The sequence below is a fragment of the Caenorhabditis remanei genome, chromosome III, assembly GCF_010183535.1.
Source record: "Caenorhabditis remanei strain PX506 chromosome III, whole genome shotgun sequence".
In the NCBI taxonomy this organism is placed as follows: domain Eukaryota; kingdom Metazoa; phylum Nematoda; class Chromadorea; order Rhabditida; family Rhabditidae; genus Caenorhabditis; species Caenorhabditis remanei.
In genome coordinates this window covers 15,184,533-15,249,271 of record NC_071330.1, presented here as the reverse complement: position 1 = coordinate 15,249,271, position 64,739 = coordinate 15,184,533, and the positions used below count along the sequence as shown (strand labels likewise).

At 36.3% G+C, this 64,739-nt stretch overlaps 5 protein-coding genes across 5 annotated transcripts; 3 read left to right on the top strand and 2 right to left on the bottom strand.

The window, feature by feature from the left end:
* Positions 1–16,459: 16,459 nt before the first annotated feature.
* On the top strand, positions 16,460–17,190 carry GCK72_011484 (uncharacterized protein; the record flags this gene model as incomplete). Its single annotated transcript, XM_053728485.1, has 3 exons — positions 16,460–16,518; positions 16,955–17,027; positions 17,080–17,190. 3 exons carry the CDS (start codon positions 16,460–16,462, stop codon positions 17,188–17,190), a joined length of 243 nt encoding a protein of 80 aa, XP_053588062.1.
* A 2,656-nt stretch (positions 17,191–19,846) lies between these two features.
* GCK72_011483 (uncharacterized protein) lies at positions 19,847–20,646 on the top strand (the record flags this gene model as incomplete). Its single annotated transcript, XM_053728484.1, has 2 exons — positions 19,847–19,880; positions 20,207–20,646. 2 exons carry the CDS (start codon positions 19,847–19,849, stop codon positions 20,644–20,646), a joined length of 474 nt encoding a protein of 157 aa, XP_053588061.1.
* Positions 20,647–40,744: 20,098 nt separating this feature from the next.
* On the bottom strand, positions 40,745–41,281 carry GCK72_011482 (uncharacterized protein; the record flags this gene model as incomplete). The annotated part of the gene is made up of 2 exons (XM_053728483.1): positions 40,745–41,113; positions 41,156–41,281. The coding sequence occupies 2 exons, from the start codon at positions 41,279–41,281 to the stop codon at positions 40,745–40,747; spliced, it is 495 nt and encodes a 164-aa protein (XP_053588060.1).
* A 752-nt stretch (positions 41,282–42,033) lies between these two features.
* Positions 42,034–42,387, bottom strand: GCK72_011481 (uncharacterized protein; the record flags this gene model as incomplete). Its single annotated transcript, XM_053728482.1, has 1 exon — positions 42,034–42,387. The coding sequence occupies one exon, from the start codon at positions 42,385–42,387 to the stop codon at positions 42,034–42,036; it is 354 nt and encodes a 117-aa protein (XP_053588059.1).
* A 5,006-nt stretch (positions 42,388–47,393) lies between these two features.
* GCK72_011480 (uncharacterized protein) lies at positions 47,394–47,930 on the top strand (the record flags this gene model as incomplete). Its single annotated transcript, XM_053728481.1, has 3 exons — positions 47,394–47,499; positions 47,548–47,698; positions 47,753–47,930. 3 exons carry the CDS (start codon positions 47,394–47,396, stop codon positions 47,928–47,930), a joined length of 435 nt encoding a protein of 144 aa, XP_053588058.1.
* Between the last annotated feature and the right edge of the window lie 16,809 nt (positions 47,931–64,739).

Below are 64,739 nucleotides of genomic sequence, written 5' to 3'. Positions count from 1 at the left end.
CACTCTTATGAGTTAACGGTTAGTTTAGAAACCCTTGACAAGTCATTGAAAAACTGAAAGCTTCCAGGATTCCACTCCGGGAAAAAAGATCTCCTCCGGCAACTGAAACATTTGAATGAAATCTACAATAAGGAGAGGAAACGCGTAAGAAATTACTATATTCCAACTAATTTAAATAAATATTGTTTTCAGCACCATTCTCGAAAAACCCGTGAAGATCTTCTTCGAAAGCGTCGACCAAAACGGAGAAACCGAACATGGTATGTTTTTTCTTTTTTCGAAAAATTCCGATTTTTGGGGTAAAACACTCAAAAACAACGAATTTATAGGTTATTTGCCACGTAGAATCCGAAAAAAACAAGCAAAAAAAGATTCAAAAAGTTTAGACCACCATGGGGATCGAACCCCCGATCTTTTGAACGATAGTGAATTCTACCTTAACCACTCGGCCAGAATAAATTTTTTTCGAAAAATCGCGATTTTTGGGTGAAAAAACTCAAAAAATCCAGATTTATAGGTTATTCGACATGGAGAATCCAAAAAGAACAAGCAAAAAAAGATTCAAAAAGTTTAGACCACCAGGGGGATCGAACCCCCGACCTTTTGAACGATAGGGAATTCTACCGTAATCACTCGGCCAGAACCAAAATTTTTTGATAAATTCCGATTTTTGGGTGAAAAAACTCAAAAAATCCAGATTTATAGGTTATTCGACATGTAGAATATAAAAAGGACAAGCAAAAAGAGATTCGAAAACTTTTAAATTCCGATGTTCGGGTTAAAAAGACTCAAAAACGACCAAAATTCCTATACTATTAAAATCGAATATGAAAAGAAGTCGTGGCCTAGAATCCGACAATTCGGCCATCAACTGAGGGGGGGGGGGAGTTTTGAGTAAAAAAAAACTTTTTTATGGTTACTGTAGTTAACTTAAGCCGTTGAGGAAAAAACTCTCTTCACTGTAAAATAACCCGTAAATTTTCCAAATTTCAGGATTGCTACCTGGACAAAACTGCCATCATGCTTATGATCCTAAAATTCAAAATGGATTGGAACCCAACCTGGCACATGAGCAAACGAAATCGAGACAAGATAATTGTAAGTTTTTTGTAACCAATCTGAAATTCTGTTTTTTTTTCACTCTTTATTTTCCAGAATCTGGGCAGAAGCTCATCTTCGAGCCACACAATTATGCTTTTCGGACATGCAATGGAAGAAAATATAATTATTATGTATTTTTATTACTTTTTACATTATTTTATCACTTATATATAAATTTTATTTTATATATCTACTGTTGTTAAAGCACATTTTCGAAAAAAAATGCAATTTTTGGGATAAAAATACTCAAAAACAATGAATTTCTAGGTTATTCGACATGCAGAATCCGATAAAAACAAGAAAAAAGAGTTTCGAAAAGTTTTGACCACTGTGGGGATCGAACCCCCGACCTTTTGAAGGATAGGGAATTCTACCTTAACCACTCGGCCAAAATCAAAATTTTTTGAAATATTGCGATTTTGGGGTAAAAATACTCGAAAACAGCAGATTTTTAGGTTATTTGACACGTAGAATCCAGAACAAACAGTCAAAAAAATATTTTACAAGTTTTGACCACCATGGGGATTGAACCCCCGACCTGTTGAACGGTAGGCACCAGAGTTGCGCGGAATTCCGACTTCCGACTTCCGTTTTGAAAATTTTACTTCCGACTTCCGGATTTGGAGTTTCACATCCGGCTTCCGTCATTTCATAAGAGTGGAGATTAGGAAAAGTAAATTTCTCAGAAGTACAAGAAAAAATGGTCTAAAAGGACAGAAAATAGGCTTTTCTTCAGCCAAAAACTAGTTTCACACTGGTTTTTGTGAATTTCATGATATTTTCTTTTGGAGTTTTTAAATCTTTACGAAGAAATCTACTTCGGACTTCCGGCCATTTTTTCACTTCCGACTTCCGACTTCCCACTTCCGTTTTCAAAATTTTACTTCCGACTTCCGACTTCCGACTTCCGGATTTGGAATTTTACTTCCGACTTCCGTTTTTGAAAAAATCACTTCCGCGCAACTTTGGTAGGCACCTTCACCTTACCCCTTTTTTTTCGCAATAACCGCGTGCCAGGTTTGCAACCAGACTCCGCCTATTTTTGTGCCTAGGGGGATGGTGCCCGCTGTTTTCTCCCTCTAATCTTGTGGAGCATACTGACAATAATAATAATAATGGTCGTGGTTATGGCAGATGTAAACATGTGGGGGAGGGGGAACATTTGAATATATGTAGAGAGAGTGAAAACACGAGACACAGAGAAAAAAAGAAAGAAATAGAGACCATGAGATTGTTGGAGACGCAGAGAAACCATCCACTCTCCCAACAAGCTCTTCTTCCTTTCCCTTCATTCCCCACTCTGATGATCTACTGTATGAACGTCGACAACTTATTATATTAATCTGATTTTATTTGAATTCTAATACTCTATTATTTATCGATTTTTCATTATTTATGGACTCCTAAAAGGTAAGAGCACCTCTAATTGTCTGAAAACACGATTTTTGAGCAAATTTCAAATTTTTAGAGTTGAAATCACTGTAACCAATAGAAAAACCCGCTCAAAACCTGTCAAAAATGAATTTTCTGGTGGTCTTACTGTTTTTCAAGCGCCGCAGGTGCCCCAGACTCATGACTAGGCTCAAAATGATCGTAAAATCTGATGTTTTCACTGTTTCTGATGTGAAAAATGCTGAAAAATATGATTTTTAGCGTCTAAACTTCTCAAAAACCCAAAAAAAAACACTTTCTTAGTAGGACAATCCATACTTGTCAACCGGGCCGAAACGGGCCGGCTCGTAACTCGCGTCAAAATGGATATTATGAGCTGAAAAATATACCAAAATGTAGATCTCGACGAGTTCTATGCCCGTGACCTACTACGGGCCGGAGGTCTATTCGTTAATATGCCGCGGGCCGGGCTAGAATGGCTTTTTTGGCCATTTTCGCGTTTTTTGGCACTTTTTCCCGGCCTGCGGCACATTAACGAATTGCCATCCGGCCCGTAGTAGGTTACGGGCATAGAACTCGTCGAGAACTACATTTTGGTATATTTTTCAGCTCATAATATTCATTTTGACGCGAGTTACAAGCCGGCCCGTGTCGTCCCGTTTCGGCCCGTTGACAAGTATGGGACAATCAGCATTACCATCAGAGTTGAGCGGAATTCCGCCTTCCGCCTTCCGCCTTCCGCTTTCCGCCTTCCGCTTTCCGCTTTCCGCCAAAAAATATTTTATTCCGCCTTCCGCTTTCCGCTTTCCGCCATAAATTTTCCTATTTCCGCTTTCCGCCTTCCGCTGTTTAAAGATTTTTTCCTCAGCTTGAAAAATTTGATCACCTATTCCAATTTACTGATATTTTTGAGGTTTTTTGCAGCAAAGCTACCAGTATCTACCGAAAAAACAAAATTTAACACAAATTTAACCATTTTAGGGTTTTTTACTACAAAATAAGACCAAAATCGTATTTTTGAAAGCGACATTGTATTCCGCCTTCCGCCTTTTGACATTTTTTTCCATTCCGCTTTCCGCCTTCCGCCAAAAAAAATTTTTCGCTTCCGCCTTCCGCTCTCCGCTTTCCGCCGATATTTTTTCAATTCCGCCTTCCGCTTTCCGCCTTCCGCCTTCCGCCATTTCAGAAACCGCATTCCGCTCAACTCTGATCGGCATACCCTCAAACAAAATCTCCAAATTTCATAGAAAATTGAGCAGTAACGGTCTCATTTTAATTTCCTGAAGAAAATTCTGACCGACATTTCTATTTTACAGGCTCGAAAAAGAGGGATTGGACGCAGATTGATTCACCAGAAGCGGAACACGAAATGGAGCACATCGATATCATATCGCGAACCACCTCTGGCACCATTACTCGACTTCTTGCCATCTGTTCACTGACTGCTGCTGAATGCCTTTGCTTCACCACTCATTCAACACCAAAGCATTTCTTGCGTTGCAAAACTTGGTTTTTGTCAATGGCAAATACATTCCACCTGAGAAAAATGAATGGGATGTTCGATGTTTGATATCAACAACATCTTCAAACTATTGGTGCGGAAATCCTTTGGAAACTCAACAGACGACAAAGTGCAACCTACTGTTTTCCTATTCTAGACGATATTTCGATAAGAGTTAAACGTTGTGAAAACTCTACCTCGGTTCATTATGTATTATTTTTACTCTTTACATTCTATCACTTTCCATATATAAATGTTCTTTTATACGTATATATACTGTTGTTTAAACAAATTTTCGAAAAATTGCAATTTTTTGGGTAAAAATACTCGAAAATAGCAGATTTTTAGGTTATTTGCCACGTAGAATCCGAAAAAAACAAGCAAAAAAAGATTCAAAAAGTTTTGACCACTGAGGGGATCGAACCCCCGACCTTTTGAACAATAGGGAATTCTACCTTCACCACTCGGTCAAAACTCGAAAGTTTTCGAAAAATCGCGATTTTGGGGTAAAAATACTTAAAAACAACGAATTTTTAGGTTATTTGACATGTAAACCCGATAAAAACAAGCAGAAAAAGATTCAAAAAGTTTTGACCACCACGGGGATCGAACCCCCGACCTGTTGAGCGATAGGGAATTCTACCATAACCACTCGGCCGGAATCAAAAGTTTTCGAAAAATTGCGATTTTGGGGTAAAAGTACTCAAAAATGACACAAATTACTACACTGATCAAAGAAAAGAAGTCGTGGCCTAGAATCCGACAATTCGGCCATCATGGCACTAAAATGTCATCATTTGACACAACTGAGGGGGGAAATTTTCAATTTAAAACATTTTTTAACGGTTACTGTAGTTAACTTGAGCCTTGGGAATCCGTAAACTTCTACATTTTTAGTTTTGACCACTGTGGGGATCGAACCCCCGACCTTTTGAACGATAGGGAATTCTACCTTAACCACTTGGCCAGAATAAAATTTTTTCGAAAAATTGCGATTTTGGGGTTAAAATACTCAAAAACAACGAATTTTTAGGTTACTCGACACGTAGAATCCAGAACAAACAAGCAAAAAAAATTCAAAAAGTTTTACCACCACGGGGATCGAACCCCCGTCCTTTTGAGCGATAGGGAATTCTACCTTAACCACTCGGCCAGAATCAAATTTTCGAAAATAGCGATTTCTAGGGTAAAAATACTCAAAAACAACGAATTTTTAGGTTACTCGACATGCAGAACCCGCAAAAAGCGAGCAAAAAAAATATTCAAAAGTTTTGACCACCACGGGGATCGAACCCCCGACTTTTTGATCAATAGGCAATTCTACCTTAACCACTCGGCCAGAATCGAAAACTTTCGAAAAATTACGATTTCTAGGGTAAAAATACTCAAAAACAACGAATTTATAGGTTATCTGACACGTAGAAACCGAAAAAACAAGCAAAAAAGATTCAAAAAGTTTTGACCACTGTGGGAATCGAACCCCCGACTTATTGAACCGTACCTTTGGAAAAAGAGCCCCCAATCTTTAAGTGTTTTACGGGAACGTTTTTGTATGATTGCAATTGTTTATTTCCGGGAATGAAAAGACTTGGGCCCCCGCCTACCTCAAAGAGAAAAATATGTCCTTCATCCTGGTTGTTTACACTCTCCCTCGGAGAAATAGAACAGGCGGAAAAGGACAAAAAGAGACTGACATGTGACAGACCCCTAAAACGTCTCGTATTACACTCCCCAACATTTAAACAAATGACCTTTCTCTAAAGTAAGTGATCATAGATAAACAATTGTAATCATAACGGTGGCGGCCGATGGTGAAATAGAGAACAGGAGAGAAAGAGGGAGAACGCAGAAGTGGGCGGTGCCTATTGGCACTATATATACCCTTCCCGGTCCCCCAAATATCACAGTTTGTCCAGATGTGCTAACGGAATGTGCGTCTTGTCTTCTATTTTTATAAAATTCTAATTTGCTATCACTGGTGTCAGCTGGAAGAGTTTTGAGGTAAGGATTACTGTAGATATGAATCATAGCAGAGGGATACTGTAGATTACTGTAGAATCGGGTTACTGTAGAGACTCCGAGTTACCGTAGCGAAAGTGTTTAGTTGATTTTTGAGGAATTTTGAAGTTTTTAGAGTTGAAATCATTGTTTTGATCAAAACAACCAGAATTTTCATAGTTTTCCGTCTCAAAATCTGTCAAAATTGAGTTTTTTTGAAGTCTTACTGTTTTTGAAGCGCCGTAGGTGCCCCAGACTCATAACTAGGCTCAAAATGATCGTGGAGAGCTCATTTTAATACCATTTGAACAGTAAGATGTGAGAAACCTTGAAAATAAGTTCATTTTTCTGTTACTGAATTGAAAAACGCTGAGAAACACGAGTTTTGGCTCTTAAATACCTCAAAAACCACCAAAAAACCCAAAAGAACACCTGTGCGGATATTGTAGACTTTTGGGTTACTGTAGGAATGATAGTGTTCTAAATCTATTGAAATACGCTATTGACAAAGAACCGTAGGAACAGATTACTGTAGAATCGGGTTACGGTACCAACTCCTTACTGTAGATCTGAGTTACAGTAGCGAATGGATCCTGCAGTATCAAACTAATGTATCGGAGGGTTACTGTATTCACGGAGAACTACTGTAGAAATTGGTTACTGTAGATATGGAGTATTGTAGCGAGATAAGCTTTTTTGATATATTGCGATACAAATTGAAAAACTTGTCCGGGAATAGCCTAGAATTATGAACATTTGTGTTTTAGGCTGGATTTTAGGCTCCGCCTCCAGAAAAAGTTGTAAAACATAATTTTTCAGCGAAAATATGGATTCCCCACTCTTATTAACACTGCGTTCTCTCTGCAAGAAGGAAGAACGTAGATCCAAACGGAATCCCGGAAACGGAGAAGCAGAAACTGGAAAAAAAGGAAAGAGAGAAGAAGGGTTTTGTATATGCTTAAAGTGTGGAATTCTCTGAAGGTTGAAAATGAACAATTTTTCCGCGAGCTGAAGGGTGCTCAAATGAGGAAAGAAAAATTGGAAGCGGATCGCAGATTTCTGGAGGCAAATATTATTCAACTCAGAATTAGAGAACGGGCCGTGAAATGAGTGCGAGACTGTAACAAGCGGTTAACGGTGAGTTGAATTCATGACGTTTTTCAGTAGTTTATCTTGAAATCATTTCAGAAGCAAACCAAATCACTCATCAAGTCATCTTCCACCACCGGACGCTCTTCTTTATCCAATGGGATCCACGACAAGATGCGTCTGTAAGCCAGGTTGTCCAGCCCGAGCTTTTTTGATGCTCAACAAATTCAAATAGCTGTCATGCCCCGTGAGTCACTATAGATCACTCCTTACGTAACCTTTCTCTAGAACATTCCATGTATTGACGTAGCTCCTGTAAAGGTGAAGGTAGAATTCCCTATCGTTCAAAGGGTCAAGGGTTCGATTCCCGAGGTGGTCAAAACTTTTTGAATCTTTTTTGCTTGTTTTTTTTTGGGTTCTACATGTCAAATAACCTAGAAATTCGTTGTTTTTGAGTATTTTTACCCTAGAAATCGTAATTTTCGAACATTTTCTATTCTGGCCAAGTGGTGAAGGTAGAACTCTCTATCGTTCAACAGGTCGGGGGTTCAATCCCCACAGTGGTCAAAACTTTTTGAATCTTTTTTTGCTTATTTTTTTCGGGTTCTACATGTCAAATAACCTAGAAATTCGTTGTTTTTGAGTATTTTCACCCTAGAAATCGTAATTTTTCGAAAACTTTCGATTCTGGCCGAGTGGTGAAGGTAGAATTCCCTATCGCTCAAAAGGTCGGGGGTTCGATCCCCACGGTGGTCAAAACTTTTTGAATCTTTTTTTGCTTGTTTTTTTTTCGAATTCTACATGTAAACCTCTAAATCTAGAGTCCTAAAATTATGAAAATATTTTCAAATAATTTTTCAGCGAAACTGTCTTCGGGTTCTTCCTCATCGAAGTCAACATCAGGATCCGAGTCGGATAAAGATTTATGTTGTAACGATATGTATTTACTTTTCTGTACTGTGGTCTCAGCTTCTGTCAAAACACTGCATGACATTTTTGCTTTTGCATTTTCAGTTTTTCCCAGGCACAACTGTTTTATTTTGCTTATTTTTTACCGATACTTCTCAAAATTGTATATTTTTTAAATTTTGAGTGTAAAAATCGATAAAAATATATTTTAAAAAGTGGCTACTACAGTAATCCAAAAGATTATTGGAAACAGGTCAAGTTAAGTCTGTATGATTAGGATTTATTGTCGCAACAAAAAAGTTCCGACATTTTTTCCTCATCGGTGTTTGCGGACTTAAGCCAAAATTTGATAATTTTGGCTTAAGTCCGCAAACACCGATGAGGAAAAAATGTCGCAACTTTTTTATTTCGATAATAAACGCATTGATTATTTTCGGAATTTCGAAATGTTTCGAAAATCTAAATCTTCATTCATTTTCCACATTTTAATTGGTTTTTTGCTTGAAATGTGCACAATTTTTTAAATTATTTTGGACAAATAGATAAATAGAAGCTCTTCAGGCGCATAGAGTAGGTGAAATTTCAAAATGCCGCATACCTAGTCATGATTATACTCAATTTGACCGTATCGACGCGCTGATTACGAATATTACCTTAACCACTCGGCCAGAATAGAAAATGTTCGAAAAATTTCGATTTCTAGGGTAAAAATATTCAAAAAATACGAATTTCTAGGTTATTTGACATGTAGAATCTGATAAAAACAAGCAAAAAAAGATTCAAAAAGTTTTGACCACTGTGGGAATCGAACCCCCGACCTGTTGTGCAATAGGGAATTCTACCTTAACCACTCGGCCAGAACAGAAAATGTTCGAAAAATTTCGATTTCTAGGGTAAAAATATTCAAAAAATACGAATTTCTAGGTTATTTGACATGTAGAATCTGATAAAAACAAGCAAAAAAAGATTCAAAAAGTTTTGACCACCACGGGGAGTCGAACCCCCGACCTGTTGAACGATTGGGAATTCTACCTTCAACACTCGGCCAGAATAGAAAATTTTCGAAAAATTACGATTTTTGGGTAAAAATATTCGAAAAATACGAATTTCTAGAATATTTGACATGAAAAACCCCAAAAAAACAAGCAAAAAAAGATTCAAAAAAAATTTGACCAAATAATATTTGAATTGTTTTTTATTTTCAGCTTTTGCAACGGAAGTCAGTGGAAATAGTTATGCGTGCATTTTCGAAGGTCTTACTGAAAGTCTATGTAGTGTTTCTTCTAAAATTTTGGTATATGCTGCAATATTATTTATTAGAATAATAAGTGACAATTTTTAATTCAATTTTTTCCCGGTTTGTAGTTCCCGTAGTATTGGTGCGGAAGCTCTTTATCATATTCCTCTATGGCAACTACATCGACAGGTTGTGGGGGGTGACGATGCAGTGCACAAGGAGCCCGATCAAAAGTGCATGTGATAGAAAACCTGAAATGAAAAAATTATATTTTTTCAATGGTTCGGTGCAAATATTTTGATTTTTGTTGAAATTTTTCTCTAAAAATGGAATGTCGTATCCAAAAAACGCACTCAAGATGCTATACAGTGTGTAGAATTACCGTTTTAGTTTCTGCGGTGGAAATTTTTGAAAATTCGCAATTTCCACAGTCAAAAACCGTCTGAAATCGGTCAAATGAGTCATACAAAAACGCGCTCAAAGGTGCGCCAGACTCTTTGAAAGGACCGTTTTTGGGTCAAAAATATGCCTGAGGCTCGAATTTTTGAAAACTCGCATTTTCTAATTAAAAAACTAGTCAAAAATCGGCCAGATCTTTCATTTTCCAAAAAACGCGCCACAGGCACGCCAGGCAGACTCGAATTACTGTTTATACGAGGAAATATTTAGGTAAAACGAGTCAAAAGTATTAAATGAATTTTTTCCTCAAAAATCATCCAGAAATCAGAAAAAATCGAGTTTTTAAGAGATCATAACGCCTGAAAACTGGAAAAGTTATTACTGCGTCGCAAGGGTCTCGTAGCGAAAAACTTTGTACTGTAGTTATTTTTATAGGGTGTTCCGTACGGAAAAAAAAATACTAAGGAAAAGTCAGGTATTATTTTGAATCAGAGTTGCGCGGAAGTGATTTTTTCAAAAAGGGAAGTCGGAAGTCGGAAGTCGGAAGTAAATTTTCTAATCCGGAAGTCGGAAGTCGAAAGTCGGAAGTAAAATTTTGAAAACGGAAGTCGGAAGTCGGAAGTCGGAAGTAAAATTTTGAAAACGGAAGTCGGAAGTCGGAAGTGAAAAAATGCCCGGAAGTCGGAAGTCGGAAGTCGGAAGTCGGAATTCCGCGCAACTCTGTTTTGAATATAAGAAAACCCCAATAACAATAACTACAGGCGGAAAAAAAAACTTGAAATAAAATGTATACTCACCTAATTTTCAGCTTCCTCTTTTCAATTTTTCTCTTATAAAGTTGGCATTGTAGCAACCATAAGCCATTTCTAAGCAAAATTCTCCGTTCGATTGAATTTCCCGTAGTATCGATTGTGGTAGCTCTTTCTTACATTCTTCGGTTCCGTTGCCAGCTGTGGGTTCTGCGTTCTGAAATAAAAAAGGGATCAGTTTTTCAATGGTTAGGTACAAATGTTTGGATTTTTAGTGAAATTTTTCTAGGACTACCATTTTTCAGTGGAAATCTTTAGGTCAAGTGAGATATTAATGTTTCTGAGGTGGAAATTTTCGAAAATTCGCAATTTCCATAGTCAAAACCGGTCCGAAATCGGTCTGATGCACTATTTCGGAAGAAACACGCCCCAGGCGCCCCAGAATATCAGAAAATGTAGTTTTCGGTTAAAAATCAAATGTGTGTAAGACTAAATTAATAAAATTCATCATTTCCAAATAGAAAACTAGTCAAAACCCTTCTGAAATCGGTCTGAATGCACCGTTTTCCTAAAAACGCGTCCAACGCGCGCCAGACGCTTTGAAATCACCGTTTTTCAAAGTAAATCTTTTGGTAAAATGATCCAAAAATGTTTGTGGACTTAAAAAATCAGAAATTTTCAAATTTTCATTCAAAAAACCGGTCTGAAATCGGTCAGACGCCTCATTTTTCAGACAACCTAGAATTACCGTTGTTAGGAGGAAATCTTTAGGTAAAATAAGTCAAAAACACATCGGTTTTCTGTTTTTTGAAACTTACATCTGCCACTGATGTTCTTTCAAATTTGATTGACATGGTATCCACATCGATCGACTGAAAAATAAAAATTGAATAAAAATTCGTTCTTAAAATGCCGACTAACTCAATTAATTTCATCTTCTTGCCTAAAAAAATCGGGTTACTGTAGGTTTTTTTTTAGAAAAATTGACAAAAATTGATCAAATCGCTTCTTGTTAATCTAATTATGATTCTGGCGGCTAAAATTATTATTAAACGTCAAAAAATATGTAGCTGCGCCCACTTATGAGATATTTCCCATTAAAGTTGGAAAAATTAATCATTTTTATCGCCAAAATGTGATTTTTACATCAAAAACCCCAAAATTTCCATTTCTGACCTATTTTAGTGATTTTATACTACTAATGCTATTCAAAAATTGAATTTCCCGCCAATTTTTCAAAAGAATTTCCACAAAGACTCACCACACAAACTCCAACCATCCACTCATGTTCTTCCGTGTGAATGTAACCTGAAAACAGAACTTATTTATTTGAAAAAAACCGCCACAATTATTAGTTCTTTCTCGTCACTCCCTGGGATATCATTATATTCCCTCAAAACATTATTTCAGTATGTTTAACTTTTATCTAGGGAAGACCCTCTGCTCGGTCTGGAGATATGTGTCGTGACCTATATCATTGGAAAGCTAAGAAAACGCTGATTCCAAATATATATTCAGTTGTTGCCCTCGAGGCCTAGTATTTGAGAAAAATAAGGTCAAAGTTTGCCTTTCTGACCTTTCTGACCTGGTTTTTCTCGAATACCAGAACTCGAGGACAAAAACTGAATATATATTTGGAATCAGCGTTTTCTCAGCTTTCTGATGGTATATGTCACGTCCCATAACTCCAGAACGAGTCGAGGGCCTTCCCTAGTAAGCTATAAACTACAGGGCGTAACTCATAGTCAAGTATAACGCCACCCTTGAAACTGAGTTTATTGACTCAGCGGACCTTTTCTGGTTAAAATTGATAACGGAATCGGATTACTCATCCAAAAACACCCATAGGGTAAGATTTTTGTCACATGACCCTCAAAACTAGGATAGTGACGTGGCAAAATGTGAAAAAAGCGCACTACCGCTCAAAAGTATATTAAGTTTTGCTTTTTTCAGTTGAAAAGGTCCAGAGTGTGTCATGGTTATACTGATTGTCCCATCAAGTAGATTTTTAATGGATCATATAGATCAAAAGTAGAGCTCCATTTTTGTAGTTGACAACTTTTTTGTACGGACACTATAGTCATTTTAAGACGATTTGCACTATTTTGCACTGAAAAAAGTCGATTTGAGGGAGAAAGTACTGTAACTCTCTAGGGAGTGCCCGTACAAAAAAGTTGTCAACTACAAAAATGGAGCTCTACTTTTGATCTATATGATCCATTAAAAATATACTTGATGGGACAATAAGTATTACCATGACACACTCTGGACCTTTTCAACTGGAAAAAACCAAAAGCTAATATACTTTTGAGTGGTACTGTAAGTTTTGTATGGATTTCAAATTAGTACTAGTACTAACACAAGTCTTCAGATAAAAAGAAACTAACCTGCTCTTTTTTTGGCCCAAACGGTTTTCCAAACTTTTTTTGGAGTCATGTTTTTTGAGGACTAAAAATTCCATAGGGAGAGTTGGATGACTGAATGAACTCGGTCTGATTGAGATCCCCCGAGCGCCTGGAATAATAATAATAATAATAATGATTGAGCATTTTTAGTGATTTTTTCAATTCTAGTGGCGTAACTTTCTTTTTGAAATCTGCGTGGAATTACAGATTATTTAAAAATCGGTCAGATGCATCATTTTTCTAAAAGCGCGCGCTTTAGGTGCGCCAGACGCCTAAAATTACCGTTTTTAAAAGGAAATCTTTATGTAAAACGGGTCAAAAAGGTGTCAAAAACTGAAAATGTTCAAAATTCAAAATTTTTATATTGAAAACTAATCAAACCCCGTCTAGATTCGGTCAGATGCTCTATTTTCCAAAAAACGCGTCCAACGCGCGCCATACCCTTTGAAATCACCGTTATTGAGCAGAAATCATTGGGTGAAACGGGTTAAAAATGTGTTCCCACTTGAAAAATTAAATGATTTTTATTTTCATTCAAAAAAACAAGTCAAACCCCGTCTAAAATCGGTCAGATGCTCTATTTTTCAAAAAAACGCGTCTAAGGTGCACCAGACAGTCTGAAATAACAGTTTTTTTTGGGCTTCAGAAACAGTAAGACAGAAAATTCAATTTTATTGTTTTTTAAAAATAAAAACTACAAAAATTCTGGTTTTTCTATCTATATCATGAAAAAAATCTTCAAAAAACCGACCAAAATTTAGTTGCAGTGAGGGAAGTGGGGGAATGTCAAATTTTAATATAAAACAGACCGTTTTCTGACCCAATACCACCAAAAAAGGCTTCAAAATTCCTCTATAATAAAATTCCATTATAATAAAACACTGAGTTACAGCGGGAAATGTCAAACTTTGTGTGGTGTCTAATACCTCCAAAAAACACATTTTCTACTCTAAAATTCAAATTTTCCGCGAAAAATTACCCCAAAAACTAAAAAGTATGATAATTTGATAATTTCGGGTATTCTTACCATTCAGGAGTCTATGAATATTGAAAAATAGATAAATATAGTATTAGAATTCAAATAAAATCATTAATACAATAAGTTGTCGACGTTCATCCAGTAGAACATCTTAGAGTAACGGGGGAATAGAAATGAAGGGAAGGTCCGTCTTCACCCTGAGGCTGAGGGGGGCGGGGCGGAAAGGCACTTATTCTCTGCGTCTCCACTCTGTTCCCCCGCAAAAATTCGTGTTCATAGCAGCTGACTAAGACAACTAAAAGTGTATAGCTCCCTCTGGTCGAGTGGACCCACTGCTATACATCCGTCCCTTTTCTTCCCGATTACATTATCTATTGGCGCGGAGGAGAACATCTGGCGGACGAGAATGCGGGATATAAAAAATAATGTATTCGGGAAGAAAAGGGATGGAAGTATAGCAGTGAGGGGGACCGACCAGAGGGAGCTATACACTTTTAGTAGTCACAGCTAGCTGCTAGGAACACGAATTTTTGCGGCAGGGGAACAGAGATAGAGGAGACGCAGAGACCCCTCGCCCTGGGAAAACGGACCTTTTCATCATTTCTATTCCCCCGTTACTCTAAGATGTTCTACTGGATGAACGTCGACAACTTATTCACAGGGGTGCGAAGCGTAAGGTCCGCAACGAAAAGTTTTGAAATTACCGGCCGAGTCGCGATGCGTGTGCGTCGCGTTTTTCATCAAAATATACAACAAACACACGCTAAACTTGAACTTGGCACTCAGCCAAGTCAGTTTTTGGCACCGTGCCAACCGCTGAGCGACGGAGCGCGTTTAAGCGACCTTGCGTTTTGCACCCCTGTGCTTATTGTATTTCTGATTTTATTTGAATTCTAATACTATATTTATCTGTTTCTCAACATTTATGGACTCCTGAAAGGTAAGAATTCCCTAAATTGTCCTTTTCTAAAGTTTTTTAACGCAATTTATTATTATTATTATTATTATTTATTTACGCATGCTCGATACGTGAAAGTTAATCAATTAAAAAATAGAGTACAATAAATAAATACAATAAAAAGAGAAAGGGAGGTCGAGTTAAGAAATGTCAGAATCAGTGTTCTTTCTAGAGCTTTGGTTTACTACTTTATTCAGCACTCTGTTTGTAAAAAATAGTCTGCCTATTTTAGTTTTTGATGTTTTCCATCGGTAGGAGTGGCCACGCCGGGTTTTCGTGGGAGAGTAGCTGAAGTAATTGTAGTGGTCGATTGCAATTTTACCTAGTAGTAGTTTATGGAAGAACTTTACGTCAAAATGTTCTCTCCGATCTTTAAGAGTTTGTAGGTTGCAGTCTATAAGGCGGTCCGAAGCACTCCTGTATTCCGGGTCTGTGTTTAGAATCCGTCTACCAGCCACTCTAAACATTACTCTTCTTGTGAAAGTATTTTGCACCGCCTCTATGGATTTCACTGTTTTCATATCAGTTGGGTTGGAAACAACCGTCCCGTATTCTAAGAATGGTCTAGCAAAAGTTTTATAAAGCAGTAAGAGTAATCTGACGTTGGAGCTACAGAATGATTTAAATATAGAATAAATCGCGAAATTCGCTTTTTTGATTGCAGTGCGCCAGTGAAGTTTAAAGTCAAGTTTTTCGTTGAGTATGAATCCGAGATCTCTAACTGTTAATTCCCGTTTTATTGGCTCGTTTTGAAGCCGATATTCTACTTTGGTCGGGTTTTTCCCCAGGCTCAGCACATACGTTTTAGATTTATTCAATTCTAACTTGGCGTTCTCGGACCATTCGGTGATGGAGTCGATCGCTTTTTGGAGATCTTTAGTTTTATCGGTTTGGGATTTACTAAATGAAGTGAAAATTTTTAGGTCATCGGCGAACTGCATCGCCCTTACTGTTTTGGGGAGAGTGGTGGCAATTAAGAATAATTTAGAATAAGAATTCCCATTCATTCGGTAAGAATTCCCTAAATTGTCCTTTTCTAAAGTTTTTTAACGCAATTTTAGGCGGAAAATTTGAATTTTAGAGTAGAATTTAAGTTTTTTGATAGTATTTGGTCAGAAAACGCGGTATGTTTAATATTAGAATTTGACATTCCCCCATTCCCCCACTGTAACTAATTTTTGGTCGGTTTTTGAAGTTTTCACTTGGTTTTTGAGGAATTTTCAAGTATTAGGAGTTGCAATCCCTGTAAGCGATTAGAAAACTCGAATGTTCATCATTTTTTGTCTCAAAATCTGTCAAAAATGAGTTTTTTGGTGGTCTTACTGTTTTTGGCGCGCCGCAGGTGCCCCAGACTCATAACTATGCTCAAAATGATCGTAAAAATCTCATTTTACTATCATTTCAACCGCATTTTCCTTGAAATGTAAGAATTGAGTTATTTTTACTGCTTCTGATATGAAAAATGCTGAAAAACACAGTTTTTTAGGCTCAAAATGATCGTAAAAGCTTATTTTACTACCATTTATTTTCGCTGTTTCTGATGTGAAAAATTCTGAAAAATATGATTTTTAGCGTCTTAACTTCTCAAAAATTCAAAATTGTCTAAAAATGATAACCTTGCATGATTTTTGAGGAATTTTGAAGTTTCTACAGTTGAAATCACTGTAATTGATGAAAATACCAGAATTTTTGTCGTTTTTCGTCTCAATATCTGTCAAAATTGAGATTTTTCGGTGGTCTTAATGTTTCTGGCATTTTTTTCTGGTTTATCTATTGTTCAATATTTATGGACTCGTGAAAGGTAAGAATTCCCTAAATTTGCATTTATTAAGAGTTTTTGGGGTAAATTTAGACGGGATATTCGAATTTTTGAGTAGAATTTGTGTTTTTTGGTGGTGTTTGGTCAGAAAACGGCCTCTTCGACTCATTTTTCACCGATGTTACCCAACAATTTCCTTCTCTAAAACAGCAATTTCAAAGAATCTGGCGCGCGTTGGACGCGTTTTTAGGTAAACGGTGCATCTGGCCGATTTCAGACCGGTTTTGACAAGTTTTTAATATGAAAACTTTTCAAAAAACTCATTTTGACCCGTTTTATACAATGATTTTAGCCGAAAGTCACATTTTCTGATATGCTGTGGCGCCTGAGGCGTGTGTTTAGAAATATGATGTGAATCTGATCAATTTCAGACGACTTTTGAGCAATTTTTTGAATGAAAATTGGAAAACTTTTTCAGCCAATGCTCAACCACAAATATTGTTCGTCATTCTGCTCAAGTCGTGTTCTCAGGAAACGATGGACCATTTGACGTGAGTGGAGATTAGTGAAACTTATGTCATTCTAACCTCTTTTTCCTTATAGACTACAAGTATTGGCTCGATTTGTTTGAGATGGGGAAACAAAGAGAGAAAATGCTGTACTATCACGCTGGCGATTATCAACCAGTTGTCAGGAAATGGATTACGTGTCTAAGGTATCACGTTTTTTAGTTTTTTTGAATGAAAACTAAAAAGTTGTTAATTTTTCAAGCCTAGACACACTTTTGACCAGTTTTACCCAATGATTTTCAAAAAAAGAGAAAAAAATATTTTTTTAAGTTTTGAAATCTTAAGAATTATAGGTTATTTGGCATTTAGAATTCGAAAAACACAAGCAAAAAAAGATTCAAAAGTTTTGACCACCACGGGGATTGAACCCCCGACCTTTTGAACGATATTGAATTCTACCTTAACCACTCGGCCAAAATCAATAATTTTCGAAAAATTACGATTTTTAGGGTGAAAATACTTGAAAATGGCAGATTTCAAGATTGTTTGAGACGTAGACCCCAAATAAAAACAAGCAAAAAAAGTTGAAGTTTTGAGCACTGTGGGGATCGAACCCCTCGGCTAGAATTTCCTAATATCTCGAAAAATTGCGTTTTTTGGGTGAAAAAACCCGAAAACTCCAGATTTATGGGTTATTTAGCCAGTTGAATCCGAAAAAAACAAGCAAAAAAAGATTCAAAAGTTTTGACCACAACGGGGATCGAACCCCCGACCCTTTGAGTCATACCTTAACCACTCGGCCAGAACCAAAAATGTTCGAAAAATTGTGATTTTTGTGTGAAAAAGCTTCAAAATTATGAATTAAAAAAAAAAATTAAAAATTAAAATTATGAAGTTATCTAGTGCGTAGGAGTTAAAAAAAAACCGACTTTCGAGCCTTAATCACACGACAAACTCAGGAAATGCTCAAATATAGACATTTATAGGTGATTAAGAGTAATTTTAATTTAAAAATATGAAAATCTGAACAAAAATGAGTCAAAATTCTTTAAAAAACAAAGTTTGGATCATAAAAAAGGTTTTGATTAAATTTTTTTTAATTGGGATTTTATTCATTTTCAGACGACATTCTTTTGTAAAAACGAATCCATCTACAGATACACAATGGAACACGTCATCGAGATTCTTCTGATTTTCTCATTTTGGTAGGTTTTCAAAGAAATAATTCAAATTGTCAGAATAAACTATAATTTTCAGTGCCCAATTCCCAAACCTGGTACCTGCAAGAGAAATTTGTTCTTAAACGACAACGTGATGCTTCCATGTCTTAAGTAATTTTTGGCTCTATTTAAGTTTGTTAAGCTGATTTCACAATCAAATGAAATTTTTGAATGAATTTTTTTATTTTCTTAATGCTCTAAACTGTTCCAAGTGGGTGCCCTTATATTACAGGTTTTACTCTATTTTTTTTTCTTTCCCATAGTAATTTGGTCATTGTAGTAAGATGGTCAGTGTAGTTTGTCACTGTAATCGGCTGGTCAGGACGGATCCCAGGGTTTAACACCTTCTCTAATCCCCTCACACATCATTTTCTTATCCACCCAATTCATTCTAATCCGACCACAAAAAATGTCACTACAATTATACATACATTCAAATCCTAACGGCCAGTTGACCTTGAATGACGTTGTAATTCTTCTGAATAGAATAAATAACGACGGGCGGTCCACTCGACCCGAAACTACGCAATTAAACAGCTGATGGCAGATGGTATCTAGACGAGAGACCATGAGAACGGCGGAGACGCAGAGAATAAGTGCTCCCTCCCTTGGCCTCAGGGCGAAAACGGACCTTCCCTTCATTTCTACTCTCCCGTTACTCTAAGATGTTCTACTGGATGAACGTCGACAACTTATTATATTTCTGATTTTATTTGAATTCTAATACTATATTTATCTTTATTTTAATATTTATGCACTCCTGAAAGGTAAGAATTCCCTGAAATTGTTTTTTTTCAATATTTTGAAGTAAATTTTTAAAGTTTTTACTCAATTTTTAAGAAGTTTTGAAGTTTTAGAGTTGAAATCCCTGTAATTGATAGGAAAACCAGAATGCTCATCATTTTTTGCCTTAAAATCTGTCAAATTTGAGTTTTTTTGGTGATCTTACCGTTTCTAAAGCGCTGCAGGTGCCCCAGCCTCATAACCTGGCTCAAAACTATCTTAAAAAGCTCATTTTACCACCATTTTATCCGTATTTTCCTTGAGATGTAAGAATTGAGTTATTTTTACTGCTTTTGATGTGAAAAATGCTGAAAACTCCAGCTTTTAGCCTCTAAAACCTTCGAAAACTCTAAAAACCCACCAACTAGGGTGTCGAATCCCGCCGAAACTGTGGATTTTTAGTTTTTAACGCAATTTTAGGCGGGAAACTTGACGTTTGGAATCGAATATGTGTTTTTGGTGTTATTTGGTCAGAAAATACCCTGTTTTATTTTAAAATTCGAAGTTGTTACATTATTTTTGAGAAATTATGATGTTTTTAGAGTTGAAATCACTGATAGAAAAAACTCGAATTTTTGTAGCTATTTGTCTCGAAATCTGCCAGAATTCAGTTTTTTTAGTGTTTAGTCAGGTTACTGTCTCTGAAGTGTACATAATGAGTCATAACTTAGCTCAAAATGACCCCAACACCAAAAAACTCAATTTTGATAGATTTAAAGACGCAAAAATAAGAGAAAAAACAAATTATATTATATTAATAAAACAGACCATAAGAAACCCAAGTTTCTTCACATCTCAGAAAATTGACGATTCAAATGGAAATAAAATGAGCTCTTTACAATCATTTTGAGCTTAGTTATGAGTCTGAGGCACCCGCGGCGCGCCAAAAACAGTAAGACCACAAAAAACTCAATTTTGAAAAATGTAGGCGAAAAACTACGAAAACTCTAGTTTTTCTACTGATTACTGTGATTTCGACTCTAAAATACATTAAAAATTTCTCAAAAATCATGTAAAAACTTCTAAAAATGACGAAACAGCGGGAAATATAAAATTTTGGTATGAAACACACCGTTTTCTGACCTTATATCACCATTTTGAGGGGTATAGAGCCCAAAAATTGGGTTTTTGACCAAGGTTTAGAAAATTATGACCATTACTGTAGGCGTTCCGGGCACTCCAAAAGTAAGATGGTAAACTAAACTAGTTCATTTTCAGATGCCGTTCTGGAAGCACCTCCACCCAAAATAGGAGACTTTCAACACTCCATCATTCCGTTCGGTAACATCGTCATGACTAAAGAACAAAAGGAATGGACAATGCAGCTGGAACATGCAGGAGAGGTCATGAGCCTCGAAGTCCAAGCCGGACTGGATGGTTTCAGAATGATCGGAGAAATACGGATAAACCGGGGAATCAGAGACCCGGTCCGAAAGGCTCTGTGGATGCCGGAGGGGATCGTCGGGGATGGAAACATCAAAACGTTTGAGGACGCCGAGATCGATCAACTCTTGATGTCGGACAAGCCGTACATCCACCGCAAGGAGAGAACAATCCAAATGATTCGTCAAGACAACGAAGAAACGGCTGAGGAGGATGAAATCGACTCGATAACCGACGAGTTCGAACTCCTCGAAATCGAAGACCTCGACGAGTGAACTCAGTCCACCAAAAACAAAAACTGGATCGAATTGGGATAATTTCTGAAGAAATTCTTATTTTTTCTGCAGAAAATTCGACCGTGCGCGAGTGACCTTCCGGAAGAAGACTGGGAATCGGCCGATTCGACAACGGAGTCCGATTCGCCGAAGAAGCCCGATTCGAAATGGAGGACAAATGAGACGTGGGATGAATGGATGGCGTGAAAACAAGAATCAACAAGGGAAGAGAAACAATCGTGGAAATGGAAAACGACAAGGATTCGGAAGAGGAAGACAGCAGGGAAACTGGAGAGCTGAAAACGAAGGACAGATGCATCCGCAGCAGAGGCAGCAGAGGTACCCAGTAATGGTTATGAATCCCATCCACTTTCCTGGCCCGAACCCATCGTTTATTGCCCCTCCCCATCCAATCCAATATATTTCTCATCCACCTATGCCTCATTATTTCCCACACCCCACCCCACCGCAGCAGCAATATCATTACTAAATTACATTTAATCATGAATTGTATGCTATGTTTAAACTTACCCCCCAAAGCCCATACCCTTTTTCTGTTGTACTTCAGATACATTCCCCAAACAACTAACTTTTAGACCTTATTACTCGCTTATATTATTCTTTTATATAATCTCTCTATATATAAACCCATATATACATACACATATAATCAACACTACTCCACTTTATATATGCCCGAGGGATCAGGTGAAGGTTGAGCATTCAGAAGGTGTTCTGGAGCGATCCCCATTCCCAGTATTCTAAAATCCGAATCTTCTTTCATTTTCCACTTTTTCCTTGAGTGTTAGCTTAAAATGTGCACAATCGTTTAGCTATCTTGGTAAAATAGTTAAATGGAAGCTTTGTAACTTTAAAGGCGCATAGGGTAGGTGAAATTTCTATACTCATTCGAACCGTCTCGTTGCGCTGATTTCAAATTTTACATTGATTTTTGTCAGAAAACGCTTGAAAACTTTATTTTTTCCTATCCCTCCTGAACCAAAAGGAGACACCAGTAAACAAGATAGCGGTGGTGTGTCTGCCACACCGAGATAGCCCGTGGAAAGTGGAGAGGGAAAAGAAAGAGAGATTCATTCTGAATGCAAATTTCTCCCTTCCAATTCTACTCACAATTCCCCGATGTGTTCCCGGTTATACGCGTCCCCTTCTGTATATATTGATTATTTTTGAATTCTAGTTGTTTTTATTTATTTTTGTTGATGAAGGTAAGGATTGAGTAGTTCTGACAAAAAATGTCCAACTTTAGCGGTGAAATTGGATAGGGAATCCTATTTTTGTGTTAATATCATTTAAAATCATAAAAAATAACCTGATTTTTGATTTTCTGTGGTGTAAATTAGCACAATTAACTAAAATAATATTTTCCAGGAAATTTTGTCTAATTTGACTACTTTTCCTAGAAAACCAATGAAACAATGATTTTCGCTCAAAAACGTCCATTTTAAAGAAGCTGGCGCACCTGGGGCGCGTTTTTTGGAAAATGGTGCAATTTGTTAAGTCTCTTTTAAGTGATTCTCGGGCCAAAATCTTCAACAAATTGAACAATTTTTGGCGTGAAAATCAAATTAGACTAAATTTTGTTTTTTTATCAAAAAAGTCCAGTTTTTTGAAATCTGAACCTAAAAACCATGATTTCTTGAGATTTTAGGGGGCTTTTGATGGAAAATTTGTGCTATACAAATTTTACAAACAGTTTCAAATATTTCAAACCATATTTTTCAGATATCCTAACGGAATGGATGTCGATCAACGATAATTATTGATTTTTTTTTGAGTTATAATGGATTTGGAAAGGATTCTGTATTTTCTGAGGAGGTGAGTGCCAGTTTTTTGGTATTTTGGGGTCAAAAAATGAAAATCTGCTATTTTTCGAGTCACAAACGTGTTACCCATCGTTTTCTACTCAAAAACGGTGATTTCAAAGAGTCTGGCGCGCCTGGGGCGCGTTTTTAGGAAGATGGTGAATTTGAAACTCGTTTTTTGAATAAAAATGAAAAAAATTTTGATTTTTCCGGCTCAGAGACATTTTTGAACCATGTTAACCTATGATTTCTGGCCAAAAACGACCATTTTCACAAGTCTTGCGCGCGTTGGACGCGTTTTAAGGAAAATGAATAGTTTGACCGGTTTTGACTCGTTTTCTAGATGGTAATTGTGAAATGTTCAAAATTTCAGACTCAAACACATTTTTGACCTGGTTTACCCAATGATTTTCAGCCAAAACTACATTTTCTAATAAATTTGTAAAATAGCGCATCTGTTAAATTTTAGACGGGTTTTAACAAGTTTTTTTGAATGGAAATTTTCAAATTTTTTAATTTTTAAGCTTTTAACTTCTGTTATCTAAAGATTTCATCTTAAAAACGACATTTCTAAGCTGTCTGGCGTGCGTTGGACGCGTTTTTCATGAAAATGACTGTTTTTGAGTAGTTTTGTATATGGAAATTGAAAATTTTGATTCATTCTACCTTAAAATTTACTCCATTTTCGCCATTTCAAAAAGTCTAACTTTAGAAGTTGTTCATAATGAGATTATTTGGGGTTTATTAGAGATTGCTCAAATTCATTTCCTTTTTTTTTCAGAAATCTCTCGCCAAAATACCGAAACGTGTTCACGACAAGAGGTGCAAGATTTCACTATTTCTGCAAGACAGTCAATGCAATATTTGATGCACTTAAAATTAACGAAAACACTCGAATATATTCTCTCCTAAAACATCCAGAAGGTCAGTTGAGTGAAACACACTTTTAATAGAAATTTTTACATTTTCAGATACGGTGATTCTATTCATAGTTGGCGGATAGTGGAACTCAAACAATTGAAGCAAAAATAAAAAAGTTAATGTGTCTCATAGCGTGGAATTCTCTCAGAGTACTTCAAATTGTGAACACCATTTACCAGACTTTGATGTGAGACAACTCAATGAGGACTCTGCAATAAAGGATATCGACCTCACAACTACAGATTTCAAGACTGAGGAAATAATTCCTTAACAACATTGCGATATGGTAATTGAGTAAATAATTTGAAGAATGAACAACTTAATTTTTCAGAATGAACATTTTTGTTCATCAGTGGTGCTTTGATCGTGTCGAATTGGTTGTCTGTCTGGTTTCCATGAGTTCTCGCATCGAAGAACTAATCAAGGATTTGTGGTTTTCGGAAATCTTTTCTTTCTCGCCACTGACGTTTTCATATATGTAATACTTGCTATAGAGTTGTTTGAACAGTAATTAATAAATAATTGAAATCGCATTCAAGTGTGGATTTTCAGATTGACAATAGCTGCTATATTGAGCATCGGTGGTACTCAATAAATGACTGGAATCACATTCATGAGAGAAAAAACTAATTATATTATATTAATAAAACCATAAAAACCCAAATTCCACTCAAAAATTCAAAATTCCCCCCTAAATTTACCCCAAAAACTTAAAATTCAACGTTTCGAAGTTACTAAGGCGGTACGGTGGCGGTTGAGCACCCTCTTAGGTGGGTTTCTAAGGTTTTTGAGGTTTTTGAGGGGTTCAGAGTCAAAAAATTGTGTTTTTTAGCGTTTTTCACATCAGAAATAGTGAAAATAACTTAATTTTCAAAGTTTCTTACATTTCAAGGAAAATACGATTCAAATGGTAGTGAAATGAGCTCTTTACGATCATTTTGAGCCTACTTATGAGTCTGGGGCACCTGCGGCGCTTTTGAAACGGTAAAACCGCTATAAAAAATTCAATTTCGACAGATTTTGAACATAAAAACTACAAAACGGTATTTGTGGTCTAAAAACTTTTCGAATAATAACCACTCAACCAAAGAAATAAAACACATAATTTCGGCATTTCAAAATTCTGTAATTTTCTTCATATTTGACATTTTCTTATTGTTTTAGGTTCAAAATGTGCATGATTATTTAATAAAGTTCCAAATCTAATTTTCCGACAGAAACGGCAACTTTAAAGGCGCATAGAGTAGGTGAAATTTAAAAAAAAAATCAAAATGCCGCATGCCTAGTCATGATTACACTCATTCGACGCGTCTTGACACGCTGATTACGAATATTATATTGGATTCTGTCTGAAATTTAATCAGAAGCTTAAACACCCCATTTTCTTATCACCAAAAGGCAGGTGGTACACAAGTGTTCGTTGACTGTACCCACAGAGATAGCGCATGAGAAGTGGAGATTGAAAAGAAATAGAGAAAATAGAAAGTGACCTCAAATATGTCGATTTTCCTCCAATTCTACTGACAATCCGTCGATGTGTTCCCGGTTATACGCGTCCCTCTCTGTATTTATTGATTATTTTTGAATTCTAGTTGCTTTTATTTCTTTTTTATTGCTAATCATAAGGTAAGTACAAAAGGTAAAGTATAATACTTTTAAAAGAGTAAAATTCAATTTTTTGACTGACTTTCGGACCAAAATCATTGAAAACTAGAACTAAATTTTTTGCCAACTTCAAAAATAAAAAAGAGTGGGATTTCTGATGGAAAAATTGTTCCAAAAAAGATTTTACAAATAGTTTTCAATATTTCAAACTATATTTTTCAGACGTCCTAATGGAATGGATGTCAATCAACGATATTTTTTGATTTTTTGGAATTATTATGGATTTGGAGAAGAGTTTTGGATTTTTCGATTGAAAATGTAAGTTTCGAGAAAGATTCTAGATAAACTTGCTTAATCTTGTAAAAATAATGTTCGCGTTAAAAAACCGGTCAAAAACAACGCTTTTTGAGCATTTTCCCTAATACTGGCGCACCTTTGACGCGTTTTTTGGAAATTTGTTCATTTCGACCATTTTTGGTGCATATTCGTTTAGAAATACGATTTTGACCAATTTTGACAGAAAAATATGAGGTTTTTACAGGTTTTCTGAAGGAATTGTTGTAAAACATGCAATTTTTCAGCTCCATTTCTAATTATTAATATTTTCAGAGGGATAAATCTCTATTATATATGCGGACATTTTGACCAAAGCAAAATCAAAACTCTATGGGATGTCACTGTCGGGAGGATTTTTGAGGAGAGAAACTGCTACAAGCTCCCAAATTTCTTGATAATGGAACATGGTATGCAGCTCTACTACTTTTTGGTAAGTGTAGCATCCCTTGGGGGTTTACTGCCGAAATACAACCCGAAATAAGCATACTTGTCAACCGGGCCGAAACGGGCCGACACGGGACGGCTCGTAACTCGCGTCAAAATGAATATTATCAGCTGAAAAATATACCAAAATGTAGATCTCGACGAGTTTTATGTCCGTGACCTACTACGGGCCGGATGGCTATTCGTTAATATGCCGCGAGCCGGGCTAGAATGGCTTTTTTGGCCATTTTTCGCGTTTTTTGGCACTTTTTCCCGGGCCGCGGCACATTAACGATTAGTGATCCGGCCCGTAGTAGGTCACGGTCATAGAACTCGTCGAGATCTACATTTTGGTATATTTTTGAGCTCATAATATTCATTTTGACGCGGGTTACGAGCCGGCCCGTGTCGGCCCGTTGACAAATATGGAAATACCAGTCGGTTTACGTCGCCTAACGGCGACTAAACCTCCTTCCCTACACCACCCTTCTCAGTTTCACAGCGCCTGCGGCGCTTCTTAGCTGAGCAGTTCCGACAAAGCACAATTGTAAAATCTCTCCTTTTCAGACTCAAACTCTGCAAACTTTTTCAATGACTTTTTCTATCCTGATCATACTTGCAACGGGCCTGGCCCGGGTCACAGTACAAAAATTTGAAATTTTGAATTTTTTTGAAATTTTTTTGATTTTTTCGCAAAAAAGTCGAATTTTCGACTATGTTTTTACATATCGATAAAACTCAAGTGTACATAGGATTTTTGACTATTTTTGATGAAAATTTCAAAAAATTTCGAAAAATTTTGTGAAAAAATTGTGCTCATTTTTTGACTCCGGGCCGACCGGGCCGGGCCGGCAACTTTCTCTACCGGCCCGAGCCGGGCCGGGTCGATATTTTGCAAGTATGATTCTGATAGAATATGGAATTTAGAATGATCTGTTTTCGAATTTACGAATTTGAACTTTCTTCCTATGGTTTTCTTATTTTGAAACAATATTACAGAAGAACGTGAACTTGATAACTCTTCTTTCTTCCCTCCCCAAAAGGCGAGTGATCATAAATACCGATATGAGTTTTTTTTTGATCGGCGGCGATGCCGCCTCCCTCCTCGGGATATGGCAGACTAAGACCATATGTTTTTACTGAAGTTCAAGAACTTGAAGACTTTTCTATTCACATCTTCAAAAAATGGATTCGAAGTATTCTACCTAAAGTTTTTGACTGATCGGCGGCGATGCCGCCTCCCTCCTCGGAATAGGGCAGACTGAGACGGTGTTTGAACAAACCCTCATCCTAGAATTCATTTTTAGGTAGCCGAGCAACGACAAATTTGCTTATTCACAAACCACCATCACTACTTGAGTAGTATTCTTCCATTTATTCCCTTTTTTGTAGACTTAGGATTATGGTATTCTTTTGGGCTATTGCCAACAGGAATTTCGCGACCTCTTGACCAAATTTACATACGATTTTCTCACAAATCGGGTGCACAGGTACCGGTCTGCGGGTGTCATCACTGTCAATTTGACAACATCTCCGACGATAACAGAACTATTGAGAAATTTTTCTTCAAAATCACTGCTATTCCCTCCATTTAAATCAAATAGCTCCTCAATAAATTGCTTTCCCATATCAAAAAGCAGAAAAAACTTTTCTGATAGGGAGAGAACGAACTCAGCACCCCATGAGTTAGAACCATCTGCGTAGACCGCTACACCAAATACGCGCGACCGGCGCGCTGTCGAGAATGCAGGAAAGAAACACCGAGTCAGTAGTATCGGATAGATATTTTGAACTTTCTACCACCCTGTCGGGACACCTTTCTCAACGCTTTTACTGTTGAAATCGGTATCGTCTCCAGATGACGTCAAATTTGATATTTTCGAAAAAAGAAAAGTTCGGGCATCGTCTAAGCGCAATTTCCTATCTATCTATCCAGGTTTCATAAAAATCGGTCCACTACGGACGGAGTTATGATCGGCGACAAATAAACGGACACACGGATCTGTTAAATATTATTAGTAAAGATAACTGAAAATAAAGCAATTTTAGAGAATGAAGATCCGTAACTTGCTCAATCTTCACAACCATCAAATGTACTTATTCGTGTGTTTTAGTTTGAATGATTTTTTGTTACTCATTGTCAGATTTCAGAAATTTTGTATCAACTTGCTATCGCAACTCACATTCATTCAACATAATATTTTTTACAGCCAAGAACGCGCCAACGCTTTGGACGGATGGTTCCCAAAGAACAAACAACTACAATCTGTTTTCCACACACCAAAAAGGAACCCTCCTCTACCTGCTGGTCAACATTCCTGAAGATCTACAAGCCGAACGTGTTCTATGGAACGGCCCACTCAAAAACCACAGGAACGCGATCGTCACCAATCAGATTGACGAGGCTTCGCAATTTCCAATGCACCAATTGATCGGATCACTGTGCCCGAATGCCCGAGACATTCGGCAGTTGGCTCCGTATGCGCACAACGATTTGTCGAGTGAACTCCAGAAGATTGCAGTAGGAGCTTTGTTGGAAAAGGCGCCACCTTGTCGATTCCCGTCTATCATGACGATCAGACGATGCCCGCAAAGCTCAAAGTTCCAAGTCGTCCGTACACACTAAATGGGGAGGAACTCTATTTTTTGATATAAAATGCTCCCTCGTTATTACTGTTCTCATTGAAGTACCCAATAAATCTTCTCTTCAAATTTTATCTTCTCTTTAATATTCTGGAAAGTATATTTAAATCCCGTCAAAAACAGTGGTTTTAAGCCTTTTCCATACTACTGGCGCACCTTTGACGCGTTTTTGAATTGTTCAATTTCGACCAATTTGAACGATTTTTTGACAGAAAATAATATTGATTTTTACATAGTTTTAAGCTGGATCTTTTAAAAAACAAGTTTTTACTGAAGTTTTTTTTTCAAAATTATTAACAAGTTCTAACCAAACAATTATGTGTAATAAAAATTCAAAAATGTGATACATTTTATTATTTACAAAAAAAAATCCGGTTTGATCAAATGGTCGATGCACCAATGGTTCGTTCGGCTCCCCTGAAATAAGTCCTTGATAATTTTATAAAATTTTCAGATAAAAACTTACAGATTGGTCTTCTAAATAGTTTTTTGAATGCCGGATTTTTGATTCCGTTCCTTTTTTTTATTCTTCATCGCCACCACCAAAGTCTGAAATCAATTTTTTTTTTCAAAATTTAAAAAAAACTGAAAATCTCACCGATCAAGTAATCACTGAGATCTTCGATGGATTGGATCGTTTTTCTTCATCATCGTCCAAATACATCATTCTTTCCTGTAAATTACAGTATTATCATTTTTTTTTTCAAAAAACTGAAAATTCATACCTTTCCAAGTTTGGAAGATGACACCATCTTCAATTCAATTCCTTAATTACAATTTAATTAATATTTCGAAAATAATACAAAACTACAATTACCGTCTCTTTTATCTCTCCTTCACACCTGGCTCTTGAATTGTGCACTGACCACTGTCTTGACGGGAAGCTATATGTAACTTTTCTGAAAAAACTTCTTTTTTTTGGTGAATCATAAGTATTGACCAGAGTTGTCCGGATTCTGGAATCCGGATTCCGAAATTCCGGATTTCGAAAATTTGATTCCGATTCCGTGTTCCAGAAAATGTAAAATCTCATTCCGGTTCCGGATTCCAGATTCCGGAAATCGAAAAATGTCATTCCGTACAACTCTGGTATTGACCATGATTCTAACACCTTCGGCCATTTTCCAGTCGAAAATGACCAAAAAGAGTAATTACTCCCTCAAATCGTCCTATTTTAGTGCAAAACAGAGCGATTTTTGAGCTACCGTTTTAAAATGACTATAACTCTCCAGGGAGTGTCCGTACAAAAAAGTTGTCAACTACAAAAATGAAGCTCTACTTTTGATCTATATGATCCATTAAATATTTTACATGCTGGGACAATCAGTCATACCGTAACACACTCTCAAAGTTGGACGGTTTCAACTGAAAACAACCAAGTTGTTAGAATTTTCGATAACTTAGACACGTAAAGACTGGCGTGACTTTGACGCGCTCAAATTTTATTTAAAGGGTTTTTTCTGGAACTATTTGCAATGAAAATAATTAAAAATTGGGTGAAATACAATATATATACGTTATAATCTTGGTTCCAGAGATATAATGCCTGAAAGTATTGACAATTTTCAAAAATAGTTCTTTTGTTTTTTGGAAAAAAGTTTGAGATGCCGTCACTATGTCAGATTTAGTCCTAAAAGTAAATTTTTTTTAATATCATACAGATCAAAAGTAGAGCTCCATTTTTGAAGTTGACCACTTTTTTGTACGGACACTCCCTAGAGAGTTATGGTCATTTTAAGGGAACAGCTCAAATTGGTCGGTTTTAGGGAAAAATTACTTTGTCGCTATGTAACTTGCTAGGGAGTGTCCGTACAAAAAAGTTATCAACTACAAAAATGAAACACTTTCTTTGATCTGTAAGATTCATCAAAAATTTTGATTTGTAGGACAATCAGTGATAAGCTTACCTCTCGAAATCCAGAACCCTTTTCAAATCTCATAATTCCAAGAAAACGTTCAAATTCGGCAATTCTTCAAAAACGCGTCAAAAGTGCGCCAGAAATATGGAAAATGCTAAAAAAGCGCAGTTTTTGACGGGATTTTTTTAACGAAAAAAGTGACTTTTGCGTATTTCCGACCAAAAAAGCACCAAAAATGGTCAAAATGAGCAAATTTCCAAAAAACGCGTCCAAGGTGCGCCAGTAATATGGAAAATGTTCAAAAAGCGCTGTTTTTGACGGGATTTTTTACGAAAAACATTATTTTTTTTAAAGCTTTTTGAGAAACTTACATTTTCAACCAAAAAATCCAAAATCCTTCTCCAAATCCAATTATAATTCCAAAAAAATCAGTAGCAATCGTTTTGACATCTATTCCGTTAAGACGTCTGAAAATTTCCAATTACAGAAATAAAATTCGATTTTCATTAATTTTTCTTTTTGTTTTATTGGTTTTGACACTTTAAACTACAAAACGACACTATGTTCAACATTTTTTCAGCATTTTTCGACGTATTTATGTTGAAAAAAACAATATTTATAAAATAACGTTGTAAAAGTCGCTAAATTTGACTAATTTTGACAGAATTCAAAAACGCGTCAAAAGTGCGCCAGATAAGGTAAAATATGTATTAAAATACATTTTTGCATGGCCTCAATAATCCGATTAGCAACCAGTACTAATAACAATTGGCAATTTTCGTCCACAGGATTATCCCTTGTTGGAATAGCCTACAGTACTAATCACCCATTTCAATTTTTCACCAGAAGGATTATGTCCTGATTGGAATACACTCTCCCTCGTCTATTCCCCCTCCTTTTCCTAATCCCCGATGTCTTAAGACGCCCGAATTTAATATAAAACGGGGAAGAAGGAGTTGCTATGGTAACAAATCCCCAGAGAGCTTCACGCTGGTCTTCGCAGAAGTGGAAATTGAGAATATTTAATAAAAATAAGTAGAAAAATATAAACATTCCTATGATAATATTTCAAAATCCCTTTAAAAGCGAATTTTCAGCCCGAAAATCATCTAAAACAGAGCTGGACGACCTTTTTCGTGTTTCTAGGCCACGGAAAGTTGTTGAATTTCATCTTATTTTTAGTGTTGCCAGATAAAACCTAAAAATAACGATAAAAGGAAGTAGTTGTAGAAAAATTATGAAAAAAACGTTATGGGGAAGAAATTTCCGTGGCCTAGAAACCCAAAAACAAAAAATTGATAAATAGTCGGAAAACAACTTTTTTATTGGAAAAACTCAGCATTTTTTAGTTCTATCACTTTTCAATTACTTTTAATCCAAAATCATTTCAAAAACTGAATTTGTTCTCTATAATATCCCCAAACTAATCAAAAATACCAACTTCGGCTACAAATTTTTGACTAAAAACGTATCTAAATAACTCAAATCCAATTAAAATCCTCACCTCAGCAATAAAAAATAAAAAAATAAAAAATATATAATAGTAACTAGAATTCAAATATAATCATGGGGAAGAAAGGGGGTGACACGTATTTCCGGGAACGCGTCTTGAGGGAATAATGATGGAAAGGGATTATGCATATTGAAGGTGTGCACCACTTCTTTCTCTTTTTCTTTTCCCTCTCCACTGTCTCGACGGGGGGCTCTACGAGCGACACACCTCCGCTGCTTTGAATACACCTGCCGCCCAATTTGGTTTATAAGGAAAAATAAAGTTTTTGAGCGTTTTGAGACAAAAAATCAATATAATATTTGAAATCAGCGCGCCGAGACGGTCAAATTGAGTATAATCATGACTAGAAATTTCACCTACCAGAGCTTCCATTTATCTATTTTTGAAAGCTAGTTAAAATGATTGTGCACATTTCAAGCTAAAAACCAATCCAAACAGTGGAAAATGAGGTTCTGAAATAAAGCAAAAAGTGAGTTATCACAATCCGTTCTAAGTTTAAATCTTCTGGGTTACTGTAGTTGTCGCGTCGAGACTCAACCAGCCATTTTTTAATAATATATTTTTATTGGTTTTTACACTGAAAATGAATAAAAAAGACTAATTTTTGATAATTAAAAATACAAAATTATATTGATATACCATTTCATCTGCCATTCCGGTCGTCTACAGGTATCTCAATCGGACCCTCGTTTGCTATGACCTATTCTGCATTTTGATTGATCTGAAAAATATTTTTGAAAAATGATAATATTTGAGGTGCAGAATAACAAATGATATGTATAAATGATACCTCATTTCTTTGAATGTTTCTTGTGGTTGAGAAGAAACCAAACTAATTGCTCATTCTTGGGTGCACTTTGAATCTGAAAAGCAAGTTTTTACAGTGGACCTTATTTTCATTCTAACAAATTCAAAATGTTCAAAATTTATAGCTTAAAACTTATTTTCAGCTTAACATCTCGAAAAAGTCAAATTTTGAGTTTAAAACCTCAATTTTATACATTTCTTGTCACAAAAATCGCAAAATTTCGACAAATATTTTCGAAAAATCCGATATTTTTGGCCCTTTTTTTAGTTTATACCTCTGGTAATTTTCAACTGAAAACGAACAAAGTTGTTAGAATAATGTACATTTCTGTATCTAGTAAAAACTACAAAATTTTAAACTATATTGACTTACTAGTGTTGCTGGAACTGCCATGGTGAACTGGAATCTTGTTGTAAGTAGAATCTGCAAAAATCTCTATGTCACATTTTTTCGTTTGAATAATAGATTTTTATTAATTTTTTGTGTATAAAATTCTTGTTGGTGAGAAAATCTGTATTCTTAACGATGCCCACAGTAGTCTCCCTCATCTTACTAATTTACTGTACAGCTCAAAAGTACTGTCGAAAAAATAAAGTTTCGACAAGGATTTTCAAAAAAAAATCGCGCGCTGAAACGCGCAAGCGCATAAAGTTCTGGGCGGAGCTTAAACTGCAAGCTTAAATAAGCGGCGCGGTTCTAATTCCAGTTGTTTTTTTCAAATGAAGAATCGCACCGCTTGCAGTTTAAGCTCCGCCCAGAACTTTATGCGCTTGCGCGTTTCAGCGCGCGATTTTTTTTTGAAAATCCTTGTCGAAACTTTATTTTTTGACAGTATATCAACTTTTGGTTTTTCAGTTGAGAAGGTCCGACTTTGAGAGTGTGTCATGGTTATACTTATTGTCCCACCAAGTAGATTTATTATGGATCATATAGATCAAGAGTAGAGCTCCATTTTTGTAGTTGACAACTTTTTTGTACGGACACTCCCTAGAGAGTTATGGTCATTTTAAGACAAATCTTACTATTTTGCCCTGAAAAGAGTCGATTTGAGAGAGAACTTACTTCGACGATGTATAACTTGCTAGGGAGTGTCCGTACAAAAAGTTGTCAACTACAAAAATGAAGCTCTACCTTTGTTCTGTATGATACATTAAAACTCTACTTGATGGTGCAATAAGTATAACCATGACACAATCTCAAAGTTTGGCGTTTTCAACTGAAAAAAAAGACAAAACTTAAAATACTTTTGAGCGGTACTGTATGTCGTCACGTTTTTATATATATTTTATACTATCTATGCCCCTTTTTTCATCTATCCCCTTTTTCCTAATCCCCTATGTATTTTGACGCCCGAATTCGCGAAAAAGGAGTTACTATGGCAACAAATCCCCCAAGGAGCTTTTCGCCGGCCTCGTAAACATGAAAGAAAAACAAAAATACCTTTGACTACTAAATATGTATCTAAATAACTCAAATCCCATGAAAATCCTCACCTCAACAATTAAAAAATAAGTATAATAAATAATAGCAATTAGAATTCAAATATAATCATGAAAAAGGGGGTGACACGTATTTCCGGGAACGCGTCTTGAGGGAATTCTGAATAAAATTGGAGGGGAATTAGACATATTGAAGGTGTGCACCAATTTTCTTATTTCTCTCTTTCTTTTCCCTCTCCACTATCTCGGTGGGGGCTCTACGAACGACACCCCACCATTATTTTGTTTAATGGTCAAATCACACCTGCTGCTCCTTATAAGAGGTAAAAATTTAGTTTTCAAGCGTTTTGAGACAAAAATCAATGTGATAATCGTAATCAGCGCGTCGAGACGGTTCGAATGAGTATAATAATGACTTTTTATGCAGCATTTTGAAATTTCAACGACCCTATTCGCCTTTAAAGCTAGTTAAAATGATTGTGCACATTTTAAGCTAAAAACCAATGAAAAATGTGGAAAATGAAGGAAAATTCAGATTTTCGAACCATTTCGAAATACCGAAAATATTGTAGTATATGGATTTATATCGATTATATAAGAGAACAATATAAATGAGTAATATATAAAACTATAATATACAGAGCATACAATACATGAATTAATGAGTCACTCCTATTACTGACTCAGTTGTTGGATGTATTGCGGCGGGTAATTATACAATTGTCTGCCATATCGCTGTTCATAAATTTCACCGTTATCATCACTATTTCGCCGACGTTCTTGCGAAAGTGGAGATTGTATTTTTTGATAATTCGAGTTTCAGAAATTCTAGCTGCCCATTTTCTGAAAAATATTGAGTCGGTATTTGAAAGCACATGTCTTCTGCTTTTTCCATTTTTTTTAACTATCTTCATGTTCAAATTTCAAAACTATTTCTTGAGCTGTATCGACAAAGTGATGTCACTTTGCTCAAGTGTTTTTTGGAACTGTAAAATTAATATCGAAATCAATCCAAATGTTTCATACAACTCACCACCACATCGCCCATTCTTCTCTCCAATCCACTCGGAATCATTATATGTTCCATTTTCAATATTTTTGAAGTTATTTCGGCCGCCGCTGTTTCCATACTGTTTCCACATTGTTTCCACTGAAAATTATAGTACTACAATTGAAAAACTATAATTATATGTCTTTCAATTTTTGTACTTACTTTATGATCAGCAATAAAAATAAATAAAATAATAACTAGAATTCAAATATAATCAAGAGAAAAGGGCGACGCGTACACAAACGCATCTTGATATTATTTGTGAATAGAATTGAAAGGGGGAATATGGATGTTGAAGGTGTTTACGCCTTCTCTCTCACTCTTTTCCCTCTCCACTATCTCGGGGACTCAACGCCGCTATATCTCCGTTTGGATTATAAGAGATAAGGAAAATAACGGTTTTCGGGTTTTAAGGCAAAAACTAATGGAATATTCGTAATCAGCGCGCCTAGACGCGTCGAATGAGTATAATGATGACTTGGTAGGCGGCAATTTTACTCCTAGCTTGGGTTACGGTAGTTTTCGTGGTGAGACCCAATTTTTCCAAACCTAGCCATGATTATACTCATTTGAAAGGTTTTGAAACGCTGATTTAGAAACTGAAAACAATTTTGAATTTGGAACAAAACTGACTGAGTTACAGTTAATTGAATGTTTCGAGATTTTCGAAATGTTTCAAAAATCTGTAACTTTTTTCGTTTTTGACATTTTCCTTTAATTTTTTGTTCATATTAACCGAAATAAGTTGAACTTGTTAGGAAAAATGAATCTACAGTATTATGGAAATCTACAGTAACCCGAGACGGCTTGAATGAGTATAATCATGATTAGGTACGCGGCATTTTGAAATTTCACCTACCCTATGCGCATTTAATCAAAAAGTGAGTTATCACAATCCGCTCTGAGTTTAAATCTTCTGGAAAATTAATTTTTTCACTCCCCCGATTCTTTTCTATATGTCACAGGGGGCGGAGCCTAAAAAGCGGTACGGTTTTTTCATAAGATCATCATATGGACCCATAATATCAAAAAACCAAATGGGCTAATCGCGTTTGACCGATGTGTTCTAATGGCAGTTCGAGAACAGTTTTTTACAAAACAAATTTTATTAAGAGTAAAATAATAATCAAATATAATTCACAACAATGGAAAGAATGGAGAATGATAACAAAATCAACATACATACTTGGAAAAAAATAATTCAAGAAAAAACTATTGGATCTATAACACTCTTGTGGATTTTTCCGGAAGTCTGATATAAGAAGCATTTTCTGAAAAACACCAATATTTCCAAACAGCTTTTTATCATACTTGCAAACCGGGCCGACACGGACCGGCTCGTAACTCGCTTCAAACTTAATATCCTGAGCTCAAAATTATACCAAATGTAGATTTCGACGAGTTCTATGTCCGTGACCTACTACGTGCCGGATGGCTATTCGTTATTGTGCCGCGGGCCGGGCTAGAATGTCTTTTTTAGCCATTTTCACGTTTTTTGGCACTTTTTCCCGGCCCGCGGCACAATAACGAATGCCATCCGGCATGTATATTATCAGTGACATAGAACTCGTCGAAATCTACATTTTGGTATATTTTAGAGCTCATAATATTGAGTTTGAAGAGAGTTACGCGCCGGTTTGTAAGAATGCTTTTTATGATTACCTTATCCCCCGACTTCTTCCATCCTCGATAATTTCGACAGGATCGTTTGAAGAACCTTCGCCGACTCCAGTGGCCATGCAACTAACCAAGAGGAAAATCCTCAGACTTATTCCTCCCAAGTCCTCTTTGGAGACGCAGCAGCGACACGGCTTTCGAACACATTCCCTCGATAATCAGGAGAACGTTTGGGTCTACTGTCTGGAAAGAAAAGACGTTCACATATAAATTATTTTGTCTCACCATTTTATCGAGCGAACGGTTCGATAAAATTACTTCTGCTCGTTCTATGATTTCTGTGAAATTCCAAGGCTGGGGTCGATGTCCGCACCGAAATCTTCCGTCGTGTCTTCGAATTGGTTTATTTCACCATTCATTTCCATATTATTGTCGGCATCATCAAGATTCCTTCCGTCTTCTGCATCATATTCTGGCGATGCTTGTGGAGCAGACATAGAGTTGTTTCTGTAAAAAAATAATGAGAAAGTTTCAGAAAATATCTCATGAATGCCTATATTTAAAAATTGATAATGCATAGAAAAGCCAGGTTTCTATTAAAACCTTTTTGAGTCAAAGGTGCGCCAGTAATATTGAAAATGCTCAAAAAACGTTTTTTGACGAAATTTTTCCCGAAAAACATTATTTTTACTAGATAGAACAAGTTTATTTACAGGAAATCCTATATTTTCAGTAAAAAAACTGGCAAAATCCATTAAAACTCGACAAGTTTGGGCAATTTCCAAAAAACGCGTCAAAGGTGCCCCAGTATAAAAATCATGTTTTTAATGCTCAAAATATGCCGTTTTCGACAAAACTTTTCGAAAAAAACGCATTTTTCACGAGATGCAGCTTGAAAACATGTAAAATGTGTATTTACTACAGGAAAAACACCAAAAATAGTCGAAATGAGCTGTTGAGTAGATAGTTTAAATATTTTCGAAAAAGAAAACAAAAAAAAACTCACACCACAACGTTTATTGTTTCCAACTTGAATAATGCGTTTCGATACTTTCTTTTACTTCCTTTCTGGCAGTTCATGAACATAGTTTGTCCTTCTCCAAATCCATTCATAATTCCAAAAAAATCAATAATAATTGTTGGTCGACATCCATTGCGGTAGGATATCTGAAAATTAATAGTTTGAAATATTTGAAACTGTTTCCAAAATCATTTTTGAACAATTTTCCCAACGAAACCCCATAAAAATGACAAAACTCACTTCGAAATAGAACAACTGAACGTTTTCCAATTTCTCATCAAGAAAGTTACAGAATTTAGTTTTTCTGATAATTTTAATCCAAAAAGCATGCAAAATACATGTAACAAAATGCGAAAACGCGCCCAGCCACGCCAGACTATTCGAAATCGCTGTTTTTTGTATCCGTGTTTAAAAAAAACTTAAAATTTTCATATTATATTCAAAAAACGAGTCAAAAATCGTCTGGAAACGCGGCCAAGGTGCGCCAGACTCTTTGAAATTACCGTTTTTGACCAAAAATCATTGGATAACACGGGTCAAAAGTGTCTCTCGGTTTGAAAAATCTAATTTTCCTAATTTTTAGTCAAAAAACTTGGCAAAAATTGGTCAGGCTCGTCTGAAATCGACCAGATGCAGCGTTGTCCAAATAAGCGCTTCAGGCGCGAAGTTTTTAAAATTTAGCAATATCCATGTAAAAAATAGTCAAAAATCTTCGTAAATTATCCATTTTTCATGGGTTTTTAAGAAAAAAAAACTGATGAACCGTTGTTTTCTACTCGAAAAGATTCCCAAGTCTAAGTATATTCTCACCTCATGAATAAATAAATAAAAAATAGCAACTAGAATTCCAAAATAATCAATATATACAGAGGGGTGACGCGTACACAAACATGTCTTGAGGTTAGTTGTGAGTAGAATTGTATGGAGGAATAGACATTCATCACTTCACTCTCTTTCTTTTCCCTCTACACTATCTCGGTGGGACAACAGACAATACACCACCTCATATCTTGTGCACTGGCCACCTGTCTTTCCGGGGTAAAAAAAAGGGTTTATAGGCTTTTGATTGAATTTCAGACAAAAATCAATGTAATATTCGGAATCAGCGCGTTTAGGCGGTCAATTTGAGTATAATCATGACTAGATATGCAAAATTTTGAAATTTCACCTTCTCTATGCGCCTTTAAAGTTTCAAAAGTTCTATTAATCTATTTTTCAAGCTAGTTAAAATGATTGTGCACATTTTAAGCTAAAAATCATTATTTATTTATTGAATGTTTATTCATTCATTCAAAAATGATCATATAGATTTAAAAACTATAAAATTTTGGATTCATTGTCCACGAAGTGTACGAAATCAGCATTCCACCAATGATGAGAAGAATTCCAATCCCCATCATAACACCTCGCGCTATTTTTACTTGTAGTTCGGTGTATTCGGAGGTAGTGGTCTGAAAACAAAATTAAGTTAGAATGCATTCACCGAATTTCTAGTAAATAAGTATTCGGGGATGTAGACATCCGAATTTCTGCTATGGATTATGGATATGAAGCTTATAGCTCCAGATTCTGAATCATTTACATAAAAAATGTGAAATTTTCAAATTTCTGACCGAAAAAGCACCAAGTATGGTCGAAATGAACAAATTCCCAAAAAACGCGTCAAAGGTGCACCAGTAATTTGTAAATTGTTTAAAAAGCGCTGTTTTTAACAGGACTTTTTGCAAAAAAGATTGTTTTTACAAGGTTAAGCAAGTTTATCTGAAGAAAATCCCATATTTCCAATCGAAATAATGGCGAAATCGATAAAACTCGACAAGTTTGGACAATTCTGCTGGAAAACATGTAAAAGTTTGTATTTACGACTGGAAAAGCACCAAAAATGGTCGAAATAAGCAAATTTCCTACCTCATGTTCTCTCAAAGACGACGGATGATTGTAAGTTTCTTGACATTTGACGTTACTCAAATGATATTTGAAATCTGAAAACAAAGTTTTTTTAAAACTAAATTTCTCCATTTTTAGATCCCAAAATACCAAAAAACTGGTGCTTACCTCATGAAATCCAAAACTCTTCTTCAAATCTATTCATAATTCCAGAAAAATCAAAAACTATTGTTGTTCGACATCCATTCAGGTAGAATATCTGAAAAATATGGTTTGAAATATTTGGAACTGTTTAAAAAGTCATTTTTGAACAATTTTTCACTTTTCTAGGTCAAAATTCTTCGATTTTTAATGATTTTCGGACCACAATCATCAAAAAATTGAACTCAAAATAAACAAACCGAAGTACTTCGTTTTTTTGTACTTACCTAATGAAAACTCAAGAATAAATAAATAGAAACTAGAATTTAAAAATAATCAATATATACAGGGGGACACGTATAACCGGGAACGTGTCATGAGGTGAGTTGTGAGTAGAATTGTATGGAGGAATAGACATTCATCACTTCACTCTCTTTCTTTTCCCTCTCCACTATCTCGATGGGACAACAGACAACGAACAACACACCACCTCATATCTTGTGCACTGGTCACCTGTCTTTAGGGGAAAGGTTTTTTATGCTTCCGATTAATTTTCAGACAAAAATCAATGTAATATTCAAAATCAGCGCGTCGAGACGGTTCGAATGAGTATACTCATGACTAGGTATGCGGCATTTTGAAATTTCACCCTACCCTATGCGCCTTTAAATTTTGTTAAGCTAGTTGAAATTATTGTGCACTTTTTAAGCTAAAAACCGAAAAAAAAGGGTTTTTTGACTGCCGATACTCAAAATTGCAGATATTTTGAAAAAATCTGGAAAATTCCTGAATAGAACATCAATGTGATTCGAATCATCTTTATTGAGTAACTAAATATAAATTTAAACAAATAAATACAATTACATACTTCGTCTTTTATCATTTCTGTCTGGTTATAGAAAATAAATTAATTAAATTTTTTGGGTTCCTCCTCGCCTTCGACTTCCGCCTCGTCGTCTCCGTGGATTCTGTCGAGCCCTGTTTGTTCCATGTATTGGATATCCCTTCTGTTCAGAATCCGTCCCTGTTCTTGCTGGGCCTTGACGACAGGGTTCCGCGTTCCTTGTTTCCGTCGAGTGCCACTTGCACCTCAATGGCTAGCATCCCTCCGGCATCTTTCTCCTGAAGTAGCCATTTTCTCTGACGCCGGTCCATTGAGATTACTTCAAATGGAATAATCTCGTTATTGAACTCCCCGATTCGTCCCGTTATTTGCCACGGATTCGAATATAGAATTCGGAGTACCGCTTCTCCATATCCTGCATTGACGCTGCTCGGGAGGTACTTTGCCTCGATCCGTGACGTCTTCGGGGCGCTCTCTATGTTCCAGCCGGTGCAGTTGGAGTTATTGAGGTGGAACTTGGCCGGATTATAGTCTTCCTCAAAGATTATAATGTGGAGCACGAATTACAGCAGCGCTACCGGCCCACTATGCGTCTGTCGTGACGGATTCTTTGGTGATAGCTGCCAATTCATCCTCGAGAAGACCTCCACCGTCGTCGCTGATGCCACGGACTCAACTGATCTCTGTAAGTTGGCATATTCCATTTCACCTCTCATTCCCGTTGTTTTTAGGGGTCATTCTGCTCGTCTCGGCTCTCATCTTCTTGTCCCTTCTCGCCTGTGTCGGGGCCATTTGTTACTACTTCCGTTCGCAGAATGGACACGTCGTTGGGTCGCTGGATGAGATGGCCGATGAAGCGAGAACTGCTCCGAAGAAAATCAAGCAATACTTGGCGCGTCTGGTTTAAGTGATCGATTGTTTTTCCCTGGGTTTTGTTTAGATTTTCTCCCGAAAAATCTTGTGTTTTCCCCCGTTTTATCTGTTCTTGTTGTCATTTTGTTATACGGGTCTCTGTCGTGTAAAAGATCTCATTGAATAAATCCGTCTACGTTTCTGTATTGATTTATCGTTAGCGTTATAACGGGGAATTCATCCCGTAATTATTTCAATAACTTTTCCAGGGATTTTTCCCAGATATAATCCGACTCTCTATACTCTCAACTCTCTTTTACTCTCGATTTCGTTGCGAAACTTCTCGGCCAATATTTATTCCTCATTTTTCGTTAAATATAAGTGATTGGAGACAATTTCGGGGTAAATAGGGAAATTCTCTCGGGAAATGAGCCTCCTTTTTGGTTGCAAAACTGATTTAATATGTATTTTCCCGAAATTCTGTAGGCTTTTCTCCTTTTTGCTTAGCGAATCTTATGAATAGGAAGGAGGAAATAAGTAAAGTGATTCGCGAAATTGGTTGGAGAAGAAGAAGAAAGAAGGAAATTTCTGGTGGTTCGCCGATTCATTCCTCGGCGTCTTCGATTTCGAGAAGCTCGAACTCGTCGGCCATTGAATCGACTTCATCCGCCTCCTCGTCGTCTTCGATTTCGTCCTCACCATCTCCGTAATTGAACAAGTAAGGATCCGTCGACATTAGGATCCTGTCGGGGCTAGTTTGTTCCATGTGCCGAATTTCCTTCCGTCCGACGATCTGTCCTGCTTCCCTCTGAGCCTTGGAGACAGGGTCTCGAACCCGACGGTCCAGCCGAGTTCCCCCGATCATCAATAGTCCATCAAGAGCCACCTGCACTTCGATGTTCATGACTTCTCCTGCTCCGGATTCTTCCAGGGTCCACTCGCGCTGGCCTTTATCCATCACGATCGTCGAGAAAGGGATTATTTCAATGTTGAATTCCTCGATTTTCCCGGTAATTTGCCATGCGTCGGAGTACAGAATTCAGAAGGACTAGCTCTCCGTACCCCGCATGGCTGCTGCTCGGGAGGTATTTTGCTTCGATTCTGGATCTCTTCGAGTCAATCTCCATGCCCCACCCCGTGCTATTCTCATTGTTTAGATGAAACATAGACGGGTCGTAGTTTTTGATGAAAACTACGATGTGGAACACGGATCCAGGCTTCTGGGGTCCGGCAGAAGGTTCCATTACCACGTGCCTCTCGAATTCCTTGCTATACATAAGCGTATAGCCGTGGTTGTTCTTCAGAACAACTGCATCGAATCGTGTTACGTTTTCTTGGGGCTTTCCGACGACGGCCATCTTAAAATGAACTAGTTTAGCTAACTATCTAACTTGTAGAGCCCCCAGAATGCCTATATCTGAATATTTTCGCTTTCTTTTCCCATATTTACTGTCTCTCGTTTCTTATTTTCTTGAACTAACACTGGTCTCTTAACGCGTATCTTTAAATTACGGTTTATTAGGTATTTTTGGTATGATTATCATAAGAGTGTCACTTTTTAAAGTGATAAGAGTATATTACGAATATATATATATATAAATATATTTCAGGAATTTAGAAAAAAAATTCGTAGGAAGTTGGAAGTTTCCGCTTCTCTCAGCTGTTACGATTTCTCAATGAAATGTTACACCTGTTTTTGTGAACCACAGATTCCTTGACTTCGCCGCTTCTAGTAGCTCTTCCGAAGCCTTTTATAATCAAGTTAGGCTCTCGGATTCCAGTAATTTCGAATGGTCCGATAAAGGGTGGGCTCAATTTATCCGATTTTCCCTTTCTTAATAGGATTTTCTCGCCAATTTCAAATTTTACATCGTTTATGGTAGGCTTCTGGTTGAATTTTCTATTTCTTTCGGCTGTCTTTTCCAATAGAATATCTTTTACTCTCTCATGAGCCTTTTTAAGCACTTCTTGTTTGTAGGCTTCGTATTCTATGACTTCCGCGTGATTGTCTGGTTGTTTTTCCTCTTCCTTTTGAGGATTTTCTAAACATTTTTCAGAAATAACTTCTCCGCCTTTCCGATTTAGCGCATTCTTCACCGGTGAACCTGGTTTGAATGTGTGAACGATTTCAAAAGGTGTCCTTCGTGTCGTGGCGTGTATTGAAGTATTATAAGCATGAAAAACTTTTTGCAAATAAACATCCCAGCAGCCGTCAGTAGTGTGAGGACGCAATAACCCCTCAATCGTTTGGTTAGCTCGCTCGACCTGCCCATTGGCTGAGTGATGATACGGTGTGCTAGTCCGATGTTCACAATTCTTGGACTGCAAGAAAAGCTGAGTGGTTTTGGACAAGAAATTCGTTCCTCTGTCGGAGACCAAAACTTTCGGTATTCCGAATCTCGCAAATGAAAAAAATATTCTTACCGATCAGGAGTCCATAAATATTGAAAAATAGATAAATATATTATAGTATTAGAATTCAAATAAAATCAGGAGCATAATAACTCTTCGACGTTCATCCAGTAGAACATCTTAGAGTAATGGGGGAATAGAAATGAAAGGAAGGTCCGTTTTCCCAGGGCGAGGGGGGTGTAGAAGGGCGGTGAGGCACTTATTCTCTGCGTCTCCCCCAATCTCATGGTCTCTCATCTAGATACCATCTGTCATCAGCTGTTTCATTGCGTAGTTTCGGGTCGAGTGGACCGCCCGTCGTTATTTATTGTATTCAGAAGAATTACAACGTCCCTCAAGGTCAGTAGCCCGTTAGGATTTGGGCCCCTTCCCCTCTTATTCTATTCAGAGATAATTACATTGTGGGTGACATTTCTTATTGTTGATTGGTTGGAAAGGATTTAGAAATGGTGGATAAGAAACATTTAAAAATTTATTTTTGAATTTGAAATCAGCTTAACGAACTGGAATAGAGTCAAAAGGTACTTAAGGCAGGGAAGCATCACGTTGTCGTTTTAGAACTATTTTTTGCTTGCAGGTACCAGGTTTGGGAATTGGGCACTGAAAATTATATTTTACTCTGACAATTTGAATAATTTCTTCAAAAACTTACCAAAATGAGAAAATCGCTGATGACTAAGAAAATGATGGGTGAGGGGATTTAAAACGGACGGGTGTGCAAAAAAATATATAATATAATGAAATATCGGATTTTCAAGTAAACATCCAGTGGAAACGTAATTTTTAAAGTCAAAAGTGCCAATTTTGAATGAAAAATTGGCAAAAAAAAACAATGAAAGAAAAAAACAATGAAAGAATGCATGTTTCGCTCAAAAATAGACTGAAAATGTGATTTTTACCACTAAAAATTGGTAATTTTGCATTTTTACGGGCGTGAGAGAAAAATATATGAAATGTGGGAATTTAATGTGTCAAGAGTTGGAGTTAATTGAGTATCGGCGCAAAACCTACAGTAATCCGGTGTAGATAGTAGGTTACTGTACCCAAAACATGACTTATCAGGTCCAAACTATTTTTCCTAAAGAATTCAACGTTTTTCCTAGAAGTACCGTAACCCTATGATCCAGTTTTCTGCGTTCAATATAATTTTCACTAGTATTTCCATGAAATCCACGTGTTTTGACATCAAAAACCATCAAAATCCTTCGAAAGCTCACAAATTTATCAAAAGTTCAGAAAATTTCCAAAAAATGTTTTAAAACGGGCCGAGAATAGTTTTGATTTTGGCCCGGCCCGTGACAAGTCTGCTGATTGTGAGATACGGTGATTAAAAATGGAAGACAATTTTCGAAAAGTTTCGAAAATTTGTAACTTTGTGAATTTTCAATATATTTTGATGGTTTTAATGTCAAAACACGAGGAATTAATGGAATTATGTGCAAAAATGTAACTTCGCTAGCAGAGCTGTGCGGAAGTAAAATTTTCAAAAAAGGAAGAAGGAAGAAGGAAGAAGGAATAACATTTTCAAAAAGGAAGAAGGAAAAAGAAAGAAGGAACGAAAATTTTCAAAAAGGAAGAAGGAAGAAGGAAGAAGGAAGTGAAAAAAGCCCGGAAAAAGAAAGAAGGAAGTTGGGTCCGAACCCGGAAGTCGGAAGTTAATTTTGAAAATGACAAATTTGAGGAAAAAATTTTCTAGTCATCCCTGAAAACCAATTTTGGCGCTGTTTTCCATACAAAAATCCATTAAAAATCACCAAAACTCCGCTGAAATTCCGTCGAAAATTACAAACTTTTTGTGAACTTTTAACACGGAAGTCGGAAGTGGCGAACAATTTCAACGGAAGAAGGAAAAAGGAAGAAGGAAGTGAAAAAATGCCCGGAAGAAAGAAGAAGGAAGAAGGAAGAAGGAATTCCGCACAGCTCTGTTCGCTAGTTTTTAAGGTTTTTATCAATTTTTGTTTGAATTAAAGAAAAAAGTTTTGAATTTTATAGGAAAAATAGTTTGAAATTAATAAGTCATGTTTTGGGTACAGTAACCTACTATCTACACCAAATTACTGTAGTTTTTCTCTCATTAATTTCCCACATTCTATAAATATTTTTTCGCACAACCGTCCGTTTTAGCACCATTTCTAATCCCCTCACACAATACCTCAGCTAATCCTTTCCAACAATAAGGAATGTCATCATAATTATACATTACAAAGGTGTAATTATAAGTAAAGGGACCACTCGACCAGAAACTAAACAATAGAACAGTTGTTAGCAGATGGTAATCACTATATAATTACTCCAGGCTCCGCCCCTCGGCCTCAGGGTGAAGACGGACCTTCCCTTCATTTCTATTCCCCCCCCCCCCCGTTACTCTAAGATGTTCTACTGGATGAACGTCGACAAATTATTGTATTTCTGATTTTATTTGAATTCTAATACTATATTTATCTCTATTTATCAATATTTATGGAAATGGATCTGTTGAGGTGAGTGTCAGAAAACAGCCTATTTCATTGGAAAATGTGACATTTCCTCAATTCCCCCTCTGTAACTGAAATTTGGTCAGTTTTTTTGAATATTTTACATGATTTTTGAGGAATTTTGAAGTTTTTAGAGTGTAATTGATTGGAAAACCGGAATTTTCGTCGTTTTTTTGTCTCAAAAAATGCCAAAATTGAGTTTTTTGGTGGTCTTACTGTTTCTGGCGCGCCGCAGGTGCCCATTTAAAAAAAAACCATTTTGACTCCTGAGAGGTCAGAATAACCTAAATTGTCTTTTTTTTGAGTTTTTGGGGATAATTTAGGCGGAAAACTTGAATTTTTGAGTAGAATATGTGTTTTTTGAGAGTATTTGATCAGAAAACAGCCTATTTTAGTAAAAATTTGACGTTACCCCTTTGTAACTGGCTTTTACTTGATTTCGAGAAATTCTTAGTGTTAAAACCACTATAATTATTAGAAAACTAGAATTTTTGTCGCAAAATTTGTCAAATTTGAGCAGATTGCAGTTTCTGATATAAAAAACACTATAAACCCCTCAAAAACCCGAAAAAAAAACTAAACTCTTCCAGTTTTTATGACCGAAATTCAAAGGTTCTTCTGTTAATTTAGATTTTAAATAGCAGATTTACACTGAAACATTTTAAGTTTCCGTCATTTCCTTGAATTTCAATTTTTTAATTTTCAGTGTATATAAATGTGATTTTTCAAAAATTGAATTAGTCGTCCTAAAATTACTATAACTCTCTGTCCGTCCAAAAAAGGGAGGGTCCGTTCAAAAAAGTTGTCAGCTACAAAAATGAAGCTACACTTTTGTTTTGTATAATTTATTAAAAATATGCTTGATGGGGCAATTACCTTTCTTGACTTGTTGTAAGTGAAGTTACTATATAATTATTGTGCTCTATTGTATTTTTCTCAGAATTGTGTACACACCATATGGTAGGTATGACATTGTGGAAAGAGGCGTGGCTAACTCCACAAGAACCACCGAAAAAATGTTCGACCATTCACACACCAATCTTTACCGAATAGAGTGGTCTGTATATTTTTTCTTCAAATGGAAGACGACGACGATGTCAATATTTTTAATTTTTGGATCGCACATCACCGACGGGTGGAGGAACAGGAACGAGAAAGGCGTGAAGATGAGTATGAGGATAGACGTGAGTTTTATTTAATCATTTCTATATCTTTGTATTTTATCCTTTTAGCTCAAGGGCAGCTGAGCGACATTGTCGACATGACGAGAGGACGGTTGAGGAGACAACTTTCTGCCCTAGGGTCGGTGAGAGTGGAGTTTCTCCACATGCTCCATCTCCCGGCCCTGTGGACCCGCGTCATCGAGGACTACGAACGCCATACGTAAGTGAACACACTGAACATTTCTAATCATAAAATCCTTACAATCTGTTACAGGGCTCGTAGCAAAATGGTCCGAGTATGGCGAAATGATGAATACGTAACAGTCCCATTAATGAATCATTATGAACATTTTTATGAGTTTACCCTCGAATATCCAGACCTCCCATGGGTCCGACTCGAAAGCTTCCGGCCTACGGAGGCTTTCCCAATGGAAATGATTCTGCTTGTTTGATTCATATGTATATTTATTTATTTAATTAAATAATTGAATCAAAAAAGTACTATTTTAAATATATATAACCAGTCGGTTTACGTCGCCTAACGGCGACTAAACCTCCTTCCCTACACCACCCTTCTCAGTTTTACAGCGCCTGCGGCGCTTCTTAGCCGAGCAGTTCATTCCGATAAAGCACAATTGTAAAATCTCTCCTTTTCAGACTCAAATTCTACAAACTTTCTCAATGACTTTTTCTATCTTGATAGAATATGGAATTTAAAATGAGCTGTTTTTACCAATTTGAACATTCTTCTTATGTTTTCCTCATTTCAAAACAATCTCACAGAAGAACGTAACTTGATAACTCTTCTTTCTTCCCTTCTCAAAAGGCGAGTGATCATGCCGAATTACTACTATCGAGGTCTCAGAATTCTCCTCTACTTTTGGATCGTATAACTTATTCATTTGTAAGGTAGTTTTCGTTAGCTAAGAAGCCCTTTCCGGTAGAGAACAATTAAAACACTTCTGTATTTCTGATAATATTTTAACAAATTTTCCCAATGACTTTTTCCTGTGGAATATGGAATGTCAGTATAAAAAATGCGTTTAAAGAATTTTTTTTGAGTTTTTGACTGATTGGCGGCAATGCCGCCTCCCTCCCCAAAACATTTCAAGATGTTTTCCATATACACGGAAATATTCTGTCTGGTTTGATCCGAAAAGTTCTGCTTTCTGATTTTATACCTCTACGGCGGCGATGTCGCCTCTTTTCTCTAGAATACTTCAAAACTATTTTACATACTTCTAAGTTCAAAAGTAGAAGTACACTCTTATTCAGTCTATTTTGATTCCAATCCTCATTCCCCTGAAAGTGCACCACAAAAGTTGGCAACATTCTTAAAGATCTTCAAAGAAATGCACTTTATGGGCTGGGTGCGGTATAAATAGTGATATACGCAAAAACGTTATAACTTTTTTTAAAAACTTCAAAACATATTTTCCTTTTGACAGAAAATGTAATCTTTTTAAGTTTTGACTGATCGGCGGCGATGCCGCCTCCCTTCCCCAAGAAGATGCGGACGAAAGTTTTATGGATAAATCAGTTTTTGACTCGGCGTTTGCAGGATTGTAATTTTTAAACATTTTGAAAGTTGGGAACTCTACGAAAATTGGAGAGAGCCTTTTTATCGGGGAACGAAAATTGGGGAAAGTGTGCACAGACGAACGCAAATTTGCGGCGCAGTTTCCAAACCGTAGTTTTTTTCCTCGATTATACCCACGTACCCCTTTTGATCTACGAAATCTCGACTGTAACGGCGTTATTTACAACTTTCATATACTGGCTATCTATGTTCTTATCAAAACAAAAAAACTAAAAAAGATTTCCTACCGGGCGATAATGAACTCACCACCCCATGTGTGTGAGTCATCTGCGTAGACCGCTGCACTAAATCTGCGCGGCCGCGGCGCTCTCGAGAACGCAGTTAAGAAACACCGAGTCAGTAGTTTTGAACTTTCTACCACCCTGTCGGGACACACCTTTCTCCACGCTTTCTACTGTTGAAATCGACATCGTCTCAAGAAGACGTCAAAATCAACTTTTTCAAAAAAAGAAAAGTTCGGGCATCAACTAATAAAAATTTCCTATCTGTCTATCTAGGTTTCATCGAAATCGGCCCACTACGGAAGAAGTTATGATCGGCGACAAATAAACAGACAGGCGGAATCTGTTGATTATTATTAGTAAAGATGTATTATGATAATTGTGATAATCTTATAATGTATATATTAATTACAATGAGTCCCGCAATGTCATTTTATCATCGTATCATTTTATAATGTATTTGATCTGTGTCATATTATTTATTTATTTAAATAAATACAAACAATATTCCATTTTTTCATCATTTTTTAAACAATCTTGTAAACATTTTCATATAGGAGTCATATAGGAATTTTTAGTAAATATTATAGAAATTGTTCATAATTAGACAGTTTGAACGCACTTTGATACCAGATCAAAAAATGGTAGGTACCGTACCTAAGACAGTTTTGATCTAATAAAACATTCAATCTTCAAACTACTATAGCTCCGCCCCTTTTGCTCCAGACTCAAAAATTCTTGCAAATTTGAGATCAGCTTGACAAGACCTTTAATATGAGTACAATCATGACTAGGTTCTGAAAATTTTGATTTTCAGTCATTTTTTCTGGTAAGACCCAAATTATTATTATTATATGAAAAAAAAAGTTTTTGAATTTTTTTTGGAAATGTTTTGTAATTTTTGTACCCCAACCGTCCAAAGACTAACTTTGCCAAATAAACATCTTTTGGAACAGGTTCTTTCTTGTTTTTCAGCCAATTTTTTTTTCAGCCACGCCTTCGACTACTCATAGATATAAATATAAATTCAAAAACACCTTAAAATTCCCATTTTTAAAGTTTTTCCACCTGAAAACATGCTGAAATTTCTCTTATTCCTCTCAATTCTTCTCCTCATCACTACAGTACTCTGCCTCCCGCCTGTCCCCCCACCACCACCACATTCCATCGTCGGAGGCATCTGGAATCCGGATCAGGGACCGTTTGGAGCTGTCAACGATTCCGCTTAATCGATTTTTTACTCTGAATTTATTTTTATCGCTATTTTAATCAATTTTCATAAAAAACAGTAAATTTTAAGTTTGATTTTGTCGATTTTCACGCGAACTTCAAACAGAAAATATAAAATTGAAAAATGTTTTACGGATTCATCCAAAATTTGAATTTTTGAACCTACAATCACTGAAAAATGTTGAATTAAGAAAAGTTTCGAAAAATTCGAATTACTACAACTTTGCGATTTTTGCTTCAATCCTAATAAAATTATTATTTTCAGATTCACCGTGACAAGACCTTTCAAATGAGTATAATCATGCCTAGGTTTGGAGCAATTTGAGTTCCATGCGCCTTTAAACTCCGGGTTACTGTAGTTTCCGTGGTGGGACCCAATTTTCTTCAAACCTAGTCGTGATTATACTCATTTAAAAGGTCTTGAAACGCAGATTCAGAAACTGAAAACTATTTTGAATTTGGAGCAAAACTGACGGAGTTACAGTTAATTGAAATTTTGGGGATTTTCGAAATGTTTCGAAATTCTGTAACTTTTTAATTTTTTGAGATAATCAAATGATTTTTTAACGAAAAAAATGTGAAGTGTTTGGATAAAAACGTAAAAAATACTTTGAGAAAGGTCCCACCTTGATAACTACAGTAACCCAATGCTCCTATGAGTGAAAAATAAAAATCTCAAAATTATGTCATGATTATACTCATTTGAAAGGTCTCAAAACGCAGATTCATAAACTGGAAAACATTTCAAATTTGGAGCAAAACTGACCAAGTTACAGTCATTTGAAATTTTTGAGATTTTCGAAAAGTTTCGAAAATCTGTAACATTTTTATTTTTCCTTATTTTTTGCTGTTTTTTAGCTCAAAATGTGTGAAATCATTTATATTTAAGGCGAAAAATATGAAATATGAGTTGTTCGCTGGGATAACTACAGTCTGCCTCAATTCCCTCGAAATTACATTCATTGAAAACAGAAAATTTTCGGTAGAAAAGAAAAAAAAGATTTTTATTAAAATATATAAAGACACGTGGGAACAATTAAGATAATTAGTAAATTGGATGAAAAATTTGAAGTAGTAGACCCAGAACTCAAATTACTGCTACAGCCTGTTGAGTTATTGGTGCATCTGGAAAAAAATTGAAAAATGAAAAAAAAATTTTTTTTGAAAATTAATTATTTTATGTACATCCTGAATACATAACAATTATCTCAACTATATTGTCTAAACAAAAAATTCAAAAAACGCGTCAACGACACCCCATCCACCTACCGTAACGGCTCCGTCAGCGGGTTATTCATATGATGAAACCCCACTGGATGACAGGTTGCAGTTATAATTATTATAGCGAGAATTGCAAAAAATTTGCAGAAAAATTTCATCGATTTTTTTTCGTAGATCAAAAAAATAAAAGTGATAACCACTTTACCGACAAAGTTACACTATATCACGTGGTGATACATGTCTGGGGAAGACATTGTACTAGTAACGTAGATCAAACAAATAATTGAAGAGTGTGACCATATTCGTCGAAAAGATAAGAAGAAACGTCTGAGGAACCGGTTTTACAGAAAAAAAATTTGAAAAAACGCGCCAAAAAAGCGCCAGATAGCGTCAAAACTGGGTTTTGAACTGCTTGACGCGTATGAGGCGCGCCAGACAGTTGGAAAAAACACGAAAATGCGTCCTAGGCGCGCCAGTTAGAGGAACAAGTTTTTTACGTGTCTTGACGCGTCCAAGTCGCGCCAGATGGTCAAAACAACGCGTTTTGAACTTCCAAAAATGGTGTAAACGCGTCTAAGGTGCTCCAGACAGTTAGAAAAATACTAAAACGCGTCAAAGACACGCCAGACGGGATGGTATCAAAAAGTTGTCAACTACAAAAATGTAGCCATAGGTTTGATCTACATACTGATATTAAATACACAAAAAGTGGAACAATATGAAACATTATTATGGGTGTCCCAAATTTTTTGAAAATGTTTTTTCGAAAAATTACGATTTTTGGGTGAAAAAAGCTCTAAAACCCCAGATTTATAGGTTATTTGACATGAAGAATCCGAAAAAAGACAAGCAAAAAAAGATTCAAAAAGTTTTGACCACTATGGGGATTGAACCCCCGACCTTTTGAACGATAGGGAATTCTACCTTAACCATTCGGCCAGAATCAAAAATTTTCAAAAAATTACGATTTTTTGGGTAAAAATACTCAAAAATTACGAATTTTAATGCTGTTTTACACTTAGAAGTCGATATTTTCCGTTCTCTTTGCCCCTATTTTATACGGAAATAAAAGGAAGTGGGGGACCACTGCTGCTCTCAAGGAAATGGATATATACGCATATTTTTCCATAGAGAGTACAAATTATAGGTTATAAACAGAAAGGGAAGGGGCGCTTTCTTTTCTTTTTCTTATATTCATTTTTTGGGTTTCTTGTTGAGATTGCACACTCATATCTGCTGAATTTTGAAATTTTCATTTTTCCCACTATGAGCATCGGGTTACTGTAGTTTTTGTGGTGGGACTTTTCTCCAGATATTTTTCTTATTTTGTTCATCGAATATTACAGTTTTTGGTTAAAAAATCACTTGATTATCTCTAAAAATCAAAAAGTTACAGAATTTCGAAACATTTCGAAAATCCCCAAAATTTCAATTAATTGTAACTTGGTCAGTTTTGCTCCAATACCAAAAATATTTCCAGTTTCTGAAACTGCGTTTCAAGACCTTTCAAATGAGTATAATCACGACTAGGTTTCAAAAAGTTGGGTCTCACCACGAAAACTACAGTAACCCGGAGTTTAAAGGCGCATGAAGTGGAAATGCTCCAAACCTAGTCATAATTATACTCAAATGAAAGCTGGAAACACGCTGATTCTGAAAATATGATTTTCATAAAAATTAGATGAAATCTGACCAAGTTACAGTACTTTTTGTAGTTTTCAAATTTTGGGTTACTGTAGTTTTCGCGTCGAGACCCAATTTTTGAAGAACCTGGACATGATTATACTTTTCTGAAAGCTCTCGTTATGCTGATTCATAAAATTCGTGTTTCAGATGATTTCTACATGGTAATGATAGTTTCAGTCAAATCTGGAATTTCAGATTTTTCGAAATTTCCAAAATTTAGAGAACCCAGTCATGATTTCACTCATTCGAAGCGTCTCGACACGATGATTTCAAAAATGCTACAATTTTCCGTCTAGAATACCATTTTAAGCCAGTTTAAGCAATTTTAATATTTTCGAAAAGTTTTGAAAATCCATAACTTTGTTGGTTTTCGAGATTTCGAGGTGATTTTAAGCTCAAGATGTGTAGAATTTTGTGGGAAGAACAGGAACTCTTTTTTATACCCGATTTCGATAAAGCGCCACCGACACGCCAGCCTCTCAAACACCACAGAGTAAACAAATAATGCCTCTCTTTTTTTTCTTCTTATCATCATCACATAATGACACGATAATTATCATAAACATAGAGTCACCCCTTTTCACCTCCACCACCGCCGCTATCATTATAAATAACCATTCGCCTTCGGTTTCATAACATTTTCTCTAATTCTCTCGCCGTCTCTTCATTTTGTGTACTCTCTCGTCATGTTTGAGACCAGATTATTTTCCTATTCTTCTTCTGAGTTAAACATTTCTCTGTGTTTCCGACACGACGATTTTTATTTATTTGAACTTTTTTTTGTTCGGTTTGGCAGAGAGAGAGGAAGAGCATTTCTCATTTTTAATATTGGCAATGGTTTGGATTGGAATTTTTTGAATTTTCGGCTTTTTTTTTGCTTCCGGTGCGTTATTTTACAAGGTTTTTGATTTATTTTTTAGTTTTCAACATAACTTTTTAAAAATTCAAAACTTAAAATTTTAATTTCCCAAAAACAATTTTTCCGAATTTTTACAATTAATATATTTTTCTTGCTCGCAACTCTTTTTGTTTTATATTTCTTTAATTTTTATTCTTAATTACCCCTAATTACCTAAAAATCATGGATTTTGAGCACATTTTGGAGTGCTTAGGGGCAGTAAAGAGGAACAATCACATGATTTTCAAAACTTTGAAAATTTTTTGTTTTTTTTTTCAAAAATATGTTTTTGACCTTTTTAAATTTTAAACTCTTGACTTTTCTGTGTTATTTCACCTAAAAACCCCCTGAAAAATTCCTAAAACTGTGTTGACTGAGGTGTTAAGGCAGAATGATTCAAGATGGTCCCTCCAGGTGATAAAAAACTTTCTGAAAGTAGGGTTTCTTGGCTTCTGGGTGTAAAACAACCCCAAAATTTAAAATTTTCAAGCTATTCTTCCCAAAAATCGCGATTTTTCGAAAAATTTGGGTTCTGGCCGAGTGGCTAAGGTAGACGCCGTATGGTTCAAAAGGACAGGGGTTCGAGTCCCCGTGGTGGTCAAAACTTTTTGAATCTTTTTTTGCTTGTTTTTATCGGGTTGTGCATGTCAAATAACTTATAAATCCAATGTTTTTTGAGTTTTTTCACCGAAAAAATCGCAATTTTTAGAAATTTTTGGTTCAAAGCCAGTGGTGAAGACATTCGGTACCCCAGGTTGGGGATTCGTCTCCTCATGGTGACTAAAACTTCCTATATTCAAGTTTTCTAACTTTCACGTATTAAACAACCCCAAAATTTGAAATTTTCAAGATTTTTTATCCAAAAACCGCGATTTTCCGAAAATTTTTGGTTCTGGCCGAGTGGTTAAGGTAGAAATCCCTATCGTTCAAAAGGTCGGTGGTTCGATCCCCGTGGTGGTCAAAACATTAAAAATCTTTTTTTGCTTGTTTTTTTCGTGTTCTACATCCTAAATAACCTATTAATCCGGACTTTTTGAGTGTTTATACCTTTAGAATCGCAGTTTTAGGGTTCTACCCAAATTTTGAGCCTACTTCAATCGATTTTTTCCAATTTTTTATTCTATTTACCATTTTATGCTTATTTTTAACAACAGAACCACTCTATTTACCTTCTTCTGGTTACTGTTCCCTTCGAAGCCCCGCCCATTTTCCAATTTATTTGCTCTAAGGGTTTCAAAGATGAGCAAAATTTCAAAACTAAAACGAAAATGTTGCGAAAACTTTTTTTGACCTACTTAACAATTCAAAAATTCCCCGTTTATCGTTTTTATGGGAGTGTAAGATGACACATCCCTATATTTGTCTATTTTTAGGCAAAAATATTTCATTTTTCCTTGTTTTTCGCTTCTTTTACACCGAAAAAATCCTGTTTTTTCTCAACTTTTCACCTTAAAACCCAAAAACTCCCCCAATTTTCAGTCAAATCAATGAAATCTCGAACCAGCTCCGGTAATTCCACCACCAACCAGACGTTGCCACCAAAAGCGCCTCCAGAATCGCGTCGGGAGGTGGTGAGTGAGGAATTTTCGAGATTGGAGAGAGACGATGAGTTACAACACGGTGAGTACTGAAAAAAAGCGTCCAGGGCGCGCCAGATAGTCGAAAAATACAAAAAAACGCGCCAAAATTGCGCCAGATAGTGTCAAAATTGCGTTTTGAGCTCTCTTGAGTGGTCTGAACGCGTCAAAGGTGCGCCAGACCGTCGGAAAAAACGTAAATGCGTCCAAGGCGCGCCAGTTAGAGGAACAAGTGAGTTTCGTGAGGTCTAGACGCGTCAAATGCGCGCCAGCTAGTCGAAAACGCGTTTGATGTCTCCGGAACTGTCTAAACGCGTCAAAGGTGCGCCAGACTTCTAAAAACTCGGAAAAGGCACGCCAGCTCTTAGGCTTAGGCTTAACGGATCTTAGGCTTAGGCTTAGCAAATTTAAAAAAAAAATTTTGTAGTATGGGTTACTGTAGATAGGTTACTGCCGTCATCTCAGGGATACTGTAGATATAAGGAACGCGCCTCCGACACGCCAGCCACCCCCACCACCCCCAATAGAACTAATATATACCAAAACCATAAAACGCCTCCTCTTCTCGGAAATGGAATGTGTTTTGAGGTGGGCGTTTTACTACCATCGTTTACTATGTATGTGTAAGCCTATTCTTATGATTGTAATAGCACATTTACTATTAGAATAACATTACACACACCTTTTCTATGTTTAGATTTCGCGTTTTCTGGTTGGAACTATTTTTCACTAAAAGTTTACTGAAATTCCTTTCATTTCCGTCTGAAACCGTCGAAAACGGACGAAAAATTAAAAAGTTACAGATTTTCGAAACTTTTCGAAATTCTTCAAAATTTCAATTAACTGTAACTTGGCCAGTTTTGATCCAAATTGAAAAATTTTTCCAGTTTCTGAGTCTGCGTTTCAAGATCTTTCAAATGAGTATAATCACGACTAGGTTTCAAAAAATTGGGTCTCACCACGAAAACTACAGTAACCCGAAGTTTAAAGGCGCATGAAGTAAAATTGCTTCAAACCTAGTCATGATTATACTCATTCGAAGCGTCTCGACGCGCTGATTCCAAAAATTTAATTTTCATGGAAGTTGGTTAAAAAATGACTGACGTAAACTACTATTTGTAAAATCATCATTTTCGAAAAGTTTCGAAAATCTGTAACTTTTTAATCTCTGGTCCGTTTTGGATGGTTTTAGGCTGAAATGAAAGACATTTTAAGGAACTTTTGAAACAAATAGTTTCAACCAGAAAACTCCCAAAAACCTCTACAGTACCGGACAAAAAGGTATCACCTTTTGGCTGTTTTCAGTGGAAAATGACCAACTTTGAGAGTGTGCCATAGTAGTTCTGAATGTCACACCATAAAAATATTTAATGAATCCTATAGATTGAACGTAGAGCTCCATTTTTGTAGTTGACAACTTTTTTGTACGGGCACTCCTTATAGTCATTTTAAGACGATTTGCACTATTTTGCACAGGAGATTTGAGAGGAGAAATTACTTCGACGATATGTAACTTGCTAGGGAGCGTCCATACAAAAAAGTTGTCAACTACAAAAATGGAGCTCTATGTTCAATCTATATGATCCATTAAAAATTCTTATGGTGTGACATTCAGAATTACTACGGCACACTCTCAAAGTTGGTCATTTTCCTCATTTTCCACTGAAAACAGTCAAAAGTTGATACCTTTTTGTGCGGTACTGTAAACAGAGAAAAGGTAGCGCGTTCTTCTATATAACTTCTACCAGGCCATCCGTTATTAAGGTGTCCTAATCCCCCCCTGCCTCCAAATGCCAACACACATATAATACTGTCCCCCCCCTTCCTATGTTTTCTCACACAATGTTGCGTCAGCAGTGGATAGAAAAGAAGAAAAAAGAGGGGGGAGAAAAAGGTTACTAGTAGCGGTCACCCCATTGCGCACAGGGAGAACAGTAGTCATTAAGACACAGAGAGAGAGAGTGTGGAGAATGAAGAGACGCAGAGAAGCAGATGCCACCAGCCATCACTCTCTCTCTCTCTCTTCTCGCAGCAGAGATTTGACCCCCCCCCCCACATTCTGAGGAGAAGAGGTGACAAGTATCTCTTCTAAGAGGGCTTTTGGGGTATTTTTTACTTTTTTTAATAAGATTTTTGGGTCTAATTACCCCTTAATTAGTGTGATCTTGGTAAATGTAGGCTTAAGAGAAAATGTAAAGGGTTTCAGTAGGTGGAAGTTGATTTTTGTGATATTTCGGTTGTTTTGACTTTTATAATTTATTTTTTGAATTTTTTGAGATCTTTGGTTGTTAATTACCACTCAATTAGTGTAAGCTGTGTAGTGGTTTTTTTGCTGGGAGTTGGAGGGATTTGAACTGGTGAAAGTCAATTTTTTTGGATTTTCATCGTTTTTAAATGATTTTCGGGATTTTTGTGATGAAATCCGTATTTTGAGAATTTCTAGACACATTTTATTGGTTTTTTCATGTTTTCAATCACCCCTAATTACCACTAATTACCATCGCTCAAACGGTCGGGGGTTCGATCCCCACAGTGGTTAAAACTTTTTGAATCTTTTTTTGGTCATTTTTTTTCAGGTTCTACATTCCGAATAACCTATAAATTTAGAGTTTTAAAATTTTTTGACCTAAAAATCGCTGTTTTTCGAAAATTTTTGGGTCGGGGGTTCGATCCCCGTGATGGTTAAAACTTTTTGAATCTTTTTTTGCTTGTTTTTATCGAATTTTACATGTTGAATAACCTCTAAATCCAGTGTTTTTAAATTTTTTTACCCTAAAAATCGCAATTTTCGTAATATTTTGGTTCTGGCCGAGTGGTTAAGGTAGAATTCCCTATCGCTCAAAAGGTCGGGGGTTCGATCCCCGTGGTGGTTAAAACTTTTTGAATCTTTTTTTGCTTGTTTTTATCGGGTTGTGCATGTCAAATAACTTATAAATCCAGTGTTTTTAAGTTTTTTTACCGAAAAATCGCAATTTTTAGAAATTTTTGGTTCTGAGCCAATGGTGAAGACATACGGTACCCCAGGTTGGGGATTCGTCTCCTCGTGGTGACTAAAATTTCCCATAGTCAAGTTTTCTGACTTTCACATAAAAAAACCCTAAAATTTTTAATTTTCAAGATTTTTTACCCAAAAAACCGCGATTTTCCGAAAATTTTTGGTTCTGGCCGAGTGGTTAAGGTAGAATTCACTATCGCTCAAAAGGTCGGGGGTTCGATCCCCACAGTGGTCAAAACTTTTTGAATTTTTTTTTGCTAGTGTTTTTCGAATTCCACGTGTGAAATAACCTATAAATCCAGAGTTTTTGAGTGTTTTCATTGCAAAATGTGTGGTTTTGGGGGTCTAAGGCCTATTTCAGTCATTTTCAACCGATTTAAACCATTTTTTTTTTCAATTTTTTGAGTTTTCCCAGTTATCCACAACGTAACATTTCTTTTTTTGTGCCGCTACCGCCGTTTCTGCTTTTTGCCGAAAAATGGGCAACGAAGCGCGGTAGATAAATGTGATCCGACATTGTTGTGTACATTTGAAGGAATGAAGAGAGAGAGAGAGAGCGAGAGACGCAGAGAGTCAGAGAAATCGGAGATTCCGTTGTTTGTCTCTCTTTATATCCCCAAAAACGGTCGGTTCGACGCTTTTTTTCTTTTTTTTTCTCTTTGTCTCTCTCAGAGAGGGAAAGCTTCATGCCCAATTGTTGGATTAGTGAGATTCGCAATGTTTGGTTTATGGTTTAACGTTTTTTTTTGTGGGAAAATGTGCAGATTTTAATTTTCCCAATCAAAAAGTTAAATTTTTGACAAAAATTGACAAAGTTGGACAATTTTTTATCCAATTTTTTAAAAAGTTTTGACTTTTCCGCCTTAGGAAACGTAGATTACCTTATTTAACCTAATTAATCTTTAAGTTTTCTAAAAATTCAACATTTTCTCAACGTTTTAAGCCACATAAATTCGGTAAAAACCACATAAATTCGGTAAAATCAAAAAAAGTTTTCAATTTTCTTGAAATTTTCCGTTGGTCCTGTCTCCGAGAACTTGGTTGTTATTTTATTATTAATTTACAATTTTTATGACTAAATCACGCTTTTTTCTGACATTTCAAATCAAAAATCGCTAAAATCCGTCGAAAATGAGACGAGATACAGAATTTCGAAAACTTGCGATTTTTTCAAAAGTTAAAGATTTCTAGGTACCATAAAACATGATTTTCGTGATTTTACTTATATATTTTTACTTTTTCCTTACAGATCATGTTTTTCCCAACATTTTAAAGTAACCCCCACCCAAATGCGCTGAGAAACAAAAAAGTTACAGATTTTCGAAAATTTTCGAAAATCTGGAAATTTTATTAAAACCACCCTAACTCCTCAAATTTTGTTAAAATTTTTATAAAACTTATATTTCTATGATCAGCGTAACAAGACCTTTCAAATGAGTATAATAATAACATATTTTCGCAATTTTTCAGAAAAAATCTCATTTTTCAAAATTTTCAGAATCTTGGCATGATTATACTTTTCTGAAAGCTAGGAACGCGCTGATTCTGAAAAACTTCAATTTGTAAAAATTGGATTGAATTTCACAAAGTTACAACAGTTTTTAGTTTAGTGAGGGAGGCTAGAGTGCAGAGATACCAGACACTCTGCGTCTCTAACCCCGGAATTTCAAAATTTTCAGAATATAGGCATGATTATACTTTTCTGAAAGCTGAGAATGAGCTGAGTATGATTTCGACATTAGTTTTACCCAAAAATGCCAAAATTTCGAAATTTCAAAAATTTCAGATTTTTGAAAAAACACAGAAAATCTGAAATTTTCTAATTTTTCAGAACATAGGCATGATTATACTTTTTTGAAAGCTCTCAATGAGTTGAATTTGAATATAACACCACTTTTCATGTATATGACCGTAGTAAAAAGTTGGCTAGCTGTCATTTATAATGAATCACTATTAATTCACTTTTTTAGCGGCATAGGGAAACCATATGTTTGATGTTTAAAGTGAAACAACCTCACAACCCAATAAAAACCATATGGACCATTTATTTCCCGAGGGGGGGGGGGGGGGGTGTCCCCCGCCACCGGAAAGGGCGGAGTGTCATGTTTCTTCTAAAAGAGGAATAAGGGGGGGGGGACATTGATTTATATGTATATAATGTTATTGCTTCTTCTTCTTCTTTGTTTATTAGGAATACATATAAAAGGGGGGATTACTTAATCCCCCCTTATTCATGCTATTTATTCTTCCTTTGTGTTCCCCTCAAATTCGGCGGGGTTTTCGTGGGAAATTGAGGACTTTTGAGGGGTTTTTGGGGTGATATGTGGAAATTTATGGTTTTTGAGTGTGATTTTTGAGTTTTTGATCCAATTTTACCCTAAGGAACCTTAAAAATCACAGTTTTGGAAATATGAACAAAAATAGTCGAAAAAAAAAAGAATCAAATTCAGATTTTTTCGATTTTTTCGAAAATCTTACTTTGCATATTCTCCAAACTTTGTTTCAGGGATTTTCACTCTTTTTTAAAGATTTTTTTCACTTAATTACCTTTAATTACCAATGAATGTCTATTTCTGAGCATTTCCTGGGTTTAAACTTGTTTTAGGTGCATTTTTCACGGCAAGTAACTGATTTTCATGTTTTAAACCGTTTTTTTTAAAGATTTCCCCACATTTTTCACCCTAAAACTCATATTTCTTGCTCCAAACCTAATTTTTGACGTTGTGAATCGTGTTTTTTACAATTTGTACACTTTTTTACCCCTAATCTTCTTCCTACTAATGGAAAAGTTCTGTCTGTCCGTCCGACGCTTCTCCCTGAATAACTTTTTTCTCTCTGAACCGTTTCAAAAGATGTTTGGGGTATAACCATGAACCTCCGAGCGCTTCAATTTTTTGGACCCCGGGTGTCGGATTACTGTAGGATTACTGTAGCTACCGTAACCAAAAAAATGAAAAAGTGTTCCAAACAGAACGAGGGGAGACCCGACTGGGGTGGTAACAACCTTGACCCCTTAGTATGACACCCAAAAAAAATTGGGCCGGTTACTGTAGGATTACGGTAGTTACAGAGTTTTGAACATTTACAGTCAAACCTGAATATCTTGGAAAGTTCAGATCCCCACTGATCGAGTACGTTGATAAATTTGTTAACTCTGTAGTCCCGTGCTTTTCCTTGGGACACTCTGCAGATTTTCTACTGCCATAGCCCTAAAGGGGTACTGTAGCTACAGTAACCCAAAAATTGGAAAAGTAGGTTCAAACTTAAAATACGGGGCCCATACTTTGGTAGTGACACCCTGGGCACCTTAAGACAGTACTCCAAAAATTTTAAGCCAGTTTGGCCACAAGATCCAGAAATTCCCAAAAGTTTCCAGAATGTTCCAGAAACATCTAGAAAAATAGATTTGGAAACTTCCAGATAGTTTTAGAAATTTATACACTTCCAGAAAAATATCAAACTTTTCCAGATCCTTCTAGAAACTTCCAGAAAATTCCAAAAGTTTCCAGAAAATTCGGAACGTTCTAGATTTTTCCAGAACTTCCTAGACACTTCCGAAAAAATTTTCGGTCAAATATCTAAATATCGAAAAGCGTGAGAAAAACGCGGCGAAGCCGCGCCAGCTCTGCTGGTTGCTCCTAATTACCTATAAAACCCGATAATGTTGAAGTGGAGGGTTCTGATTGTGAAGTTGACAAGTTGAATCCTATGGTAGTCCAAAACTGCAATTTTTATGGTTTCCGGGGTACTTTTGATGGTTAAAACACTTTTTTTTCAAGTTTTCTGTCATATTTTACTCCTAAAACCATATTTTTTGGACAATTTACAAAAAAAAATTTTTGAAAAAAATTAATTTTTCCCAAATTTTTTTTTTGTCTTATTTTTCTTGCTCCAAACCTCTTTTTTGCATCTCTGAACCTTAAAATAGCCACTATTTAGTACAGAAATGATTCCCTACAGTTATTACCATGCCTATTCCTCAAAAAATCAGGTCAAATCCCGTTTTCCCGCCCAATTTCCCCAATTTTTTTGGAATTTTTTGTGATTTTTTGCGGTTTCCACGGTTTCCACTGTTTCCACTTCATTTCATATTTATTATCATCTCTGTACTGTACGACTACTAGTACTTCAGTATACATTTAGTTTTTTAGTACACCCCCTCCCCCTTCCCTGTCAATTCACACATAATATCCATGTCATCTCGTATAAATGTCTTTTCGGACGGTGTCGTTTAACAAGGTCACTCAAATCGTTTTTTTAGGGTGGTTAGTCATGACTCAAATTATGTGAATCCGTTACATTTCAATTCATTCGATTCATTTTGGTTCATTTCCGGTAGTCCACTAGACACTACCCCCCTTTTCAATAGTATAAACAAATTATTTGTTTATTTTATGCTTCACGACTGGATTTTTGACTATTTTACGTTTTTTCTAGTGTGTAAAACATCAAAAATTAGGTTGGGGTATGTTGAAATGGTGGAATTTTACGTTTGAAATAAAAAAATGTGTTACAACCCTAATCGTTAGGCCTCAACGAGTTTTTTATGAAAAAATGTTCCATTTTTTGAAGGTTTCCTATGTAAAATTAGATGGAAAAGCCAAAAACTGCTATCAAAAAAATGTTCACTCAATTTGACCTCAGGTGGGAATTGAACCCCTGACCTTTTGAGCGATAGGGAGTTCTACCTTAACCACTCGGCCAGAACCAAACATTTACGAAAAACCGCGATTTTTGGGTGAAAAAACTCAAAATTTTCAGATTTATAGGTTATTTGACACTTAGAATCCAAAAAAAAACAAGCAAAAAAAGATTCAAAACGTTTTGACCACCACGGGGATTGAACCCCTGACCTTTTGAACGATAGGGAATTCTACCATTACCACTCGGCCAGAACCAAACATTTACGAAAAATCGAAATTTTTCGATGAAAAAATTCGAAAACTCAAGATTTCCAGGTTATTTGACATGTAGAACCCGAAAAAAACAAGCAAAAAAAGATTCAAAAAGTTTTGACCACCACGGGGATTGAACTCCTAACCTTTTGAACGATAGGGAGTTCTACCTTGACCTCTCGGCCAGAACCAAAAATTTTCGAAAAATCGCTATTTTCGTGTGAAAAAAACTCAAAAACGTCAGTTTTATAAATTATTTGACATGTAGAACCCGAAAAAAGCACACAAAAAACTATTCAAAACGTTTTGACCACCACGGGGATTGAACCCCCGACCTTTTGAACCATACCTTAACCACTCGGCCAGAACCAAACATTTTCGAAAAAATCGCGATTTTGTGTGAAAAAGACTGGGAAAACAAGAATTTTGGGGTTATTTTATATGTGGAAGTCGGAAAATTAGACTTTGAAGCGTTTTTGTCACCATGAGTAGTGGAACCCCCGACCTGGGGTACCGTATGTCTTCACCACTGGGCCACAACTCCAAAATTGGTAAAGTTGAGTGATTTTTCAAGGTTTTTGGGTAATTTTGCATAACAAACATGATAAACATAAGTCCGACTTACCAAAACCTGCAAAAAGTTGCAAAATACGCGATTTGAAAAAAATTGAAAAACAATTTTTTGGACATTTAAAAAAAAAATTTTTAATTGTCAAAAAGTTGAAGTTCTTAGGGTAATTTTATGTGGAAAACTCGAAAATTTTAATTTTAACTTACATAAATAATCATACTTGTCAAATGAGGGGCCGGCCCCCGGGCCCGGCCCGGCCCGGCCCCTAAAAAGCCCGGCCCGGCCCGGCCCCTAAAAAGCCCGGCCCGGCCCGGCCCCTGGGGCCGGGCCGGGCCGGGCCTGAAAAGCTTCGGCCCGGGCCCGGCCC